Raw genomic sequence first — 72,089 nt, forward strand, 5'->3', positions numbered from 1 at the left:
ACGGTAACAATATAAGTTTTCAGAATAGCGAAGACTTCATTTTTCATTAAACGAAGAACTTTCCTGCGACGTCCAGATGCACTTTCTTTTTCTCCTTTTCTTTCTTTTCGCTCTCTGGTGTTTTAACTCATTCCACTTTTCCCAAGTCATTTTAAGCAACACCTATATATCCGAAACAGTATAATTAATGCAGACGCTTTCTCATTCCTAAGTGACTCGTCTCCGTTGCCGTGCAATTTCGCATCGTTGCACAAAAGCCGTACACAAATGCAAGGAGAAGTAAAGAAACGCGAAAAGAAAAAACGATTTGTTTCTTCGAATTTAGCTTTACGCACCTCGAACAATCCAACTCAAAGACATAACTTACGCGGCAGTGACCTTAATACTAATTAAGATACGGAATCTCGTCTCCTATCGAAGGGAATTTTCCGCGAGCTTTCTCTTTCGGCGAGAAAATTCCTCGAGGAAACTTAAACCGACGTCTTATCTCTACCCGGCTTACTTTTAATCTAGCCCGATCGTCTCACGTTTAATCCAACTCTACCTTTTTTCCTCTCTTTCTATTTCCCTCCCCCTCACCCTTCTCTCTCGAGAACCGATGGAGGCAGGAGTTACACGAGGAAGGAGGCAACGTCGTCTGGCAACCGCGAACAATGGCGGGTTCGTGAACAGTTCCTCGGCAGGCACAATCGGCATCAAGGTATTGTCGGTGTTTCAAGGTTTACCCATCGCCCATAGTGTATCCTTTCACGAACCATCGATCGAATTCTTCGAAGATATGTACACGGAGATATGTTATGCGAGAGCGAGAGCAGCGATCCATCGAGGGGTCCATCTGCGCGATCTTCGAGCCGACTCAACGTTCCAAATGGAAGTGTCGGTCTACGTGAGGGACGGATCTCTTCTCCCGATGACTTAATTCGTTTTGACGTCGCAGTTTAACCCACCCGATCCCCCGTTTCTCCCGCCAGGACGAACGGTCCTCTTTTTTCCTCTCTCTCTCTCTCTCTCTCTCTCTCTCTCTCTCTCTCTCTCTCTCTCTCTCTCTCACGCGCGCGCGCGCTGTTATTTAGTAGCTGTATTAGAGCGTTGTGCATTTTGGACAGATGCCAGATCTCGCGATAACGTCGGTCCGACGCAACTGCCTCCTAAATATAAATATGAATATTGACTGTGCGCGTCGCGACGCTTGGCTGACGCTGAAAAAACAGTATACGTATATGTATATAAAATCAACAAATTAGACAACTGTCCGCCGATTATTTGCAAATTTTTTTACAAGTCCAAAAAAATATGCGTCAATTAAAGTTGACAATTTAATTTTCTATCACCCCTCACACCCGTTTCCAATATGGTGGTAATACGATCGCGCGCTATTGCTCTCTAATCGGAAAATCTAATGTGTGTAATCTTTAGCAGCATAAATTGCAGAGTAGATTAGCTGTATCGTTTCTTGCGATAAGATCTAAAATGTTCGCGTTCGCCCGAATCGATAACGAGATAGAAATCACATAATAATTATCGTGATTTACCTAACATATGCAACGTTTAATTTGATTTCTATATCGTCAATAGTATTTTAAAATGTTTTATTATTATTATTTCTACGACAATAGAATATTTGAAATAATCTTGGAATTATGAAATTAATATTCCGAAGAAATTTCTTACAAACTCAACATACTGATCTGTGTTTGATATTTAATCAACACTTGTGCAATCTCAAAGTAATATTTAAATAATTATAATTGATATTTAAATACTTCTGAAGATATCGAAAGTTTTGAAAAGCTTTCTTAATTGCATTTTTTATCATGATGTTCCTAAACTTTTGTCGATAATTGAAATGCTCATCTTAGTTTTTCGCTGAATTAAAATCCTTATCATTTATCTTCTCGAAATTCATTAAGTGAAAGCAATGCAACAACTATAAAATTATCGGTTTTTTTTTTGTCCAGATGTTCATTAATCCTAAGAGCCTGACCTAAATTTATCGTATACATTAAATTAATAATTATGTGATATTACTTGAAATATATCATTTATTTACATTTATTTCAATCCATTTTATCGAGTAATTATTTTATTTGCGGTATGTCGAATAAATTCAATATGAAGTCAAACAATCTTCGCAGTTCCCACAGCTTCGACTGTCGCGTCACAATAAGGCTGCACGAACGATTAACGTTCTGTCACAACAAGAACGTGCGTTTCTGTTCTTGGACAATTAATGCCATCTCTTTTGAGGTTTCTCCATCGGCTTTGTCGAGCCCTTTTTCTAGGTCGCTTTAGTCACGTGACGGGAGTAGAATTGCCCTGGGGACGAAAGGGAATCGCTTCGTCGTCAAATGTCAACCAGTAAACGCAGCCACTCGAGTTACTCAAAAGAGAAATACGAATCTGGAGAAGCAGCCGCGAAAGGTTCGCATAATTTTGTCGCCGGTTTCCAACAATGAAATTTATGTCGGTTCACCGATAACAGCGACGCAAAATTCCATAGCGAACAAATTCAACGTCGCAATTGATGATTATTAAAAAATCTTTTTGTTAATAGTCATTCTAAGAAATTATGATTTTATTCTCCATCGACTTGTCTTTTTTTTAATTATAGTTCTATTATGGTACGATAACATTCATTGAATAAAATGAAGCAGTCGCATTTTTCTGTGTCTTAAAACTATAACTTTCTATTACAATAGAAATTATTTGCATTGTGATAAATCGAGATAAGATCCTTCGTTGCAATTCAGAAACCTGTTGTGCCAATTGTGGAAAATTGCAGCAAGCTTCTGCTTGGTCACCATTGGCAATTTCAATACAATGCGCCATAGTTCTAGAAATTGTCGGCTTTACCGAGATAGGAAATGTTGATGGAAATGATTTCGAATGAAAAAAACCGCGGGGATGCTTCGTACTGTCTCGGCGAATAAAAATACAAATCGGATGTGAAAATAAAATATGATGGAACGCACCGGAGCGCGGAAAGGAACTTTGAAATCAATAAAAGCCAATACCAGGTCTGTCGAGCTTGCTCCGGAAAAGAACACCAAGTGTACAAACTGCGTCTGTATAGAGTTCACAATTCGTCATCGGTCGATTTTTACACAATATGTCCCAAGAGTCACATATATTCTCCGAAATTGCGGAAGGCCTGAAATTGTGGAAGGCGAATTGAAAAAAACATGATAGCTTTTTTTTTTTTATCAATGATAAGTCAGAATATGACTCTCCTCTTTTACGTTTGTTTATTATGCTAGTCTGATGGATGTTGAATGTTAAAGCTGAAAAAATTATAAAATTCGCAGAAATCCGCAGTTGGCGGTAGGTACACGTTTACGAAGCAGCTTTGCAAATTCTCTTTTGATATCCTTTAATTTTACCTCGTGGAAATTTTCGGCTTTTGCTAACTGCGAATAATTACAACCGTTATTCCATGGCATCGTGTATTGCGCGTGCCCTGCATCGCTCTAGTCGCTTTGTCCGTCATATTTTCATCAACCAGCTGTGCCTGTGCAGTTGTCGATACTACGTGCGAATTGGAACGAACGCCTTTCTTTGCGTCGTCGTGTTGTTTCCAAGTTTCGCATGTTTTACACGGCGCGTATTCTGGAATATGTATCGACAATTGCGGGCGCTTTGCTGGATCTCGGTAAGAAAACTTTCGGCACACATTCGAATTCGGTGAAGGAAGGTCTTTTTCGAGAATTCCAACGCGCGTGTTTCACGAATATTTCGCGACGACGCACATTTACATTTAGATGAAATTCCATATTTTGCGTACAACCTCCGTCGCCATCGTTAACGTCGTCTGAACGGATAACTCCGCGCGGATTTCTCGTTTAACGCGAAAATAAAAAGGATTTATTCGACTATGCTATGACTTCATCAAGAAATCTAAAAATCTATATTTGAGAAGCAGTATGCAGATTTTTGATCTTCTGTTTTTAAACTAGAAAAATAGGTTTTAGTCTTCGAATGCCAGATTTATCAATAATTAGTAACATCACTTTTTTTATATGATATTAATAATTTTAATTAGAGAATTTTAATTAGAGCTATTTATTTGTCAACGATTGTAGGTTGCTGTGTAATGTTTACTAGTCCGAAGGCTGCATTATTTGTTAATATATTGACTGTCGTTGCACGATCACTTTGTTTCTCGACTACGTAACGATGGTATTGTTAGCTGTTGTATGGGAACCTAATAGCAATTCGGACGTATGCAGCTATGATAGAATCATACGTCTACTCTAGGGATGCAAATTAACATGCGCGATATTCCCGTTGCATTCCTAACAATGCGCAGAATATTCAATATCCGCAAGCATACGGTTTTATAACAATATTTTTTTTTACTTCATGTCAAATTTCACATATCGATAGAAATTCCTTTTGTAATTAAAAAGTCTTTTGTTGTGAAAGTTTAAAAACACCGATAATGTTCATATTTTCAAAAGACCGATGGAAATATTCGTTTGTCGATAATATAATTAAAAAAGGTAATAAAGTAGAATAATATTCCAAATAGATACGTTATACGAGTAGAATGTTTCAATCATTCGCAATCAAATAGACAAAAGGTTAATGAACATCCGTTGCAAAATTATAAATTAATTGGGATGGTAAAATTATATAGTCGACAATTCGTACTTTCCGCTTGAGTTTTAAACGTATTCACGAACTCAGGTAATAATATTCCCATAAATGTATTATTCTATGAGTACTACCTCTGTCGAATAAATTAATCACATTGTTAATTGAAGCAACGACTTCGTTTAGACCAATATCAATCGGCATTACAAATCCCGACGACGAATTCGAATTTTCATGATCATATCGACAGTATCATACCAAATTATTATTATACGCGAGAATTGAAACAAAACGTATATTCACGAGATATATATATATATATATATATATATATATATATATCTCATATTTATTCCAGATAACACAGAGATAAGATATCCCCGATATGCTTCTTCCTGATTAAAAAAAAGTCTATGTACCAAGGAAGTATGGGCACTTGTATGTGAAAGGGAAGGACGTGGCGAATGTGATACTGTAAAGATAGACGGGAGAGTCTCTGTTTGCAGGATAAAAAACTGAGAGCGCAAGTGTCATTGTATACCATGTAGACATTTTTATATTTTCAGCACTCGGCGGTCACGTTATAAATAGGTCACAAGTTATGAGTCCACCATACCGCTTACACAGTCACTTCGTTTTACAGTATACGTTCTATATAAATGTACTCGTACGGTTATCATTCATTTTTTTTACAACCTCGATAGTTCTACGGGGATACATAATTAATAAGTGTATGCGTATACGTCATGCGTATACGTTACATTATGTTATGTCTCTATGTCATATGTTTATTATACAAATGTGTGGTACATGCACTGGCACTGCTCGATTGTTTAGTTGCATCCCTCGTCGGTTACGCTCAGGTACGTCTTCAAACACGTTCCGGCTGCTTGTACATTTTTATTACAAAAGACGAAACGACATTGTTAATTTAACCAACGCGCATTTATCTCTATTTTTCATCAAAATGCGCCTGCGAGATTGACATAATTTTCTCATCTTCAGATCAAAGCGATAATGAAAATATATTACACAATAATAATAATAATAATAATAATAATAATAATAATAATAATAATAATAATAATAATGAAACATAATAATGAAAATATATTACGATATTTTTTTAATAACGCCAATAAACACTTCCCTCGTATAAATAATTAAATACAGCATAAATCGGGATATTTAATACTCGCGAAATATAAGAGACTGCACGTGGATAAAATTACGTGGAGTGTAGATGTTATCTTGGGGAATGAGTTTCAACGGAATCACGAGAGTATCCGGATCGCATAATCGAGATACCGAATAATTAGAGCGACGACGAAATTACATAGCGGGTGCGTTTACATCTTCGCTTACCGTCGTTATTGTAGGAAAACGGAAACGTTTCGGTATGTAGGATGTGCGCAGCGGATCTTCACGTACGCGCGTGCAATATATTACGTCCAAAAGTTATATCGGCTATTCGTTGATAGACGCCGTTGAGACACGCGACTCGTGTCACACAACGAGGAAAAACTCTCGGCGGAAAAAAGTCGCGCGAGTAACGCAAGCAAGTGTGTCTCGTTAGAAACGTGGGATGGAAAAAGCGCGCAAGCAGGAGGGGGTGGGTTTCGGGACAAAAAACCGGAACGTGCTTCGGGGGAACGTTCTTTCGCACCTGCTACAACGATGAGCTTGGGGACTCATTACAGGCAGTTGACGATCTGCGCGATCATCATACGTTCCCGTAAATGGCCGTCCCGAAACGCGCGAGGAGAATTTTGCGCTAAAAAGGAGGAGCGTCTGTCTGGAAGAATCTCGCTCGTTCCCGATTCAGTTTCTGCAAAAGTTTCCGGAAGCCCATTACACAATCGCGCAAATCGCAAAAGCTACCTGTACTGCGCTGCATAAAGATACTTTGATCCGTATTTTCGTCGTTCATTTAGTGCTAAATGCGTTTTGTTGCGTTTTCTCTCCTTCCGTTTAATGAGCTCGAGCGCTAAATGCGCGATGAAAATGCGAGCGTCCGTAATGAATTCGCAACGCGTTACCGCGTTTATTTATATATTGATGACGCGGCTACTTTTAAAGCGATATGTTGTGATCGAATGAGATCTAGATCAGATTGCTGACCGTGCTGACCTAACGTTACCACGACCGGAAGACGTCAGCATTCGCGTCTCTTAAATTTGGATTAGATTGTCGCAACGTTAAGTTATCACGATTATAGAATATTATAATGTAATATACAAATGAAAACTTAGCGACTGCGTTTAGATTCTACTAATTTATTTATATATGCTAATTTTATAGTTGGCTCTCTAATTATATCCATTATAAAAATTTGAGAGAGAAATAATAATGCAATATATATTTTGTAAGAATATGATTCCACGATAAGAATAGAGGTAAAATAAAATTTATTTTTTTTTTAAATTAGCCTTTCTTTATACAGATTTAAAAAAGAGAGTATTTATATATATATATATTTTTAATGACTAAATAAAGTATATATATATATATATATATATATATATATATAAAATTGAACCTGCCGCTAAGTTTTTCTTCGTTTATGTATATGTAAACGCGAAGTATACACTATAAAGGATATGATTAGGCGTTAGAGTTCATTAAAGCTGTATATAAGACTTATTTGATTTATCATAAGAAGACGAGGGGTGATGTCGTGTATGTATCGTGTAGCGTGACTTATGCTGATTGCGATTCAAAGCTGTGATTGGACCCTTGAAAGCTTTGTATAGCGGTTAAACACGTGAGCGCGATTGAGCGTATTTTATTTTACATAGGGCATTTTACAGGTGACGGCAATCCGCGGATTGCGGCGAGAGGGTTGAAAATCTCAACGAAGGGTTTTGTCGCGTTTAAGAATTGCATCGAAATCGCATCGACGTGTGCGGTCGGGCCGACGAGTGCTAAACGGCTTGCTGTGCAACGTTATCCGATTCTCTCCATTTTCATCGGACAGTCCGTACCTTCCCGTTTTCAGGCTGCATCACGACGGAATAATGAAACGCCCGACAACAAAATCAATAGTAACAGCGGTTTATAGCGATCGATACGTATCCGCTACAGTTACGGGGTAACAATTGTTACGGTACAGAGCACGATTCCAGCACGATTCCGCCGTAAATCATCGAAGCTTATTTTACTGATGGCTCTCGTTAATAATTCCGTTATCCAAGTAAATTTGATTACCATTGGCGTAATTATGACAACAATTGTCATTGGAATAATACTTATGCAACGGGCAATATAAATTGTGGAAAGATAAATTGAGCGTTTATCGCTGACTCAATACCCGTTTTAATTTGCGTATTTTATCATCTGCGCGACAATTATTTTCTTTTCATCGAATTCGTATTGTATTCGAAAACAATGACTTGTTGAAGCGAGAGAGAATCGAGTTTTTTTTTTTTTTTTCATTTCGTCACTTCTGGGCTTTAGATTTCCGCGGATGCGACATAATCCGTTGCAAAGAATAATAAAGGCATATCGTTTTCGTGGATGCGACGGGGATTATAAGTTTCGACGTCGTTTTCATCTCGTGACGTTCGATCGATGCGATTTCTTTTTCAGAGAAATTTATTCGCGGCATGTATGATACGCGGCATGTATGATGAGCATGAACGAGTGCATCGATTTCCGCTGAAATAGCCGCTTGAAACAAGCACCGATTTTGCACAGTGGCGTAACGGGATTAACACGAATATAGGTGCATACGTGTCAATTGCAGTTAAACTCATGCGAGAATCGAGGCTTTAACTGCAATTTTTCGCTTTGACATTCGTTCATGGAGCGCCTCATTGCACCGATGCATAATTCTTCTGCGACTAATCAATTTCTACGTTAAAAATTTTGTAACATGATCTTAACACTTATAAATTTAACATATAAATTTAACATTTTAATAACATATATATTTAACAATTTTTCTAAAATCGTTAAGAATGATATAGTTTTCTAAAATTTAAATCACATAAATTTTAACAAATTATTATTTTATTAATGTCAGCTTTAATATATTAAAATTAGTGTAACACATATTTAATGTTATAAAAATTTTCCTAAATTTCACAAACTCGTTGCGCGATTGCTTATGCTCCTGACTTACGCCACTGTCACACGCGAGGCTCGAAAGAGGCTGAGAGAAGATTCTAGATGTAACTACGAAATTGGACCAAAGCGACCAACCATAAGTTATTCCGTAAGGGCGAAAATGATGTAGAAAAGTACGATCGATGTGCACGAGACGTCTCGGCGAGGCGAAAACGATCTGCGTGACGCTGCATGTAAATTCTACGTTAAAGCCTGGACCACAATTCGCGACTTGGCGCGTGCAAATAATCCTAACAGCTAAAAACACGTACGTATCGCTAAAACACATAACACAGTGTCCGGCAAAAATCCACTCCTGACACGTCAATGCCCGAGATAATTTCGGGGAACAGATGTCTTCGAATCGGATATCGGTATGACCGGTACGTATACTCGGCTCGTTCGGCCGATTATACATTTGGTAGTGGATAAAGTACCATTGATCGCGCATCGCGTTTCGACCATTCGCAATTGCTGCTAACGCCAATACCGTTTATCGTTTTACCATTTCCGCGCGTGCGCACGCTTTTAACGATAATCAGCGTCGAAAACGGGCCTGCAATTATCCGCATCTGGAAAATCAACGGGAGGGAACTGACGAACCGCGCGCCCATACATTTCGAATCAACCGAAAAATGTCGCGCATGTTGATAACGGGCACATCACGATGTGCCGAATCAAGTACAACGGACCCTCCAGTCGCCCGAGAGGCGTCCAGTATAAAAATAAATAAATTCTACTCTCTATCCTAGGAAATTTAACGACGATGTTAACGGTACGTCTAGTAACATAATTGCTAATTGCTCGACAATATTACTTATTACCTAGGTGGGGGACCGAAGCCGAGGAGAGGACTGTGATCTCAGATCGAGATTTGGACCTTATCTCGATGGTGTTTCAAATTACTCGCTCGATATATGTATGTATACACGGTTATCACAAAGTCCTGCTGCCGACTCGTCCTCGAATATAAAGTTACGCCGCATTCGCGCCATTATACGACAAAATATCATCTATCGTTCGATATATCGTTATATATATATATATATGTATGTATATGTATATATAGCTATGTTCTATGCGTCTCATACATTTTAATTATAATTATCAGCTTAGGCATCGTTACAGACTTGTTCCTATGCTGGACACATAACACCGTATGAACGTAGTACCAACGGAGTACGAACGAAAAGTCAAATTACTAATCCTCACTAACATCAGTTTACTAATTATTCTAATCGGGAATGAACATTCGCGATTTTCCATCATGTTTTCGGCGATTTATTAACTGCAGAATGACAAATATTTTTAGTGAACTGCAGAATGCACAAATTTTTGGAGAAATCTTGACGACATATAAAACAATTGTAGTATCTTTTAAGGGCAGGCAATGTCCAATAACGTAATCAAGAGATAGTCCCGAAAATTAAAAGTATTTTCTAGCGTTATCATTATCGGCATTATCACACACGCACGCACATGTATTAATGACGAATGTGAACGGCATTGATGACAACTTAGTTAATCAACAAGTTAATCAACAACACAATAGTTCACATACGACACTCATAATACATAGGACGCACTATACTGATCGATTATCCTTATAGACAGCCCAAAATCGTGATTAGTCACGATTAAGCAATCAGGAATAGATCGCGGACGGGTCAATAATATTCCCACGACACGCGCTAACACACACACACACACACACACACACACACCTTTTTTTTCTTTCTTTTTCTCTCTCGTTGTAATTCCCTAATTTACAAACTTTCACAATCGTTGACATTTGTACGTTTGTTAGCTAAGAACGCTTATATCCACTGCGCAAGTACGGAGATGTATAATAACATGATTTATCAAGAAATGTATTTAATTTTAGTTTTGCGTCATAATATAACGTATATTATTTAATACAAAGTAAATAGAGAGAAAATTTCATCGATTGTCGATCATATCAAGTGATGCATGATTCACATGACTTGAATATATTTTGCAAGAGAAAAGATAATTGTCAAAATTATCTATTGTTTTAATGAAAGTTCAATGTATATTTTACATACGTTTAAATTTTCAATTTACTAATGAATTTTAGCTTTCGCATTTTCAAATTGATTCTCACGAGATATCAGGGTAACAGCATAGAGTGCAGCGGGATTTGATGTGCTCGGTAGAGAGATGTAGAGCGCTCTTTGCCAATTCACATCTTTTCTCCTCCCTTCCTTTCCTTTTGCCTCGATGTAGTAGGTACCGCAAAACCCGGAACGAGCGTCGAATTTTCACCAATGAAAATCGATGCGCAATTTACTGTCGGTCACTACGCGCAACAGTAACTCCCTAATTTCAACGCGATTTTAAGACGATGCTTCGTATCCCCGCCGCACATTTTGCATTCAATGTGGTTTCCCCATCTGAAGCTTTTGTTTCACATCAAATGTAATGCCTTGATTGAAATGCCTACATTTCAGTAATATTACAAACTTCATGGTAATATTCAGAATGGTAATTTAATGCAGACGCGATTGTAATTAAACACGACTTCGGAATAATAGGTTTATTTCCTAAGAAAAAAAAAAGAAGACCGAGGATCGTCGTTAATATTACTTAAAAAATTGGATACGTGTTCTTTGTAATAAGTGTCAGTCGTCACAGGAAACTTAAGTTTAATCTCAATAAGATCATATTCATATGTCTACATTCAGAATTAGGTCATTTTTACATTCAGATATTCGCACGTCCAAACTTGTCCCGAGAATTTCCTCACACGTGAGCTTCATATGCATGGACACGTGTCTCTGGCCATTATATGATTTATATCCATAACTGTCACGTTTGACTGTGACGTATGGTCGTTGTTTTTACAAAACCAGCTATGATAGCATCGCATTTTTACAATATAGACGGAACCTCAATTTAACTATTATCTGTCACGATTCTACTGAAACTTTTGCATCACCGTTTGACATAAAGTAATATATTATCAATTCTCTTCCAACTTTGCCAAAAGTAGAACGTTATATTTTACATGAAGAAAAGCAGCAACGATATTTTTTTCCGAGTGTACGTATATAACATTCTAAAACAAGTGAATCATGCTTTCGATATTAATCGATACAATCTGAATCAATTAAAAATTCGACGGTATAATCAGATAATTATTTTATATTTTCAATTATCGTTTTTACTTTAAATTATTATTATTTTACTGAATAATTTTCTATATGGAAAGTAAGGAGTAATAAAAAGCGTATTCTCGTTTTCTAGCATTCGTTCGATTGAAAATTGAATGGGATTTTCATTCGTTGAAATAATGGTAAACGAATAAACGGCGAGTATGGAAATATCGTGGAAGGCGCGTTCCCAGCGGAAATTTATTTTACGTTCACGTGCACACTGACGAACTGAGCTACAGCCTTAATTATGATACAATCCGTACGATACAATTTATTTATTCGTATTTAGTAATAAATAAAATATGGACCCAGTTTTTGAACCAGTCGCAGGATGCAAACGTAAAGATGATGTGTCCGAAGCGAAAATTAACGGCCGTTGAAACACCTAATTCCCATAGATCGCCTATCGCTGCGTTTGGTCAAATATTGTTTTATCGGAAAATTACTCTTATTTTCGTACGAGTATATCTATATTTACACGCACAATGCGCGTCATACTTCCATAATAAATGCTGTTGCTTTTTCGCCTGCTTAAAAAACATTTACTCATGTGACCCGGTACAGTGATTATAGGTACATAAAGAACGAGTATTGACGTAATGGAATTATGATTAACGTTCATGGGTCAGGCTTACTTCATTTCTCTCTACGTAAAAAACTCTTTAAATTATCCGCTTAAATAGTCGCAAGAATTGAAAGCATTCGATAAAACGAACATACAAATCCATATATGTGCAAAAATATATATGTGTTCTATCGCGATATTAGATTTGAGCACATTCGCGCGCATTTGTAACGAAATTTTCGTTGATGGGATTTAATGTCTGATCTTTATATGTCTACAATCACTGCTTCTCGAAATTTGTTAATATTTATAATGCAATATCAGCCCTCGCGAGAGTTGCATTCTGCTTGGAGCGAAGCTTTGCTGACGTTTGATTTAATTGACGCATGGTTCCTTATTTCCTCTCTTTCTTCTCTCTGGGTCTATTTTTTTCTTTTCTTCGACGTGTTTCGCATTGAAGTGCGATCGGTCGCGAAAGTCATATTTGCTAAACGACGACGTCTGAATCGCGATGTCCTTGGCGTAGAATATTCGAGTCGCACGTTATACCGACGGAATGAAATGTACCGTCAGCCTAATTATAAAACTTTCAAATTTAGAAATGTGCATCTCATTTCATAAAAGTTGAAAGTGCAGTAAATTCCACGGATACACTGCGCCAAGTTTCATAATTTTCGGAGTAGTTTGTGAACGACGGAAACGAACATCCTACGTTTTAAATTTCTTCTATATCTAGGGTAATATTGGTATATTTGTACGGAATTTTTACGTTCGATAATATTTTCTCACACGTATTTTGTTAAATAAATATGAATTCCCGTCACAGTTTTCTACGCATTTCTCGTAGTTGCGAATGAAAGGAATCGCAGGGTGAATCGCATTTTTGCTCAGAAACTCACTCACTGACCTACTTTTCGCTCAATTTAATCTGCATTCTGATCGTACTCCATCAGTTTTTACATCTTATTTGAAGCAGAGGCTTTCAACTTTGACTCACTCTATTATTCTGTTCATCATTTTTATGAAATCAGCGTGATCAATACAATCTCTTTCGTCCAAGTTGAATTCTCGTTCTTACACTTTTGTCACCTTCCTTTTTCTCTTTTTTTTTATGAGAAATGATCAAAAAAATAATCTTTTTTATTAAAAAAAAAAAAGAATCATTAATTGTTGGATCTAGTAAAAAGCATATTTGAGTATCGAGAACCGAGGTAGGATTTTAACGAGAACATCGGGCGTATTAATTGGTTCGTTAACTTCTATTCCATTAACCGACATTTCTCGAATGATAACGCGAGAATTATATTATTTATTTATCCCGTGGAATTTGAAGAGAGCAAGACGAGAATGGTAATGATCTGTGCTCGACGATAGAAATATTTGTAAAAATGTAATATGCGAATACATATATGTGTCTATATATGCGAAAATGCATTAACAACAAAATGTCTTCGGTCAAAAATTTTCTCTCGTGAGAAGTATATTAATTAATCGATTAAATTGACGTACTTATCGATAGTACGCGGCTAGCAATTAATTGCACTCCAAAGTGCATTTGGTTCCTTTTGAAAGATGATGCAACAGTTTATTCATTTTGACATTCCGCAAGCACTTGACAGATTTTATCTTAAAAGAAGAATCCGTAAAAAGCGACCTGAATTAATAATTCGCGCGTTTGGAATTAATAAAAAATTGAAAAATAATGTAACAAATTTTCTGTTTCTACAAAGTACAAAGATGTGATGTTTGTGTCACTTGGATTATTCAGATTTGAAGAATCGGAGTTTTTATCGTATAATTTAATATAAAAAAAAAAGAATAAAAAACAAAGTGAGAAAATAGCGTCTCTTCCAGTTCATATACGTTCCTTAATCAAGTCTACTTACCTTCGAATTATCGGACATTCGGAACATTGAGAAACAATCGAAAACTTTGACACGTTTACGAAATTGCAGTTGTGTATTCTCGCGACCGAGTGTTAAATACGTCCTTTGCACGAAATTTCGAGTATTATCATCACGACGAAGAACATCGAATAACCGGAACAGATGGCCTCGGTATCACTTCCGTCACTAAACGAACGCAGTTGCTGTAACTATTTTCACCAGACTTGATTCGATGAAGTGGATTTGCGCGTCGTGTCGGCCGACAGGAATACGTCGTCGTCGCCGATAAGTCGATACCTGGTTTCGCTCTTCCTTGCACGTTTTAATTTTTTGCTTCGCACGATTTTTCGTTTCTTCAGGTGTTACGAGTAATAACGCGAAATTCCGCAAAGCCGCAAGTTCTTCACGTTTAGGTGAACCGCAAACTTTACGCGCGGCATTGTAACACAGTCGTAAAACTGTAGTCGTAGGATTTCTGCGAATTTTCCATAACTTCGTACGCGGTCTTCAAACGCGGTTTGTTGAGTTTGTTGAATTTGTTACACGTCGGAACGTTTCCAACGGGGGCGTGTCTACGTAGGAATTAATAAAACTCAAACTCGAAATCCTCAATTGTTAAGACATCTGGCAGAATAATTTTATGGCAGAATAATTTTATTTTAATATTCAGAAATATTCATTGGGCAAAACTTTTATTAAGTTATTTGTAAGTAGAATAAGGAGGAATATTTCTTGTATCTTGTTTGTATTTCCGCTGGAAATTATACACAATACAAATGGAATAAGGTTAATGATCTATTACGTTTGTCACATTGAAATAATTGAAAGATCGTTGATTACGAATCTAATAATTATTTGCGCCGAATCGACATTAAAATAACGTTGAATTTCTCGGCAAAGTTTTCCAAGAGATAAAAAGATATATTGCTTGGCCGTTCAATCAAATTATTTACGTTCTTCGAAATTCGATTCCTTCGCGTTTAATTGGCGCGCAAAAAGAGGGACGAGCATTATTTGCGAGAACGACAAATCGAAGATCCTTGTTTTGATACGAATGGAGGTCTTCGTATCGATTTCTTCGTCAAACCGTAGCCAGGACGCGACTTAAATCGAAACCACGGCGCTTAAGGGAGATAAAATCCTTCGGAAAATATTCTTTGTTTCCACGAAGACATACTCCATCCAGTATCATTCTTACAAGAGTTTGTCGGGTAATCTTCTTTCGCCGATGAAAGTTTCATTCTATTCCCTTTTGCTATTGCGGATTTCCTTCGCCGCGTATCAAATCCAGTTGAATCCACCATGAAATTATATATACTCCTTGTCATACGCATTCCCGTGAAATTGAAAACAGCAATGAGAGTTCAGTGCCAATATTTTAATTTACACCTCGAAAGGATTGCGATTGCTGGGAATTATTCGTTTTCGCTGTGTATTTAACTCTACTTCAATATTGCTGCAAAACTGCGTCTTCTCTTTCACGTTCTACGAATTAATTAGAACAAATCGCGTCGCAGTCGGATTCCATCGTGCCCCGTTTCATCCGCCGAGAGACAATTTCTTCGCGCTCAATCCGGATTCTCGCCGTTACGTTTCCGTCACGTGAATTTCCCTTTTGCGGAAAATGTGAGGATCTCCATCTCGAGGGTCTTGCACGTGTCGGGAATCGAGATCTCGATTATTCACGAAAGCGATACAGCACCGTCGAGCTTCGGCGGCACTCTCGCGACCTCGTTATCCGTTTCTCTTCCCTTCCCTTCCCTTTCCCTTCCGTTTCCCTTCATTCCTCGCAAATCCTGCCCCCCGCGGCCCTAGCAGCCTCGTTAGTACGGGAAAGTTTTTGAGATTGCGACTCGCGCTTCCCCGCCGGCGGCACCCCGTTTCCAGAGTTCCTTTCCGTCGCGACATCGTTTATGCATCACAGCTCGATGATATCCGGCGCGCGAAACTGCACTTTGCTGCAATACTTGACTTCCTGCACGATCTTGTTGCTGCAATTGTCCTCGTCCAGATCAACGTCGCTCCGCGTGCCGTCCTCGTCGTCCTCGTCATCCTCCTCCTCCTGCAGATCTTCCAAAACCTTGCGTCTATCTAAACGCCATCCAGCTCTCCCACCGATCGCTGACTTTTTCTTCTCACGGATTTTATTCTGGCGAACGGATCGCCGTGGTTATTTGTATCTGAAAGCCGAGCAGAAAGGGCGCGCTTTGGAGCGTGAGTGTGCTTTTATCGATCGTTGGGTTCGTCGCCTTGCGTACAAAGTTTATTTTATCATATTTTACTTTTTAATGTACACGTGTGTACGGCCAATTTGAGACAGACTGAGAATGAAAGATTCTGTCGGTACCGCGCTAGTTAGAGAACATATTTTTGTTAGGGATTACTTAGATAGTACGATTTCAACAGGTTAAACACTTGCCATATTTTTCTTTGAAACACAAATTACATTGCCGGCCGAATTACAGTACGGTTTTTATGGGGGTATGCATCCCTTATAATTGTTGCGAATATTCTAATCAGATCGTTACGGCATATTGAGCTCGCGCAACGCGAGCTGATATTCACATTTCGCCGTGTACAGGAACATGATCGGTGTGCGTTTATACGATCCTCACGTTACACGACCCGTGCTACTCAGCTCTCCAAATGTATCGAATGTTGTAATATACGCAAATTGAAATGTGGTGCCGCCAGGGCAAAATATTTTTCATCGTCGGATTTATCGTCATAAAGTTTTCGTCATAAACGTTTTCCGAGAATTAGGTCAACACCGTGCGTTACTTTCATTATGAGCCAAATTCATATATTCCAAGGAAAATTCGTATCGCATTTGAATTACTTTCCCGTCGTTTAAATTTTTAGGAAGATTAATCTTAGTAGTAGGAATACATCGTGTTAGTATATGTGCAATATATACGGGTAGAAAATTGAAAATTTATGCGAATCATCACATATTCAAGTCTTAGAATAAATATAATGTTGTCGGTTTGCAATTAATACAATTAATTTTTTTATCGCTCGCATGAAATTATATTGCAAACCACAAATTATATTTCGTGCTTCCCAGAAATCGACTTACCTTTCTGGTAAAGGGCATTCTAGAATTCTGCAGAAAGCCAGGCCGACCGCCATTATTAATATTACAAATAAAACCACATACACTACGCACAGATGAACTAATGAAAAAATATAGAGCGTTTTATGACACCACTTATTGGGCGCGTATAACGAAAGTTCGTACTCCGGCCACATTATATGTAGTATCCAATAATGTCCTGAAACAAAAAAGAAGAAACCAACATATCACAACGAGCATGAGAAATTAATTATCTGAGCTAAGTGATAAAGCAAGAAACGTAGAAAAAAATTATCTTTGCGTATGTTTGATTTACTCAACAATTTCGTTTTTTCACTCGATCAAAAATTTATTCTTTCATTCGACAGAAACTTTAGAATAACGATTTCGTACGTGACATACATGCTGAACGATTAAGCAGCTTGCAATTTTGTCCTGCGCTCCGACCAACGAACCATCGCGTTTTACTATATGAATCGGCGCATTGCACGAAATGTAAATATTGCACGATGAAGTTTGGTCACGAACAGTTAAGTCGTCATAAACCGTGAATTTTTTGTAATTGCGAAATTTTCCTTTGCGCGTGCTTTTAACGCTTTACGCTCTTTGCCATTTCACGTGAATTTATATCATGTGAATTTCTATTATTCTTCAAAATCCCGAATTGAAAAAATTAGACTTAAATATGAAAAAATAGAAAAATAGATTAATTTTGTGAATCTAATATATAATATTTTAATATATATATCGATAGTTTCTGAAAAATGAAGATAACTGTATAATGTTGACTAACAGCGACGTTACTAAGCGCGGTATCTTAATATTGATCCATTTATCGCTAAAGATAGGACAAGTTATTAAAACTCCCTTTATTGCAAGTATAAACGTATAAAAGCAGAGTCACTTGGCCAATATTTTCGCCAACGTAAAAATTTGCTTATATAAGAATAGCATTGATACAGAAAGCGCTGTATAATTAAGATCAACGTGTAAGGAAGTTGAATATACTTTACAATATTAATAAAATCATGACGGAATTATTTCTCGAGCTTTATATTTCCGCCGTTTCATTCGTTTAAATGAAATTTTCGAAATTTCTTGTTTTCGAACATCTAGATCTAAAAATTTAGGTTTTTCAGGTAGAAAATTTTTAGGTAGAAAATTTCTTTGCGTCTGCAAATCTGATTTTAGAGAATTGTATTTAAAAGATATGAAACATGACGTGATAAAATTAAATTGCTTATTAAATAATAAATTAAAATGTGAATAATTAAAATAAAATCATTAATAAGAAAGAATGAGATAAGTAAAAAAAATATATATCAAATTAGATAATTGTAAAGAAATATTAAAGCGCAATAGAGTTTCCAATTTTGCTATTATTTATTTATAACTTGTTCTCTATCCTTGTATGAAACAATGTTCACTTATATATGCACGTTTGCATTATATTATTATGGAATCATCGAGCCGAATATTACGAAACATATGCTTTCCTAATCTGACTTATACTTTGCATTTGTTGAATAAATCCTCCGTGCTTTAACGCCCCAAAAGTTTGCGAACTGCCGGCGCAGAGTACGATAACGCTTCATGTACAATATCGAACGAAATTTCTTGCTTACCTAACACGAACCATGCGACCAGGAAGCACGACAAAGTTATGGAGAGTAATTTCATAGGCGAGATGTGTGGTCTAGCGGCGGGAACGGACAAGATTTCCGGCCTTCGGGAATATATTTGCGAATACAGCGCCCAGAACATACGCACGGCGCCCAAAACACCACCAATCAACATGTATACGGGAATATATGGCTCCTTCGGACAATCCTTAATAAACTGCACACCTGCAATAAGAAATTCAAACATGATTTTTTGACTGTTACAAGCGTTGAATAGCGAGCGCGCAAAACCGAAAGCACAGCAAAGAAATTCGTGTTAATTGATTCGTGTTTGTTGTTGGATTCAATTTGAAAAAAATTGTGAACATAACAAATTGATATTTGATTGATATTTGTCTTTCGTAATATTTAATATTCTTTTTTTTTTTTTTTTTTTCCAAATATAAAATGGGAAATCTTCAATTAGATAGAAATTTTCAACGTTGCATTATATAAGCAAGAGGTACGGTAATAAACTTGATAATTGATTATACGACTTCTACCTTTGTCATTTTCCCGTCGGAATCTTCCTCATTAGCAAACGTTTTATGACTACGTCTTTTTTTTTATGTCCATTATATCCATTCCTTTTATTCGTGACCTGAATATTTTATAATTTGAGGAATAAGCAGAAAGAATATGTGGCGTAATAATTTGTTTAATGCTGCAAGCTCGTTGTCCCTTCTCGTCGAAAAGACAAAAGAAAAGAGAGAGAGAGAGAGAGAGAGAGAGAGAGAGAGAGAGAGAGAGAGAGAGAGAGAGAGACACCTCTTAACCGATATTCTTGCCCATCAATTAAGATCTAGCGTATATCTGATGCGCATTATTATGCGCTTTTTACAACGCCGGCAAGGAATAATTTAGCATTAATTGCTTGACGTCTATTCTGTGTATCACGTCCTGGTTCGACGTTCACCTTAGGATAACATAACATGCAAACCTGGAGAGGTTCTCGGCTGTGACGTATACTTGAATAATGTGTACCTCATAATTATGCGCATCTTTTGTGTATGTATAAACTATTAATTTTCTACTACAGCATAATCTGCGACGGTGTGAAGAATTTATTTTGTAGCATTCGCCGCGATAAGAAATATCAATAACCCGTGTCGTCCTAAATACTTTGATAGTTGCAGAGACCTTGCAATATTAAAAAAAAAAAAAAAAAAAGAAGAACTTGTAATATTTTAAAACCAAGAGAATATTTTGTTATTTCAATTTTTTTATATTCTTTTAATTTTATTGTGTAATGCGCAGATTATGAGCTTGAATTACACGATTGGATGAGCTTTCGTTCAACGCGAAAGACTCAATTGGCATTTGTAATATGTCGATTGTTTCTTGTCTTTCTCATCCATACGAAATGCGCGACGAGGTAATTTTCTTAACATTTTAACACGTCGAAAACTCGACTATAAGTTTTATATTTCTCGGATTAGCCCGTAAACGTAAAGTGCTCCATTAAGTTCCCGAAGCAGAAGCGGTAATCTACGACTTCGATTCCACTTTCACGTCGTCATTCATGAAAGATTTAAACCGCATTCGGAATCGGCAATTCGCAGCCACTTCTGTGGGTTACCTACACCATTATTATCGATTGCGCGTTCTTACCAGATAGATTTTGCCGGAAGGTGAATGCACCGGGTTTACCATAAATCAGGTTGAGCGTCCATGCCTCCTACTGTGCGAATAACCAGCTATGCCCGAGAAATTAAGTATGCTTGCATGCTGCAAGCTTAACACGCCAACGATTTGCGTGTCGTAATGCTGATAGCATTAATTAGCTTGGAAACGATGTCATATATTTCGTAGAATTTCAACTAAATTGGCCGGAAAGGAAAATGCGTATGTTACCGTAATTCGCTTGATAGAGATTTAAAGAGATTCGCTAAGTTAAAATTAAGGTATATTGAAATTGTATATAAATATTGTGCTATACAAAATTATGTAGGAGTAAAATATCAACGATAACAAACTGGGAACTATTATAAAATGTAAAAGATTTGTTAGCGGAAGTAAAATTTTATTTGCTTTGCACTACCGCAAATATCTTCCTACGCACCACCGTGAACATTTACTAAATATTTGCATTTCGTTGGTTGAAACTTTACACTGTGATACAGGAAAGAGGTAACAATGGAGGAACCATTTCTTGTATTTATTTCAGACAATCCATAACTCAGCGTCGGGATTCTATTTATAATTTTATTTTACACGCCTCATATTTTAATGTACATATATTTTAATATATATTTTATATACGTATTATGTATCTGATTCTACAAATGCGTGCATGTGTGTGTGTGTGTGTGTGTGTGTGTGTGTGTGTTTTGTTTTTTTCATAACACATAAAATTATAAATAAAATATTATCCTAGTATAAATTTAGTATAGTATAAATTTTACAAAGTTATAAAATGAACTTTATGAATTTCGCAATGCGAGGAAAATTAGAAAGCAGGATCGTTTATTTTCTGAGTGATAAATTATTTTCGGGTTTATCTCGAAATCTAATTACATTAAATTTAATTGCATTTTAGTAAAAGACATTATTACACGAAACATTTAAAAGATTGCCTCATCAAACGTGCATAAAATGTAATATTTTAATATTTTACTCTAATCCACGAAATTATATAGATAACAGTATATTATGAGCAATATAATTAATCGACAGATTGCGAACTTTAAAAATTATCAATAAATAATTTATTCGGAGCCAAAATTTCAACAGTTTGTTGCAAAAAGGTCCGTGTGTAAATTTATATTGTTGACGATAGTGAAATATACTTTTGCGGAATACTTTTGCCAGGAGAATACTGATAAAAGAACCTTATCTCTCAGACCGATTGACGCGTCTTTCATGTAAAACACCTTGGGGAATCATCTTTTGCTATCAAACTCCGTATTTTTAACTCAAGCTGAACTTGGAGATTAGTTGAAAGAAGAAAAAGGACTAAGCTCTGCGCGTTACTGATGGGTATTACGTTAAAAATTTTCTTTGATATTTGCAAAATTATCCCCATTGGGTTATGCGTAAAGCTACTCCCTTAAGACAGGTTAAAGAGAGTAATAAAAGAGTCTCAAGAGATATATACGTGATGAAGAAAAATTTGCATCAGAAAATCCACAAGGTTTTACGAAATTTATTGAAACACAAAGAAAGTTAAAGAGAACATCCTGTTCAATCATTCGCGCTACATTATTCCTTTAGGTATTAATTGAATATTAATTCATAAGTGAAAATAGTTAAAAACATCGCGATATCGAAAAAGCATAGCTATTGGAAATAAGCCAAAAGATAAAATTTTATCAAGATAATAATATTACATGGTAATAAGATTTATTATTGAAAAAATTGAAAACAATTGAAAATAGAGAAAACACGCTGGCAATACTTCATTTTTAAAAGGCGCTACGCTGATTAAAGAGTAAAGATACGCTATGTAGTTTTTCAGTTTCGCGAGACTCTGTCATTGTAGTACTTAAATATAGATACACTACTAGGTATTGATCGCTTTTTTGTATAGAAGTGTAAAATGGATCGAATCAACTTCGGTGAGATCGTTTTCGACCCACTTATTCAGCTACTACTTGTTATATAATATTCATTGCGCTATTCGAATACACTTTCTCGTGATTAAATTGGCTACAAAATGGTCGATCGCGGGTCAAAGACTTCTCTCGAGTTGCACGGTCGAGAGATTAATCGAAATCCTAGGTTACTTATTTAACCACGTGTCTCAACTCACCGAAGATGAACATCAAAATAGGCACAGTGGACAAACAGGTCAGACATATGGTGAACGTCATCGTCTTGCTGATGACTCTCAAAGCACGAAAGACGAAGTCGCAGATGCCGTTCGCCTCGAGGTGGGCATCTTTCAATTGAAACACGACCGAGCCGTAGGTCGCCACACCGAGATTTGCAGCTTCCGCAACGCCCTTTTCAGGTGCCTTTGCACCACTGGCGCAAAGCCGACGCGACTCATCACCTGAAAGCTGAAAGCACATATGATACCTCAAATCAGATTTTCTTCCGTAATACGATTTTGTTACCGGAGTTCATTCATTCTGATTTACACGTGACATTAGACTTTATTACAGAATTTATTTTACAAAGTAAATGACATACTTTAATTCTCATTTATTTCAACCTTCTCTCTCTTTCTCTCTATCTCTCTTTCTCTAGATTTTTTTGTTTTAGTGTGATTTTATTTTAGTAAGTTTTTATTTTTTGTTTTGTTTTCTTTTCGTTACCTTGCGTTGGTGTTCGTGCCGTGTATTTCGTCTGTATTTCGCTAATTACAAAGTAATCCAATTAGTGACGGAACAAGCACAGTTTTTCCCGTTTTTCAGTAGAAACCTATGCTCGCGGTAACCAACACGTTCGTAATTCACAAGTAAGAATTAACAGCGGTCTGTAAAGCGACGTATTCAAAGATTTCTCAAAAACCTCGTTTGAAAGGAGATTTTCCGGCTTTTTTCTTAATGAATACAAATTCAATATTGTGCGAGAGGTTTTTATGCAACAATTTAATCAACGGAAAACGAAAGTTGATATTTTTTTATATTTTGCGAGAAATCCGACTTTATGGTTCGATTTAATTATCGGTTTTGGCACTTTTTATCTATCCGTATACCTCTTCGAAATGTCGCACAAATTTGGCGTCAAAGATCCAATTTGTATTCCGTTCACCTTTCACAATGTGGATCCAATAAACGATCCTGAAAAGTATGGCACAGCTTCGCCGAGCGATTGCAGACACGTCTCTTATTTCTCATGGTCTCTCTCATCAATTCTACGTTCCGCGGAACAGGATCCTTCAAGAGAAGATCCTCGGGTAACGCGTACACGTCTTAGGTAGGAATTTTTCGCACAAATATAAGCGCGGAAATAAGCTGCGGATGTGATCTGTGCGAGAAAAATTCAAGCTGTCACGAGCAAAGTGCGCCGACATCTCTGATCCGTGAATTTTCATGCTAATAATTTTCACGCTTAGAAGTAATAGCGTTTATAACAATTATATTCACAATTTGCAAAATGCATCAATTTTGTCATGCATCAAATTTGTCATTTAATATAATATAAAGCCAAGACACATATTTATTTTTTTTTTTTAAATTCTCAAAAAATAATGAAATTTTTCTAATAAAAGTACAAATTTTTACAATTTTTTTTTACAAGATAGACAAAAGACGATTATTTATAAATAAACGTGGATGAATTGTAGACAATCGAATACCATATCAATTTGATGATATATAACTTCGCATTTCGAGATGGCAACTTAACAGACTTGGCTAAAAGCATGGTGAATTTCTCAGCGAAGCTACCGCTCGACTTCGCCTCGCGTGCGTCGCGGCAACATATCGTGCCATGCTGTGTCTTCACCAGCCCGGAGTGCAAATTCAGATCGTTTAAGCTTCTTTTTTGGAAGAAGAAACTCTTCCATTGATAAGTGTAATATATGAAGAAAATATTTTCTATACGTGTAATTTAACAAAAAGATTAATGAGCGATCCCTGAAAATAAGCGATGTTATTGTCGTAACTTCGTTACAGATGTGATTAATATAACATATTTTCCGATTAAGTATGATAGACTATTTTAAAGGCGGACGGTCGCCTGTCTTTTATCACGCTCGTTTCCACGAACAGGTTCTCGGCTTATTTTCCCGGCTCTTACAACCCAAACGTAAGCAAATTTCGTTATCGAAAATAAAAAAAATATGTATGAGAATCCTGCAAAGCCGACGCAACGATCCTGAGAATAATAACGAAGAAAACTACTTTGAAGATTCTACAAGGATAAGTATGAAAAGATCAATAACGAGAAAAAAAACCTGGGAAATAAGACGCCCTTATACTGTTGCGCTCGATCGGTTTTTGACACAACAAAAATTCGCAAAAAAACGATATTTTTAGAACAGAATTCCCGTGAGAATCCGAACTTTCTTACATTAAAATCTACTTACTGTTTTGAACTTAGATACTCATGGCGAATTTGCTATCTGTGTCATGCATTTCAAAGGAAGTTCACCAAAGTTTAATTATATATCTTTTCCACGAAACATTAATAATATTAACTCTAAGAATAATTTGCTTTATGTCACATGTAAAAAGAAATAATTATACAGATACGTATTTATCTCATCAATTTATATTTAATAACTATATGTTTAAATAATACGAAATCTATGCAAGCGAAAATTCATATTTCATAGAAAATTTTGAAATTCCATTTCATTTTGTACATTTTGTAAAATTTTGTTATCTACAGGATATTATATATTAGTAAAAGTTTTACAAACATTAACGTGAAACATTATTCTGTGTCTAAAACAGTTAATTGCAATGTGATAAAAATAATATGTATTTATCAAACCAATCCGTGTTTGAGAAAAGTTTCTTTCTCTCATCGTGTTTTTTTTTTTTTTTTTTTTTTTACAAATTTATGAAAGTTATCTTGTTAGCGTACTTTTCACGAATAAAAAGAGTATTTCGATGCTCTGTCCCTGCAACTGCCTCGCTTCGTCCTAATTACCGCGACGGATGATAAATGACAAATTGCAACCTCGAGTTGTTCGTGAGTTGTAGATATCCGTTGAATTATAAAGATGAGGAGTATCGCCTCTCTCTCCATCGCTCGGGCGAGAAATTCTGGAAACACTCGCAACACAACTGGAGCGTGGCACCGTAACGGCGTGGCCGAGAAAGAAAATTCCCTGAACGTTGCAGGCCGAGTTATCGGACAACGGGCACGATAAGAAAGAGAGAGGAGGGGGTGGAAAAGAAGAGAGGAAGGAAGATGGAAAGATCCGGTTACCTGCGAAACTGAGCTGCTGGCTCGCCTGGAATCGGCCCAGGCGTTCGTTCCATATCCCAGATTGACCTGTGCGCCGCCACTTCCGCCGGATCTGACGCTTCCCGAGCTCACTTCTCTTTGGCGATAAGGCGAGGAACTTCGGTTTCTCGTGCTCCCTGGACACAGACGCAAATATTTGAATTTCTTCGACCTTTCGAAGTTCCCGTGTAAGAATGAAATATCTCGCAAAATTCCGGGCGCGATGGCCCGTGAATATTTATGACGATACGAAAATGGCTCGAGAGAGGACAAAAGAATCGCAAAATAGAGTCCCGTATTCAACTTACTGCAACTTACTGACAGTATATTTGATAAGAGAGAGAGAGAGACACTTATCGAATATACTGCTACTTTAATATCGATTCGCAATTTCTATTCTGCGAGCCGGACATATTTTTGAATTCTGTTTGAATTACGATTTCGTATATCAGGCTGGTTAAATTCTTCATGAACTTAATCATTCTATCTGTCTTTTAAATTTGATAAAATCACAATATCGATTTGGATCCGCATATGAACCTCCGGTAATTATGTACGACTAGTAGCTTCCGATTCTCTTTGTTTTGACGCGTTCGCAATTAACAAACGTTAAATAACTGTGCAGTTGCGAACAATGGCGAACAGTGCGCCAATTAACAGTGTCGGTGCGCGATTTAATTTGTATTCTCCATTTGCACGAATTTCGCTCGTTGTAAAGAGACATCATGCACTGCAAACTCGGGCGATGAGATATCTTTGTCAACAAGCTTTCGCGTAATGCGCGCTGCTTCGTGCGATAAATCCACGCTTTCAATTTGCAGTATACGAATCTCATCTGCCGGAGAGATTTCGATTATTGCGACGTTCCTCGCCGCGACTCGTCGTAAAATTTATCGACTTCGCTCGGTAGTCGTCGCGGCTCCGTAAACTCCAGGTCGATCTTATCGTATCGATCTCGAAGAAATAATCATATGGGAGGCGAGCAAATTTGTACGATAAAAGCGACAAGAAAGCGATTTAATACACCGGTGCGAGAAATTATTGTAAGAATTATGAAATCGAAAAGAAAAAAGATTATAATAAATTATTCATTATATATTTGCATTCTGGTTATTTGAGAATATTCAAGGAGAAATTCGCTCCTCCAGTTGGTCTGTTCTCTTAAGAACGCGCACGCAATCCCTTTCGCACCGCGATCGCTCAAAGTAGGTAAGTGGGAATATGTATCAAACGCATATTTCAGTCTCGTGACCGACGGCGGTTCAGCGTAGCTGCTAATGTTAATAAGCATCGTGTGCACGCGCGAGAAAATAAGGCCAATTTGCGCGACCGAAACGTAAACCTTTCCCGCGTGATGTTAATTATCGCTGGGACAAATGCCTCTCATTTGCTTTGCATTTGATTTCTTGCGCTTGTGTCGTGCGGCCCCCAAGAATCACGGCGATAAAAAACGCCTTCCTGGTGTGCGAAATTATCAAGTTTCTGATTCTCCTGACGAGCTTTATCACATTCGCGAATATTAACGCGAGAATTATCATCGCGAGATACATACATATGTATATCCCGCACGCGCAATATATCTAAGATTGTGGTAAACCATTTTGCATAGGTCGGAGCTATACGAGGCTTAAAGCCATTATATCAACATTGTATGTGGCTTTTCCGACCGCCAATAGCAATTTGATATCACGATATGTTTAAGTCTAATAATTTGCATAGACTTGCCAAAAATACGATTCGTGATTCGCGGCAATTGATATAATCGTTACAATCAAATGTTGAATTTTTTGCGAGGAGGAAATTGATGATTTACATGTTAAATCGAATCTAAATATTAGTACAAAAATTCAGGCTGATGGAAAATTGTTCCTATATAATTTACATCATTTTTATTATATTTATTTTGCTTATATCGTCATCTCTCCGTATAGGTATAAATTCCTAGCATCATGCCGTGTTATACACGACGCAGTAGTATTATCGAAATACCGATGCGAAGGCACTTCGCGAAATCGTGTTTGTCTGACCTAATTAAATTACGACGCAATAAATTTAACCACGTTAGATATATAGATAATCAAGGGAGGAAGGGTATCAACGTAGTTTCTTAATGAAACCCACGCGTCGGAACTGAACGTCGAATAGATTGTCGGCTTGTCGATATTATTTTACATCGCTTGGCAGATCCGTTCCTTCCGTTCGTGCGTCACGCGTTATTCCGAGGCGCGAATGTCTATCGCATCCGCCGCAGGATTTCAGAGGAGAAGTATCGGATGTACGATATCGCGCTCAATCAACACGCGCGAGAGGGTATCGCCCGGCAACCAATTTCCGTCACTCGGCGATATATTATGCGCGTCTATCGTAATTGATGCTCTCCGAACACGTCGGGAGAAACGAACGAAACCTAATCGGAGCCTCTCCAGAGAGACCTGACGTCGAGTTGTACGGTAATGAGCGTCAAATTGCCATTGCGCTCCCCAAGGAGCGAAGATACTTGCTGTCTCGAGATAGGTTCTCGGCCTGCAAATGCAAAGATGTAAGGAAATACTCGGTAGAATCTCAATGATGAATATTTTACGCCACGTCTTTATATCTTATATATCCTGCGTAAAATAGTTTTCCTTATAATTTCTCGATGAATGGAAAATAGATGAGAGCCGTGACTGTTTTTAATATTTATAAATTTATTAAGTGATATTTACTCGTTCCTCGAATAAACTTGTTATTTTTTTTCTTTAATCTTGTACCTTTTTTCATTTCCAGTGGCTTCTTGTAGTCGTAATCGCAAATTCTCGAGTCAATAGCTGACAACAGACAATTGTTTAATTCTGTCACGTATGATCGACATGTCGGGCATGTCGACGTATTATTGACATAATCCGACCGCATCTGCGGGAAGCACAAACGTTTCCTTTGCACATCGCGTTGCGTTTCACCGCGACGCTATAATTTCGCGATCGGGTTATATCTGTATTTGGATACAGAGCATTGCGGTTTCGATAGTAGTGCAAGGACTATATTTTCGCGGTAGTTTCCGTACTGAAGTTACGCAACATTGGTCGCAATGCGCAGAGACAAGTTTCTGACGATCGCAGTAATTACTCATATTATATAGTGGAAAAAGTTAGCTTATATAACCCGAAGTTTTCGCCGCAAAAATGACCCTGGCAATCATTGTCTAAATTGCTTAAATTAAAAAAAAATTAAACGAAAAATTGAATATAATAATTAAATATATACTAAGATAAGATAAATTCTTTTGGAGAGTAAAGTTTCAAAGAATTGAATTGACGACATTGAACAACTTAAACTAACGATTAAAAAATTTTTTAAATCTTACCTTGATCCGCGGAAGCTCTTCTAGGATCTTGCAAGCCTAAGTTACCCCTCGGCGCCCTTCTATCCTGATGTCCTCCAAGACTACCTCTAGGACTTCTATTGATCCCGTCAGGCCCGATGCTTCCTCTGGGACTTCTATTTTCGTCATCGTTGATAGCACCGAGAGAACCTCTCGAGTGTTTGTCGCCATCGTTCATACCTATACTTCCGCGTGGCGATCGATTCGTCTGATCGTGTAACGCGATCGATCCTCTCGGGCTCCTGTTGCTGCTCTCCGGGCATATCGATCCTCGCGGGGACCGATTCGGGTCCGGCGCTATCGATCCTCTGGGCGATCTATTCGGATCGGGTACGATGGAGCCGCGGGGACTCTGATTTAGGCACTCCGAGACTATCGAACCGCGAGGACTTCTGTCGACGACCTCTATGGGCGTGATACTACCCCTGGGTGTCCTGTGCAATTCCGGGCAGATCGAGCTGCGCGGACTTCGGTCGAAGTCCAGGTTCGCCATGCTGCCTCGCGGGCTCCTCGTCGAATCTGGCACCAGCGAGTGTCTGGGGCTGCGATTGGCGGCCACGCTACCGTTCTCCGGTAAGAGGGATATCCTGGAGCCGCCGACCGCCACCATGCTGTTCCGTGGACTCCGGTTATAGGCCACGTCCGGCACCAGGGAATTTCTCGGGCTAAGTGCCGAGTCCGGCACCAGGGAGTGACGCGGACTGAGAGAGACCTCTGGCGTAAGACTATTTCGCGGCGACCGTACCACGTCAGGTACCAGACTGTTGCGTGGGCTCCTGTTCGGGTCTGAGATTAGGGAGCCTCGCGGGCTTCTGCAGTAATCGTCAGGTATTAGAGAGTTTCGCGGGCTGCGGCTCGCCTCGGGCGCCAGGGAGTTGCGGCTGGTGCCATACTGGTCGGGATCCGGCAGGATCCTACGACAGACACCCTGAAAATGGAACATCACACATTCTATAAATTAGCTGTTTATCCATTTAATTGATGGCAAAGAAATGAAAAATATTTAGGACAGAAATTAATTTTTAATTTTTATATATGAAGTTTTCTCTACACGCATAATTTGCCTTCTGCTTTTTTTCAAATATAATATCATGTCATGCTACAAGTGAATCTGCGTGTCGCTTCTCGCTTTATAAATTATTTTGTTTACTGTCACTTATGTTTATTAATTCTTTTTATTTTATTTGAGAATGAAATTTGCATGTTAATGTTATACACCCATATCTCTTTCTATAATATATCTAGTTTAACCAACATATAGAAATTAATGTACAGAATAAATTAATACTTGCATACGGAAGCAAAGCTGCGCGCTTGCGAAACATGTCGAAATTCTCGATTGAAGTGAACGTATTTTAATCATTTTAACGATCGCTGTCCAAAGCCAACCGATAACTTTGGAAACGCATACCTACGCGCCAATCATTCACTAATGAATAACATGTGATAGCAATCTATCTGCTGTGAAAATTTCATGACCTCAAAATTTGATGGCTAAACTGATGTGTAACACGCGTGACAAAAAGTTCGCATTCGATTTCGCCGATGGGTACACGCTCATATCGATCGAATACAACGTCAAACACCTGTACAGTCGAGTATCCCTTGAGTAATTGAATATTCCATGTAACATTGCGTAGCCTGAAGGGAACAGGAAAAAAAGCAAAAAAAGAACGAAATCGGTTGCATATTTCAAGCTTGAAGCTCAGTTGACCGAAAATCTCAATTAATTGACATTATTTTCTATGGTCTGCACGACCGCCGGTGTCGCAAAAATGCTTGTCAAATCAAATTCTTTGAATTGTTATTTGTGGCGGTTTTGAAAATAATAATAATCCAGGTCTTTCTCGGACAGAATAGATTTTTGTTATTTTTATTCCCTTTGTTTAACAAAATGAAATAATTTGGCGGCGACTGGGAATCTGTATTTCACATCTCTGTATATAAAAAGCAATAACGGCTTGACTCTATATATATATATATATATATATATATATATATATATATATATATATTTAAATGACTTTGCTTTTTGAGAGTGAATATATATATATATACTAACTTCATCGGGCGAATCGCTCTCGGTATCCAGAGCGATATTCGGCACCATGCTACCCCTCGGCGACCGCTGCCTTTCCATCGTTCCGCCGGGGCTGCTTGGCGGCAAGATGAGGGGTTTCTCAGTGGCAACGCTCGCTCGTCGACCTCGCATCGTCGAAGATGCCGCTTGGCTCGAGTTTGCCACGCTTGGCGACGCTCGCCGGCGTCGCGACGAAGCGCTTCGATGTAACATCACGGTAACATCCTTTCACTCCTGCGACACAATGCATTTTTCACCGTAACGTTCGTTGAATATTTGCAGTCATAATTATTTGCAAAAAATATTAACGCCGAAATTAAATATTGAATTAGCATTAAACAAATGGCAATGCGTTTCCCCTCGAGAAATGTATTACATAAGAAATAGGATAAAATGAAGTAATTAATTATACTAATTTATTCAAGATCTGATCTTTACATTTTAGTAACCTATGAATTTTTAATCTGAGCTACATCTTAGGGAAATTTTATTCTCGATAAAAATTAAAAGTATCTTTGCAACGGAAAATGTCTTGCTCTGTAGCGAGCACATCGTTAGCAATTGCAAGAATGTTTCTTGAAAAGCTAACGGTGTGTCTATTAGAAGTTTGAGAAACAACAAAACTTTTTTTTCTTCTAAGTTTCCTCGCATGGTACGTTAAAAGGACAAGTATACGCAATACTACAAAACTTAATTGCTTGAAACTTCGTTTCTCTCTCGGGAGTGCACGAAAAATTATAGCAAGTCGTGTTGAGAGAAATATAGGTCATATATTTATTAATGTACTAACGATATTTATTTATAATCATATAATGTTTCGATAAATATTATTATATTATTAAATGATATCTCTTAATACACCGAGGAGGGGGGGAAATATTGAGGTTTAATTAACCTCAAACAGGAGAGATATGTTATTTAGAAAGCTATTATAATGTTTATTAGGTAATTGAATAAAATAAATATAAATTTAGTACTCTTTATTGATAAATATTGTTTATACGCGATTTATTGTTTTAGTCGATTTGATGATAATAGTGGCTGTGCCAACTTAAGCTCATAGTTAATACAGCCACGGGAAGAAAATTAAAAGAAAAGGAAAATATATTTTTTAGTGCTTCTTTATTATTAATTAGTTACTTTATTGCTAGATTGCAATAAGTTAACGTTCTTAATTCAGAAAAATCTTCAGTATACTAAATATTAATTTCACGGAATATTTTATGGATACACGTCTTTTTAATTTTATTCCTTGACATTCTCATTAACTCCGATTTCATTGCTCCATTTTTAACCTTTGAAAACTATTCTGAGTCATATTACTCGAAAATAACATTTTAAACTTGCAAATTCAGCGGATATTTTGATGAATTACATATTTCTAATTTTATTGCTTGACATTTTTATCAAGTCTGATTTGTGCTGCATTCTTAACTTTCGATAACTATCTTTAGTTACCCCGCATCAGCGTAACATTTTAAACTTACGAATTCATTGAATATCTCGAGAAATTACATCTTTCTGATCCTATTATGCAGGAAAATTAAAACTAGAAACAAATAGTTTATCAAAATATTTGATGAATTTGATGAGTTTAAAATACTATGCTGATGCGAGATAGAATAATTTTCAATAATGTTCGAACAACAAAATCCACTTTGATGAAAATATTAACAGTACGAACAAAATTAGAAACATATAATCCATCGAAATACCACATCCATTGAAAATAAAATTAATATTTAACGATAATGTGCTAATGAAGGACGATGTAGGGATGATTTTTCTGAATCAAAAATATTACGACCAACTTGATAATAAAATAACTAATTAGTCCTAACAACAAAATAATTCTAAAAAAATATTTTTGTCTTTTTTAAATATATCTTAATTTCTTTTTTATGGTTATACTAATCATAAACATATAAACTTGATTTTTATCTGGTTCATTCAATTGTGTTGCACTGATTGCATCAGTTTAATGGACATGCTATTTTAATTATGTGCATCGTGCCCAATGCACGTATATATTTCTAGATAGACAATTAAATGCCCGAGGAACTTCCAAGAACAGTCATTATATATCTATGTGAGCGGTTTCTACTGGGAAGATGACCCAGATAAGTGCACAGCTAGTGTGCATTATATTGGTCCGCCTAATTCCCCAGCAAGTCATAACTGCGACGTGCATTTTGATGCACCGACAGGAGCATGTCTCTCATCACACGTAACACCTCTTTCATATAGGCCGTGCATATATTATCGATTATTCGCGTAGGTGTAAAATGGTTCCGGGAACGGATTAATTTACGGCCGGGAATTGTACGTCGCGAAAGTAAGCGACCAGAAAGGCTTTCAGCTGCCTTTCGAACGCGGTGACACGCGGTGGAAAAATAAATTGCAATCAATTCGGGAATGAGGGAAGATCGGGGACGAAAATTGAAAATTGATTATATATTCCGATTGAAGCGTGTAACACCGGCTTATATGATTATTTATCGGAGGACTAAAACTGAATAATAACTAGGAAATTGAACACCTGTTTATATCTTGCGTTACGTAATTAAACACGAAATATGAAGGCATGAACGGGATGTAGCGCGTTCAGAAAACATGACCGTCAGCAACACGGATGAATTATCGTGATATTGTTAATTGTTTTGTTGGACGTGATCGACGCAGTGAATAAAGCTCGTTTGTGCTTTATACGTGGTGGATATTCGATTTGGCGAAGTCGATAAAGGCTTTATTGAGCAAGTTTTATTGACAGAGAATGATTTTTTTACTAGATGAAATAAACGGCAAATAAAGTTTGTCGAAGCTAAAAACTGAAATAATACAATTTAAAATAATTGATCTAATTACAACAATATAATTCATATATTTCGTATGAAAATTAAACAAAGATGAATGAATCATTTCTTTCCTATTATGCCAATTTCATTTTTTATATGTGAATGAATTATCTTCTTGTACAAATAAATCTCTACGGGAAATTTTATGTCGATGCAGTTTATAGAATATATTTTCGGAATGAGTATGCAGCGATTAAAATTATCGAGTATTACAGTTTTTTTAAATTATATAGCGATTGAAGAGAAATTGAGAAATAATCCGCATTGAGAGATTTTACTATTTTCTGTACTACAAAAGAGAAACTATAGTTTCAGCAATATATTTGTAAAATCCTTTGATAAAACGAGCATGAAATTTTATGAGAGAATCTATAGTCTATTAATTACAGAAACGAATGATGTGAAATTTGATCATTACGAAAAACTTTCCGACGCAAAGGTGTGCAAACGCATTAATTTCGTTGGTTATTTCTTCTTGTATCGTTATTGCAAAGAAGCGCGACCTCCGGAAGAAAGTTCTACGGAAACTTTGCAATGAAATGGAATCTCTTCTGCGAAAACTTAGGATACGCACGTGCGGTATTACGACATTACGTCTGCCGACACGTTTCTACTGAGTAAGCAATTTAGACCGTGCATACACGTATTCCCGATCTATGTATACATCTTCAAAGACGTGCGGAGCCTCCATATGCGTCTGTACGAGATAACTCACTTCTCGTAAAGGAGCCTCGCCCGCGCACTCGCAGACGGGGGAGTCTGTCACGCTTGAACTTTTAACAAAAGGACACGTTCGGCATCGGGTAAACCATGGAAATCCACCGCGAATATAATCATAAGGCACGCGCGACGCACAATAGAATTTCAAAGTGAGGCTTTTATAATTCAGTGGCTCCGCAACAAACTGCCGACACCATTACGATCTTGTGCAAGCTTGAGCACGTTTACTCAACTTACGACGCGCCGCTCGATGAAAATATTTCGCTGACATTTAACAGTCATGACGCGCGCTCGTTATTTTATCACCCACGCGACGGTCTCTCTCTCTCTCTCTCTCTCTCTCTCTCTCTCTCTCTTTCTCTACGTTATCACCTTCGCAACTCGCATATCGTTATTGCGAGATTATCTGCGTCCTCAGCATCGGCATTTTCCTTAGCGGACTGCGATTACGTCGACGGTTAAGTTACGCGCAAGTTTCAGGGGTAATAAATTAATTAACGTGCTATTGATATTGATTGACTAACGCGAGTCATAATTAATAACATCCGATAGTACGCAATATGCCGTTACAAGTACGGCGACATTTTGCGATTACACGTGTCACGCCCAAATTAATTACCAGCTTAAATACAGCATTGCTTTAATGGACCTACAAAATGAACCAGACCAACTAAAATCAAGTATACAATATTGGAATTAGAAGTTTAATTATTTTCGCTTTGCGATATCAAATAATATATGGTGTTCCTTTTTTATTAAATAAAATGATAGAGCTATTTAAATCTATAAAATTGATACGAAACCAATAATAAATTTAAAGTAATAACCGCGATATAATAATAATACAACAATAATATTACAGCAATTCTGTCTACAGCAGTTCTGTAATTATATCTGACAATGTTCAAAATAATTAACTACGGTAATGCGTTATTAGAACTATAAAATAAACCGACAAAACAAGCCCGAATAAATATTTCTATTTACTAAATATTACAAGCAATTAATCGAGTTGTACGCGAAATACATTGTGAATTCCATGTCTAAAAATTACTAAATTTTTCATTTTGATACAGCTGAAGTTACAAAAGAGATGATATTGATTGTATCAAATCTTGTTAAGCTTTGTAAGGAATATAATAAAATAAAACGAATAGAACGGAAAAAAGATAACAAATTAAATTAAAGCTTTTTTTAAATCCCAGTACACGTCATCGATGTACATCGAGGCTACGACGTCGTCAAAAAAGAAAAATTCTATTGACGTGCATCGATTAAAAATTAAAATAAGAAAAAGTAATAAAGAAGTTCAGAAATTAGAATATCGAGAAATATTGGAAGGTGATTGGGCATCCGCAGGACATTCATTAAATATCCATTATATTGAGGGACAGAAGGAGGTGGAGGAGGAGGAGGAGGAGGAGAAAGAGGAGGAGGAAGGAAAACGACAAAGTACTGAAAGTTAATTAATTGGAGCAAGCAGAGCGCAGTCAATTACTCGTTACGATACTTCGACGGATCGACTCTCCGCCGTAGGCCGTACCGTATATCACTCGTCCGACAAGTCGTTTATGGCCACCCAGCACGAACATTCGTATAGTTCGTAGTAAACGAGAACGTCTACCACGGTGCTCTGAATTACGTGGCTAAGATTAATTTTGCGCTTTCACAACGAGCCGCACGAGAGACGATCCACCTAGATGCTGCGTGCGCGCGCGCACGCGCGCCCATTAGGGCCTAATCTCTCAGAATGTAATTACCACGTCGTATCATCGTGTCTGAAAAGATGTATGAATTATTGGGCGGACAAGGAACACCTTTAACGAAGATGGAACGCGACGAGAGTTCGTAATAGCGAATGTTCCCCCGATCTCTCTCTCTCTCTCTCTCTCTCTCTCTCTCTCTCTCTCCCCCCTCTCTCCCTCTCCCCCTCTCTCTCTCTCTTTTTCTTCGTATTTCTCCTGCAAGAATTGAACTTGCTCGAGTTTTCGAGCTGTTGAATGCACAATGGCCGTACGCGACAATTAAACTCCGAAATGAGATGCACTCGATGGATATAGAAAAACTCGATATATCACACGGAAGTCCGACGAGTAGTCTAAATCATAAATTGCGTTCTCCGTCACGCCGACATTACAATTCTATTTTCCTTTTTTAAATTGGCACGTGCGATTCAGCGGATTGCCACTGTGATTTTGGCAACGGTTAAATCCCGAGACCATTAAATATCTTGATTTCGAGGATTTGTCGATCGCTTATACCAATAATTAATTTTCGTGGAGCATGTTGAGAGTTTATCAACCAAACAACGGCATGCAAATCAAATCGATAAGAAGTAAAGTCAGAATATTTCCCCATAAAGTATATGGTATTACTATGGTATTACCCATATGGTATTACTATGTAGGCCATTATATATGATATATTTAAAATCTTTTGTCGTGGAAGAGTAACTAATTACAAAATGTTACATTCTTCGTAAATCCTTTGAGTCCAAACAACCGACCATTTATCAATCACTTTTGGCTCGCAGTATTAGTATTTAAATGAAGGCAACGTAATTAATCACGCGCACCATTCTATTAAATCTCAAAATATAACGTGAAAACGTTTATCACGCTCGATTGGCGTTGCGGACTGGCGTCGCGCGAAAAATTAACTGAATACTAATTGACGTGCAATTAAGACAAACGACACCGCCGGCATAATGATTGTCGTGCGAGTTAAGTCCTCGGAAAAGTCGAAGGGTGGAAACATCGTTAATTTATGTACGGATCAACAAGCGCTCCACACGCAATGCGCTCCTTCCGGCTGCCCTCGCCGCGCTCGCGCTCGCCCTTTTCTCTTATCATTTTTCCCGCGGCCATCCGAGGAAACCATTTATCTTCCGGTTGAGCAACCCGGCAAATGAAACGGTCGAGCTTAACGGCGTGGAATTCATGCCAATTCCGCGGAGTGCGGTGCCGTATATACGCATACGACCATGATTCGTTTCAATTTTTATCGTCTATAAAATTATTCTATGGTCATGTACCTATTTCGAAGGGCGGAGCACGAATAAGTGAGTTTCTGACGAGGTCGAGGATAAACGAGAGACACGTGGAATAATGCTGAGAACTGCGAACGAAAAAGTCAAGGGAAACTGTATGTATATATATATATATGTGTGTGTGTGTGTGTGTGTGTGTGTGTGTGTGTGTGTGTGTGTGTGTGTGTGTGTGTGTGTGTGTGTGTGTGTGTGTGTGTGTGTGTGTGTGTGTATCGTGACCCGCAACGATGACGGCTGCTACTCGCTTTTGCCTGCTCGTAGTTCTCGAATGAATCAATCGTTAACGTCAATTATTTTCACAAACTTAGGATTGCTTGTTATAACGTCCCACGTACGCATTATCAGAATTCGTTGTAGGATTTTGAAATTAAATAAAGCATTTATTCGTAAAAAGATTGGGAAAATAGTGTCTAATGAAAAAATCCAAAAGAAAAGGTGATGCAGCCTATAATTCTGTTAAAGGTTTTCACACTGTGATTGTTTAGGAAAGAAAAAATGCAAAATGAGCGAGATAAAAATGCAGAGGACTCGAGAGAATAAAAACATGGGAGAATGAATGCTTGATGATTTCACTTTGTCGAGGGATTTTTTTTTGTGTATGTCATAAGTGGCGGCCTGAATACAAAAGCTATTTCTAGATAAAATTTTAACGCAAGCTCTCTCACGTTTAACTATTTTATCAAATTTTCGACGAAATTTAATATAAAGCTTAAGGAATTAAAATTAAATAAAAGATTGACCCAAGCGAAGCAACACATAGATTTTTAATTAGTATAACAGCTTGTCTTAAAAATGTCTATGTAACAAAGCTAATGGATGAGAAGTCTTTTGAATGGATAAAGAAGTCTTTTCTTCTTGTTATTGACATTTATAATGTACGTGTTCTATGTCGTTAGACGATGATAAAAGCACTCATTTCAATTGAGATTGGAAATTCTCTAGAGAAATAATGTCAATTTTTATATTCTTGACAGTATAATTCCTATGTCAAATCAATACCGTTCTTTTTGCCCTTTGCCATCTTTACCAGGAAATCATTCTAGAAATGAAAATCCACGTATATTTGTATAAACAATCGCGGAACTGTAAAGATAGATGCAATTTAAGAAATATGTGATCGTTTCTTCATGGAAATGAATTTTCTCGTTAAATACTTGATATTTCTTGAAATACAGAAGAGACGGACGACAGTGTGTTCCTATAAATTTAGCTAGAAAAAAGAAAATTTCTCGATAATAATTCTCGATAATTCGTCTCTTAGAATTTTAACGTGTTGCAGTGCTCGAGATAATTAAGCTGATGAATGATTATGTTCTATTAAATATAATAAGAACAAAGAGTTCGAAATACGTGTAGCATTTTTCGCGTGCGACGTAGAATTCCGCAATATTTATATCATGGGAAAGCAACCGTTGCATTCTTCCTTTGTCATACGGATTTATCGTGTTCACCGAGAGCTGTTCGTAATGAGCACGAAAGGGAAATGTAATTTCTCTTCTAGAATGTTGTTCATATCTAACGCAACAATGCTGAATCAGACAAAGTAGTTCCTTATTCGAATTTTTTCTGTTGCCTCGCAAATGCAACGGGAAAATTCCACGTACAAAACCAAAAAGCTCCGAGCTAAAAGCACGTAATCTAAAGAATCAATAGCTACTGCTGTGAAAACAAAATTCTTTATAACTGTTCGTTCAAAGCTAATGCGTAACAGCCTGTCAACATCGGAAATTTAACTTTAAAAATCGACGCCATGTCGAGCTGAACTTTTTCGCCCTTACAGGCGCCTGTAGCAACGGCATGTCCGAAACAAAAATGAAAATTTCCAATGCCGTGGGAAAGAAAATAGAAATGCGCGGAAATATATTTCGCGGAAAATCAGGTAGTTTCCGGAAAAAGACTGATTTTCTGCTTATACGAGGAAAAGCTTATTAATTCAAAATTACGCTAGTGACCCGTGCATAGTACTAATTTAGGCAAGATTTTCAGTAAACACGTAATGTTCGCCGCTAACGATCTAATATAAATATGCTTTTCTCTCTAATGTAAACTGACTGACTATTTATCTTGAAAATCTGAATAAAAATTCAATAGGGAAAAGAAGCCGAGAGATTTCTTTTAATCTTTTAATTTCTAAACATTTATAAACATTTATACATCTTTCTAAACATAAAAATGTTGCAAAAAGTGTCAATAACAGATTTGAGCTCATATTGTAAAAAGTTTTTTTTATCGAGGAGTTAGCAGCCGACTCTTTCTCGAACCTTTTCCGATTTAAAAAAAGAAAAAAAACTTTATTAATATGGCAGAAAAAAGATTTCCATTTCCGCAAGCTAGATTCCGCAAACTCTGAACGATTGGAATTAGTAAACTTAAAGTAAGATCATCGGGAGGGAGAAGAGGTCCTTCGAGAACGGAATATCAAGCACTCCAACAAAGTAACCACTTATACATATAGCCAAGAAAACACCGCGCTTCCACGATTGATTCTCTCAGGAAAGAGCGTTTCATGGTGCTCCTGACAAAAAGAACGCGATGACTGCCGTCAGGATCAGGAGGTACGAGCGGTCGACCAAGAGCTCATTCCTTTTATCTGTGTCCAAGTGTCGTCCGCCTCTTCTTTTTGTTTTCGAGCTCTTCGGAGCCAGTTCCGCGGAACTACGTCTATTACTTTTCAGCTCGAGCCGGGAAGCGAGATCTTATGAGGCTGACAAGATAGCAATCCATCAGGATCAGAGGTGGCTTACCACCACCGATTGGTGTCTTTAAGGGCCGATACTGCCCCGCACTGCGTTAAATGTCACCGCGTCTTCCCTCATGACCGTGACGTTATCCCGGCGAAGGAGGCATAATTGAATAGACAAGATACAGAGGGCTGGCAAGCCGAGGCAAGATGTTGGCAAACACGATTATGTTGATGGTATTCAGATTAAACGGGTAATGTAATGGCATTAACGCCGAACTGTCGCGACAAGTTGTTTCGTATCACGCCGAGTTTGTATAATGTGCGCGGAATCTCGAGGGGAGGGGGGATTGTGTTCGAGGGTTGCTCGTGAATTATAATTCGCGGAATTACATTCCAAACCAAACGAGAAATAATTATAAAACGTGCAATAATGATGGACGCACAATCTAGCGTATACCCGTTCGCTTAATCAATAATCGATGGAAGGTTATAATAGATATATTCGACGTTGCGTATCCATGGTAAATCGAGACTTATAAGTGCGTTGAGAGAATGTTAAAATACGTGAATGGGAAAATACTTCAATAAACAAACGGATTCCAATTTAGTACAGCCGAGTATGCGGAACGTTGCAATGCAGTCATTAACTGCTGAATCGGAATGGAAAACGAAATCGCGAGGGAAGCTTTACGACGCGATAAAAATCTCGCCAAGTCTCTCCAAGTGTCGCCCGTACAGTTTTACCGAATAACCTAACGCGTATAAATCGTGGCAATGGTAAATGCGTGGCAATGATAAATTTCAGTATGCAAATTCGCGGGTGGTGGCCACCCACGCGACAATCGCATATCAGCGAAGAGGAAACGGCGGAAGATAAATAGAACGTGACAAAACGCGTTACCTCTTTCTATCACGATCTCGTTATCATATTGATGCGCCGGGCGTAATCCGCCGCCGTTAGCTTCCCCACGAAAACGTCGTCGCATTCCATAAAGTCGATCTACTCCCGCGGCAATTTGAAGAAAACATTTCAAATTAACTAAGCGCATCGCGAAATCTCCCTGTCGAAATCGATCTCCCTGGAGAAATCTACGCGACGGAAATTCTTGAACGGAAAATTTCTCTCGAGTTTACGATCTTCGATATTGTGGTAGTAAAATATAGATATAACAGACAGGATATTCTATCTCCGCGAATAATAAACACGGTCAAAATAAATGTTGCGCTATCCTCTTTCTCATTACTCCCGTAAACTCATTACTCTGATAAGGTCAAATAATGTTCTGTATACTGTCGCACTGTTGAAATTAAAAGTCGGGTGTTTCGAATATACATCTCGTACAATGTAAAAGATGATTATAAAAGAAATAATATTTGTTCGTGCCTCGAAATAAAATTCAACGAGCGATAAAGTTGTCCGTGTCGAATCCGGAATAGTCATCCTGCTTGAAGAAACGTGAATAAATGGCTCGACAGAGTGCGAAGAATTTTAATGGACAACGTGAAAACGCACCTCGACACGCACCTCCGAGCAGACTTGTATCGCGCGTAGTCAAAGTAACGATATAACTTTCGATTGGATCCTCAATTAATGACGAGCACGCGTCGTCGTCGGCGCGTGTCCGCAAGCATTGTTACCAGTTAGCAATTAATTACTCCGTTCCAGCGAAGGGGAATGCCGCCATGGCGGGCACTCTGTTAACGACAATAATTAATCTAACCATCGATCCGCACGATTGTTAATTGACGAACTCAACTTTTGCCAGTATTTTCGTATATTGTCACGCGACGCGCGCGTTGCCCGTTTGCTTTTTCTATATTTAATGTGCGATGGAATCTCTGTAGAAACGCACGAAACGCTCGACATATCGACAGTACTGCGATGAGAGGAACATTCAAGCATAAATACTCTTCACCGTTTGATGATTGTTGAATTTTTATTCGACTTCCTCGGCTGTCGTGAAGTTCTCCGTATCGTTATTCGTGCATTGAGAAAAATGTCTGCTTGAAGATGGATCAGAAGATTTGTATTATATCAATCGGAATTTCGATTATCTCAGCTAAAATTTTAGTAGATTTTAGTAGAAGCGGAAAATTCGGATTTGGCCATTTTCCACCAGAATTCCAATTAATCCAATCAAACATTTTTCTTGATGTATGATTCTATTTATCGAGCCTTTTTTTCCTTGCAGTCACGCACCGTAGTCTGGAAAATTCTGGAATAAAATCGTAGTTGATTTTTTTCTCAAGAAAAAAATATGATGGTTAAGCGTGATCAGGTTCAACATGAAACGTTTGAAAGTTTTGAACAAATTGAACTTCTAGAGCGGAAATGCATGAATTTTATTTCAGCAGTTAATTAAAAAATGCCAAACTCGTGAAGGGAATTTATTAAAAAGTTTCATCAATTATATCGAAATTCTGGAATATACTACTATAGCTACTCGTTAATTAGGGCGTTACGCATAAATGATTAAAAAAGGTGACATAAAGAAGATGGCGCGCGCGCAAAGCACTTGTAGCATTAATGCAATCGTGTCGGTTTAATTATCAAGCTCGATCACTGTGACGGAGTTGACTCAGGCAGAGGCGACGGCACATCGGGAGTTTTTAAATTTGATTCCTACATCAAGCAACTGTGGCACATTTAGAACGACGTTCACTTTAAAGCGGAACAGCTCCGCTGCGTCATAAAAAAAAGAGAGAGAGAGAGAGAGAAAAGGAAAGAATAACGCTACGGCTGTACTTAGTAGTTTTTACTACTTTCGCAATTCATTTCGCAGAAAGTTGCGAAGTCGTTACGAAAAAGAGTTCGCCCCGGTAGGTAATGCCGTAAAGCGAAAAAAGGAAGCACGTAACGGCGCATTTAACACTTATAATAATCGTGACGGTAATCGAACGAATCATTTTTCGAACGTACAGCCCCTCGCCTCCCCCGTGTGCGAATACAAATATTCAGTGTATTGGATTACAAATGGAGGAAATATCAGACGGACTGAATATGTACCAATAAATCTGGAACGTTCATATCTATCTCGTCCGACATATGATACGTCGGCTTAAAATACGAGGCTCGCGCTACGATTTGCACGTATCTCCTCTTTTATCCCCCTGAGTATTAGTGTCGCTCTTCTCTCCTTTTCCGCCTTATTCTCTTCTTTCCTTTTTTTCTCTCTCTCTCTTTTTTTTTCCTTTCGCTACATACGTGACAAATGCCCTCGCTTAATTTCGCCGTTTGCAAAAGAGATCTGGCATTGTCAGACGATGCGGCGTTACGACTTCAAACAGCTTAAGCGAGGATCGATATGGCGCAACGAAAATAGAACTTAGCGCAAGGAGAGACATACCGGCACGATGCAGGATGCACTCGTGGATGTAATAAAGTCCGGTTGAAAAGTACGGTCCCTCCCCCGCGTGATAACCATCCCCCTCGGGATCGTAAAAGGCCGCATTTCACGGCCTGCCGAGAAATGTAAACTTGCGCGTTATGAAAACGTCGCGTGTATTATGCAGGCGAGCCTCGAGGATCAGAATCTGCGACGTGTCTTTGTGCACGTGTACATAACGATTTCTTTTGGAACGCGACGATGCGCGCGAAAAAAAAGAAGAAATGAAGAGAACGAGCGACAATGAGAGAACTCAACGTCGCTCGTTATTTCAATGGCGTGTTCGACGCCACCTACGATCGATCGCGGCAAAAATAGAGCGCGAAATTGATCGGTTCGTTTTTAACATCAGCTTTCATATCAGTGAAACCCTCAATTACGTACATATATAAATATTGTAAGGTGTACCGTGTAATTAAACCTGCAGTTGAGTTCATTTGCGATTCCGTGAACTAACTTTCATCCATGTTAAGAGCTCCGAAAAGCTCATTCTATGTTCATTGTATACGAACACTTTTTTAAAAGTGCTGCGAGAGAGAAAGAGAACTCTACGTTTCATCTTTCCCTCGTTTCGTACGATGTTTTACGTTATTGTGTTAATCCAAACTCCGGTCAGCGTGGTGTTTGCGCGAGCAACTCGGATCGCTCTACGCCATCAGTGTTCGTAAACTTGATGGTAAATCTTGGGGCATCGAATAATGCATAGAGGCCGCAGTTTTATACGGCATGCGAGTACTCGTGAGCGAGTACCATTCATAAATATTACAACACACGTATGTACAATCTATCGTCGGCATTTTATCACCTGTAACTTTGACAGAAGGAATATTTGCGAGCGAATATATTCGTTTTTCGGCAAGAAATACGCGAAATGCAGGGAGGGTAAGAGAGAGAGAGAGAGAGAGAGAGAGAGATAAAAAATTAATATCTCAGGCGATTCTCGAGACTTGGACCCTACCGAGGCGGATAGCTTTTAACATAATTCGTCTTGGCGTACGGTCGCATATTTGCGGCATTATGAACATGTCAGAAGAGCTGAATATTAATGCGCGAATCTTGGATTATGCGTTTGTCTTTCTTCGCGTCAACAAGTTTTAAAAAACGATGGGAATGACGACTAAGGCGTAAGAATAGCCACGAGTTTTTTTCCTCGCAATGCAATGAATAAATTAGACGTATCACAGTATATCGTTGCTGCGACGTAATCGTTGCTAATGCATCCACTGTCGGGCATGTTTGGAAAAGTAACGTACAAAATTAGTGCATATAAATTATTTCATTTTTGTTGCACGCAACGTGTCCATTTACTCTTCTTCGTCGCGCGACTTAAGAGGAGTTACATTAGTTCGTCCTATCTAATCATAAATTCCTAAAGACCTTCGACGGCGAAACTAACGATTGCTGCTCACGTTTTCGAGTCTTATCATCGTATCACAACGTGCTGCCGAATACAAAATCGAGTCTCTTTAGAATGTTCAACTTGTTGACCCACTTGAGAGATTTGCTGGTGTCGTCGTAGTTTCCGCGCTACAATTCACAATCGACACTCCATCAGATCTCTCATTCGATCACGCATCTCCATTCTAACAATCAGAATTGACAGCCACCTTCTATTGGTGACATGCGAATTCCTCCATTTATCGCGAAGCTCAAAGAGAAACCTTGAAGCTTTGTTGTTCCAAATGAAACAAAACTACTGCGCGAAACAGGGTCAATGGCCAGTACGTAAACTTTTATTGAACTTTATTGAAAAAAGATGTACGAAAATGCAGATATCAAGCGTTCTCTGAACGAACTTCTTTCTGAAATTCTTCGATTCCCATTTAAACTCCCATTAAAACTTGGCAACTGCCACGCTTGAAATTATTTTTATTTTCTATGCATGACTTTTATTTTTTTTATAGTTTACTATAATTATAGTTTTTATAGTTTACTATAATTTACTATAATTTCGTATAATGTAATATGATTGAACATGCGATAAGATTTTGAAAGTCATGATTAGAAAATGAATTAAATCACATATCGAAAAAAATTGAAATACATTGAAAATTTTATTTTATTAAATTTTTTTTAGTACATTGAAAAAATCTTAAATTATCGCTCGGAAACGGTGATACTTTTATCAAGAAAAAAATTAATTCAAGATTGATCGAAAGATATCTGAAAGAAGATACGGAACATAAAAACGTAACGTACGTTATTAGCCCGACAAGAATCGACTTTCAGCTGTGATTGCGAAACGCGACAAGAGCGAAGCTTTTCCGCCCCAAGAGGTCTTCTAGCGAGTTATGTTACATAAGAAATTGCGCAGTCACAGTCACGCCGCCAGGTAGATCGAATGGGAGGGTAACTACAGAAACTCACCTGAGCATGATGAAATTGCTCGCGTTCACATGTAACCACCGATGCCGCTTCCTTCTGCCGTCGTCATTCAGTTCGGGACGAGTCCCAGCGCGAAGGAGAAGAAACTGAAACCCGCGAGTCGAGTCGGAAGGTGGCTTGGCGAGACGCGATCACGAAGCGTTCACCCGCATTTCTCGATTCTCGCGAGCTTTTTTTACGCGAGCGCGCCGCGCCGCGCCGCGCCGGTTGTTTCGGCGCGCGACGATGCGCCCGATCGTCGGGGGTTGTAACTTCTCGTTATCGGCGGACGAGAATGAGAGATGCGCGCGGAGCGGCGTTGGGGGTTGCCTCACTCTGCGAAGGGCCAACGAGCCGGCGCGCGGCGCAACTTACCCCACTCGCGGCTCGAAGCTGACTGAACGCACCCCCGAGCGAGAGGGTGCGGGTGGAGAATCTGCCGTGGGGCGCAGATCGGCGCCGACACCGCGAGACCGCGACCTGTCGCGGATGCGAGGTGCTCTTATCAGCATCGGGGGGTGCTTTCTTATCCCGACGGCGGCGTCGGTGGGGTGGAAGACATTTATCTAAATCTTACGTTTGGATCAGCTGTGAAACGAGCTGTAACGGGGAGCGAGAGCTCCCGCGTTTTCCACTTTCGAAGATTTACGATAAAGTTGAAATCTCTTACACGCGTAGTTCCGAACGGATCTGGATTTCTTTATTTTAACATCGAGCTGGAGGATGTTAGACGACACGTTAGACGATTTCATCCGAAAGTGATACACAGGGAGATATCGAGGACGATATCTCCATTCCCGTCGAAGAAATTCTAATAAGAAATACGATCTTTAGTTCCATTATTTTTTAATATAAACATTATTTTCGATTTGGAGAATTGTACCGAATGTTTTTCATACTCACTTCAGACTAGAAAACATGTACTTCTCTTATTATAATGAAGAAATGTGCATAATGTTAAAATCGATAAGAATATCAATTACTAAATGCATTGCGTTATCATTGATATGCAAATCTCTCCGCATGAATAAACCAAGAGCGACGCGAGCTGCCGCTTTTGTAATTATTATGTATGGAGAAATGTCTCGACATTTCACAGGAACCTTACAGTTAGTTGTAAACGATTAACGGGATACCATTACGTGCGGATTAATAATCACCTTGGTGTTGGACACGTTGCATGACATTTTCAGAAGTCTAATATTTCATAATATCCTAGTTCTGGGAAACAATTGGAATAACGCAACATTTTGCTGGCTCTGCGTTGCATTTGGCGTAGATTCAAAGACATAAATTAAACGCTCTTTCTGAAAAAACGCACCGACGCACCGAACGGCATTCCGATTTCTCCAAAAAGAATTATTCACTCTTCGTTCATGTCCGCAGCTCGGGGATTGCAAATTTTATTCCTTTGGCACGGAAAATCTCGCTTCGCGCGTGTTTACTTGCCAAAAGTTGAATCGAAGTCGAGGGGGCAAACAAACTGAGAGAAATGTTCAACTTTTACCCGAAAATTTTCGTCGAAAATTTCGTTCAAACTCGCAGACCGATCGATGCCACCTAAAGAGATTCTCACACAGGTCGGATTTGCGAACGCGAGCTCTCGAATCCATTTTTTTTTATAGGCGGATTTATTTCGTGCGTGAGTCGCGTAATTTACAACGGGTCTCTAAGGAACTCCTCCACGACAAGTAGCGACGTGAGTTATTAAGCATCCTTTGCATTTGGAAAAACAGTCGTAGCCATGCGAACCGCGGGCTGCTCGGCGCGAAAATAGCATCACACGTAAATCCTCTTACGTCGCCTTAAGCTCGAGCCCTCCCCTCGAGCTTTCACGCTTCTAAAACAACCAAATAGTGTCACCCGGATGGCGAAAGCATGCCATCCGAGAACTTTCGCCCTCGCACTCGGATTCAATCTCATTACATGCCCTACTGCGGAGCACGGTGATATTACGCGTCTATATAGCGATATTACGCGTCTTTGTATATATCGCGTACAGCAGCAGCAGCAGCGTCGTGACTGCATCTTGCTGAGTTTCCCCACGCGCTTTATGCACCCATATTTCTCCTGGCTGCAACTTGTCCGGGCTAAAAGAATTTTTTCGTTCCCGGTAATCGCATATTCCTTAGGTCGTGTAGTGCTTTATACGCGTTCTACGAAACTCTCTCGCAGCGGCATTTTCAACGGAGCTTTCTACCGTGGGGTGGATTTGCGCATATTTTAAGCAAATCGGACGAGATCCTGTCGCGTAGTTCAGTGAAAACTTCATGTTTCACAATGTCGACAGTGCATCGCCTCCAGGGATCGCTTTGACATTAAAATATAGTAAAAATATAGTATATGAATTTGTCATCGCTCGTGTGGGTAGCCACTTTTACCACTGTCAAAGAAAAAAAAAAATCCCTTTTAACTCTATTGAAATACGGATTTAAGCGGAAGTAAGCGTTGCGTCGCGTTCGATGCGTTCTGTGTATTGACGACTGTATCGACGATGAAATTGGAAATTTCGTCGGTACAGCCGGCACAATTTATGGACGAGCGCAACGAGCACGAAACAATGCGGACAAATTGACCCTGGTGAATGCCATTCTTCTTTTAAAATATGAGATATGCGCAGCTTTTACACGCACGTTACGTTTTTATTGACTCCCTCGGCACGATAATATTAACTCGGCTTCGAGGGAGGTGGGGGAAGGGGGAGGGAGAGGATGATATTTTGCGTATCTTGTTGTCGCGCGGCTGAATCAAGAAGGCGGATTTATGGTGCACGTGAAGCGTTTAATATCGCGGAATCCCAGGATCCTTCCTGTAATATGCTCCTTCGGAAGATAAAACCGGCTCGGGGATAGTCGATTTGTCTGGTACTCGGGATGAGATTAATAGCGACGCGACGGGGAAGAGGGGGTGCTCTTAGCTCTCCGAAACACAGCCGGGGAAAGAATGCTCTGTTCTCACGGTGTGACCTATAACATTCTGCGCGCCAAACGAACGTGATCTCATAACAAGAAAATTAAAAAATCAAGAAGTCCCCGCGAAACAAGGGAAAATATATATATATATATATATGAAGAATCCTCGAAGAGGCTTCGAGAAAAGGAGATACGAGTGATTTAAAAAAGTGAGCTGAATAAAAAGTGAGCTTGAATAAAAAGTCAACAGTCAGGGATAGTAAAGATCACTTTATATCTTCTTTGTCATTTTATAATTAGTTGGCTCACTTTAAACTTATCTTCTTCGCCCTTAATTAGCGCGAGGATACTAATTTTAAATGGAAACCTATGGCGATAATCTCGCCTCCTCTCGTCACTTTTATCAGCTCGTATCTTATCCGTTTTCATGATGCGATTTCACACCACGTCGGGAAGCGTGTGCCCCGAGACTTCCTTCCCGCTGCTTCACTCAGTCGGACTACCGTCCATGTTTATCGCCAAGATTAACCTTCAGACAGAACGTGCGGTTGCACTAATGCGGTGACGCTTTAAGGAGGCGATCTCTCCGTCTAAAAACTGCCTCGTCTCTTATCCACGCAATATAGGTTAAAGTGCATCATTTCCCAGGCGATGTAATTTTAAACGGTGTCTCGCCGAGCGGTCGATTCCACTCCTTCATCGATGCGTTCTCGATATGAAGGCTTTGAAGAGACTTTTTAGAATTTCACAAGTGTCGACTACACTTAATCACGTTTTTGGCGTTACGTTAAAATCTGCGTTATTCTTTTAAAATTGAAATTTGCAAAAATTATAGTAACTTTTACAATACAAGATTTTATACGTTACGATCATTGTTTCATTCATATAGGCGTATCCAGAGAGGAGAGAGGAATTTCAAATTAAAAAAAAGTTGAAGTTACGATTTAGTTAATTGATTTAATTTTATTATTATTATTAAATTAATTTAGTTAAATGAAAAACCTAATATTTTTTTTCATTAAAAATCAGGAACGAGAAGATATTTTAAGTTTCAAAATATCCAAAAGAGCAATTCATTAACGCAAAAAATTGCTGTTTGTACGTTAACAGAATTGATTAAAAATCCTTTTATTTTTAGAAAAAAATCTTAGATACATCTATGGTTCCCTCGTTCCTGCAACAGTTTTCCTGATACAGTTTTTTAAATATCGAAACGATTTACTTCTTACATAAGATACTTTCGCAAACTCCACTCTTTTCTCAAATGAAGATAACTAAGATGACTTTATTCTTCTCATCCGGAGTAATTTATTTATCGTCGGATGTCTCTTAAAGATACGTATAAATTTCGGAGCTTTTCGATTCGAGACCCACTTACTTCAGCAACTTGATCACTTCGATATGTATGGTTCAATTACGCGACCAGGCGACACAATCGGGAATTCGTCCAAAATTAGGTTCGCCCACAGGGAGATCTATATTTAACGAGGATACGGAAGACGTGAGCGTGATGAAGATTCCGGCTCCGTTACGTGACGCTAATCAACAATGGCTCCATAAATGTCGATTAATGTTAATCAACCAACACCGATGGCAACCTCGAGACAGGAACTTCCAATCGATGCGATGAATGGGCATACGAATCAGTTCCTGTGGAAGTGCATTCGCGGATATTACATCGTAATCACATTTTTATCCTCGTACACACGATCATTCGCGATCGTTAATCATATTTTTTTCCTTTTTTTTTTATTAAAGTAAAGTACGTTTCGTATGCCGCTGTATCGGAGGGTTGATTTTCGAATTGAATTAATCCAGTCCACTCACGTGTCGTATGAATACTTTATATTTTGTTATTTTATATGTGTCGCGCGCCACGCACGATACGTTCGTGCACGTTGACGGATCTAATGAGCGGCGCTTATTCAGGGCATGCAAACAGTCCGAGTGACTATCTACACACAAGTGACCTGATCTCGCGAGCTTAATGCCGCCTAATGATTACCTGGCTTCGCGCTAATTGAAGACGCCTACAGCTCCGCGGACTTTAATCGGTGCGCGTGGCTTAACGAGTTTACCTTCGATTATCCGAAGTAATCGACGCGGGATTGCTCTTCTCCCTCATTTATATTCGCTAATATATTTCTGGGGAAACTCGACTACGGCGTAGAGTTTACGCCATTAACGAATAAACGAACGCTATTAGCGCTCTAAACGAACTTTTCCATCGTGAGTGCAAAAACATCAACGATGATATTTTAGGAATATTTACATCGCGCGAAAAATGATTCCCTGAAATTATTGCTTTGGTCGTTTGCGTACGAGTACTTTTGTCGTCTCGTAAAGCGTGTAAAACAGTGGGACACGTGAAAAAACATGGACAAGATCGTTTTGTTTATTTAAACGCTCGCAGGTGATCCAGTCTGTCGCGTGACAATCGCGGTAGAGAAAAATATTCGATGGGCACTTGAAATTTCATTTGATCGCGGGACATCATCGCCCGGTCATTTGCGATTTCTTGATGAAATTTACAAGACTTTCCAATGAGTTTCGATTACAAAGTATTTCCACGGCTGACATTTAACTTGGGGAAATGACACTCCGGGAATTGTTACTCGAGATAAGGGCGCACGCTAAGGAAATTAAGGGAAATTAATTTCAAGAATGCGCATTTGCAACTTTGATGAACATTTACGGATTATATTATATTGATATAGTTAATTAGATAACATTAATCATATAAAGCTATAGCGAATTAGAGTCATCTGTGTTAAATGGTTGGGAACCTTGTGAAAGATGATACTTGCAGCGCAGTTTACTCCTGCCATGTTTTACCTGCCTGTTCCGATATTGTATTACAAGAAGTTTTAAAGTAAACCTATTAGAGAGAGAGAGAGAGAGAGAGAGAGAGAGAGAGAGAGAGAGAGAGAGAGAGAGTATGACGAATAAAATGCGATTAAAGACGTTTGAAATGTGCCAATTTAAATCAATTGATCTTAAGAATCCTTTTATTTCGCGCTTATGAGAAATAAAACGATAGAAAGAGGAAAATAGTAGGTAAGCGATTGGATATAGGAAATATCGTCGTAATTTTTAGAGCGTATAAATATATTACTAAATTCATGTTCAAATGTTCATTCGATCGTGATCAGCGATACGTTTAACAATCGAGTCAAACCCGATGTCCCTTTAACGTTCTCTCTTCTTTATCAATTTCTGTTGGAGCAATTTTGAAAGCTCTTACCCGACAATTGAATGCTTCGGCGGGAATAAGTTGTCGTCAGCAAAAAGCGTAGGTGGCAGTTCTCGTTAAGAGGTGATCTTATATCAAGACTTTCCCCTCAAGACCTTCTAAATATAGGTAGCGCCCAACTTAGACGCTCGATCTTCTATTCTCAGTCTTGAAAAACGTTTGTATCAGTCAATCGAGTACGTTTTCATGTTCTTCGTTGTTTTAATAATTATTCGGGAAATCGTCGAATTTCACCGAAACCTTGAGAAGTTGCTTCCTCCTTTATTCAAAGGCCACGGCACGAGCTTCGCGAAGTGAACGACTTCTCCCGCGTCTCGAATCGATCAAGAGCCGAGATCTCTTTTTATACTTTCCAATGCCGCCACTTTAATTCAGGGCTATATCTTCCAATCGACTCTAGACTATGCCACGAACGCCTTTTAAGTCCGAATTACCATAGATATTGCTAACGTTTAATACAGCTTATCGTTGCGGACCGAGAAAGGGAGATTTATCACGGCAAATACAAGAAAACGGGAATAATTTTAATCGAGCATAGACACGAAAATTCCGATTAAGCCATTTTTTTTTCTCTCTCTACCGTCCTTCCCGTTTAATTAAAACAGCGATTTACTGCTTGGCGTGAAAAGATTTTCGAACGAGAGAATAAGTTTTTCATATAAATTCTGAAGAAAATAACAAGGATAAAATTTCTCAAAATTTTTTACTAAATATATAAAAAAAAAAAAGTAAGGAAACAGTTTTAATAATATAGTTGTCGAAACTTAGCTCGCGGGAAAGTTTATTAATTTCTTTTTCTACGTCGCCCAGCTGATGAAACACCGACGTTGAATTGTCTCGCTGCTGAAAGTTTGAATTTAATGGCGCGGCAAGCGCGAGATTAAATTTCATATAAAGCGACGAGGGAAGCGGAGATACTGGAAAGAGTACCGGGATAGACCGGGAGGGAAAGTACTGTGAAACATCAGCAACTGCGTTACACATTGCATTTTCTGAATTCCGCGTCACCGAGATTGCTTTCCCTCGAGGTGGGATGATCATTCAACGTCTGTTTCCGAGGAAACGATCCGGATCATTCCACGCGATGACGGAGGCCGCTTCCACGACGTACACGCAAGCTCCTCGCGTGCCGCGGGGAAAATTGATGGCGCCACGACGTGTAAAAAGAAGATCTTACGTGTCCTTTGTGGAAGCCGTGCGCGTATTGTACAGCATGCGATAACACGATTAAAGGATATCGAGTAACCGGGAGAATCCATGGGAAACGATATAGGGCTCCTCTATCCTTCATCGATTCTGACGTAAAAATCACGGCGTAATAAAAAAACCGCTCGGAATCGCATCGAAATCGGTCCCGTTTCTCCCCGTGCGCGTTTTTATTCTGGAAAAATCCTTCTGAAGTTCTCAAAGAGCTAGCGTATATCCGTAATATGATTTTTGAAATGAAATTTCCGGCGGAACGAGATTGTAATCGCATTACAAATCACTCAAGGCAGACGTATTAATAACATCATTAATACGTCTGATGATATCGAGGATATTGAAGATATCGGCGTGTATCTTTTCCATTTTCGTGGAAAAAAGCCGCAAAATGTCGGACAAATATTGAAATTTTATCGCTACATTGAAATTGATAGCTCATTAATCGTACGTTTTTCGCTTCTTTTTATTCGATCGTTCAATTTTTTATGATCCAATATCAAAGGTGCTTCGTTAATCGTAAAAATGCATTTTAATACGATTTTAAACGGAAAACGTAATTCACGTATCGTAATTTTCAAAGTGTCACATCTCGTACAAGTCTCAGAGAAGATAAAAGCTGAATAATGCGTCTCGCTATTAAAAAGTTGAGTTTTGCAAAGTGCATTGCGGTGAGTGTCTCAATAGAGAAAGAGAGAGAAAATTTCTGGTATGAGGATGAAATTAAGCTAATACACTTTGCGCTTGGATGTGCAGCTTTTCGTGCCAGCGCTTTGTTCGTGTAAAGCGTCTTCTCTTGGAGAATCCTCAGCGACGCGAACGCAAGCCTCCCCTCGAACACCTACGCTACACGATCCCCGCAGGGGGTGGTAGCGAGCGTACAATCGCCTTCGATTTGCTTGTGATTGTATTTCGCATCGATTTCGCGTAACAATCGGGTTCTCCGCCATTATTCTGATGCATCGCCGGGACCACTTGTGCGATCGCGTGTTGCGCATTGTCAATGTTGCACTCAGAATTTTCTCGATAACGTTGCATCGCGTCGTGTGGATGACCCTTATTACGCAACGGCCCTCGATTCGACATCACGATTCAAGTAACCTCACGAAGGATATCCCGTTATTGTCGCGGAGAGATCTCCACTCGATCATCCGAAAACCAGCGCGCGGATCAGGCGCGAGGGATCTTTAGAAATTGAATAAATCACGGTAGAGAGAAATATTTTTCAAAAAAAAAAAAAAGAAAGGAACTTTCTCGTGTCAGTGAAAAACAAACATTCACTGGAATCATTACATCACGGGATGGGTTATCAATAAGCGATATGCGTTAATGCGACGTGGATCGCATAAGTGACATTAACGTAACAAGAAATATCATAACTCGGCCAACCTCACGTCACATGAGATAAACGTGGCCATATCGAATAAGCGTATTTTGCTTCTCTTATAACGAGCAGCTTACACCCACCGAAGATCTGTTCGATATTCCACACCGCCAAGAATATATATTCCCTCGCCGTATTCGTCACGTAGATTTTATCCGATATTTTCTTCTCTCACGAGCCTCTGAATCGAATCGATCCGTGCTTGTTTCGGCTTCCATTCGCTAATTCTGCTTAAACGATTCGTTCGGGAACTTTTCGCGAAGCGGCGCTTTATATTGCGATTAGTCTGCAACTTGTGGCACGCTGCACACAACGATGCTGCGGTGAACTTTGAAAATTCGTCGAAACATCGTAGCGCACTTTGTGCGCCATCGAATAATCATGTGGTCGCTGGAGAACACAACGGAGAATTGACTTTCGCGCGTTCTTTCATCCGCTTTTAAATTAAATTGAATTAATTCAGCTGGCGAAATTGATCGCGTGTTACACTTTTAAGGTGAAAACAGTAACTTTTATCAAAAAGTAATCACGGTCCACCTTTCTCGTCCGAGAGCACAATTCGATCGCAGCTGTTCCCGACTTCACGTTCGAGCTTTTCTTTCATGTACACGTGTTACATGCCGGCTTACTTTTTAAAGGTTAAAGGCGGTTGTCTACCTATCGCCTCGCCCGAGATCTCCTCGACCTCGCGTGTGTCCCAAGTATATTTTCCAATTTCTCTCCAAGCTCCGGGAGGGCTTCGGCTGGCGAAATCGACGGAAAGAATTTCACGTCCAGACGCACGATACGTCGAGGACTCCCCCTCGAGCCTTTGTCGAGAATAATTCCGGTTTTCTCGATCCTCGACGGATCCGCCAATTGAATTCGAAATCCAGCATCTGGGGTTTTCACATCACGCGCCTCGACCGACATTGCGTCGCGTTGAATATCAAAAAGCGAAATACGAATAACAACCGACGAGTTCGCACAAATATCAAGGTTCACTGCGCCCTGGCACCTCGAGGTAACCTTGTTACACGCGGTTTTATTTCCTTGATGACACTCTTTTTCTGTCTCACTCTTACCATCTTCTCATTTTATTTTCCTTGCACGCGCGTATCTAATCTTTATCTGAAATATGTACGTTTTTATTTTTGCAATTTGGCGAATTGTGAGATTCTCTCTTTCTCTCTCTCTCTCTCTCTCTCTCTCTCTCTCTCTCTCTCTCTCTCTCTCTCTTTCTCTCTCTCTCTCTCTCTGGATCTCGTTGCAACGATCGTACATTTAAATTTCAAAAACATTTGCACCGTGGTGTTTAACAAAGAAGTGGAAATCTCGAGAACAATTATGCAATATAGAATGACAAAGGATGAGAAAATATTCTAAAAGAGAACACGAATAATATTGTTATGCGACGAGAGAGAGAGAGAGAGAGGGGGGGGGTGAGGAGGCAAGAAGGGAGATGAAAAATGAGAAGGAAACATTCCATACATTTTCATGAAACGCGAGGACCAAATCGAGGGAAAGGATTCACCTTACTCGCGAACATAAATTTCACGAGGAGTCGATCGCTTTTTATCGCAAGAAATATCCGCGAAAGTAGTTGAATTTCTTTTGCAATTGAAACGATCGACATGGATTGGAACGATTGATGTGGCAGACGGAGTTGATGAAAAATCGGGCTTCACCAGAGATTTGCTTATATGCTGCAAGTATGATGCATTTTTGACAGAATATTTTCTACTGAATAGACATTGACGTTTCACAAATTATTAACCGCCGCATATTTTTATTTCGGTACCGTATATTTACTTGTAAATATAACGAATGTAACGCTTAACGAATGTAACAAATTGAATCGGATACAGTTACGTAAAATGTGTCAATGCAGATGAACATTGATGTAAATTATGTTACATCAACGGATGTAACGCTGGATTTGAATATTTCGCAAAGCTAACAGCTGTTCTATATGCACATCGGTATTCATATATTCATGTAATATGAAGTTCAACTCAAGCTTGATCGATAAAAATGAAATAGCCGGTAACACGGGATTTTCTCTCGGAAAAATGTCCGCTACACTTGCGAGGCATGTCTCTTTTATTCACACTTGCAACCGCGACGTCTAACCGCCGATGAAAAACCGCCGAGAGGGAAATGGATTATTTCATCTGCACGGGATTATTTTCGAACTTTCTTTTTTTTTTTTCGTGGAGTAATCCACAATGGGAGCGGATTGCGGTCATCTGACATTTCTATCCCCAGCGAACGTCTAACTTATCTTAGTATTGAATAGATTCGAGAAATTGGCCATTTTTAATTCAACTATTCAGTTGACGTAGATTTAATTATACTAATTGTTCCAAGATATCACAAATAAAATCTAACTTTAGAATCGAGAAACGTCACCGACAGCACCGTCCGTCGTTCGTTTCGTACATTATTAATACAATTAATTTTTAGAGCAAGATATATCTGCGTTCTCTCTCTCTCTCTCTCTCTCTCTCTCTCTCTCTCTCTCTTTTTCACTCACTCTGTTCTATTATTATATACGTTTTATTATTCCTACGCATGCTTCTCTCGCTGCTCCATCACTTGCGATCGGATCATCACATCTTATTATCTGACTCTACGTTCTGTATGCTCACGTGTGCTTCTGTGCGACGTGAATATTTGCTCGGAAGTGATTACACGACGATCAACATAGGCAAGCTTAATATTTAAACTCAAATCCTCCGAACTCAATTTATTTCACTCTACATACGAAGGAAAGTGATTCGCTACCCACATGCTGCAAACAAGATGAAGAAAAATATTTCTTGGACGGCCGTTAAAGCCGTGTTGCTTCCTCTGAAGAAAAACACGCGCAGGCATAACATTGTGAAATAAGATATTTTATTACAACAAATATGCATTTGGTAAGATGCGAATGTTGCAGCGATCACTTCGCTTCTATCATCATGTTAAATAAACGTTTTCTACGCCAACGTTATTATATCATAATGTCGAATTAATTATATTATAAATGTGAAAAGTGTCGCGTTAAAAATCTCTCATCGGCCATTTACGAGAGTCTTAAATCTTTAATCCATTTGTTTCGTATTTTTGCACGGTGTTAAGTATTTTAAATGTAGAATTGAGGAAGTCAAAATAGAGAAGAGGAACTGCCATAAAAAATAAAAGCTCACTCGCATAAATTTCTTTTAAGCTGTCGATGGTTAATTTCTCAATCCCGTGGAATAGCGGGAAAGTCATCGAAAAATATGTTAAGACAGGGATTATCCTGGATTTGCGGCTGCTAGTGTATATAAAGTAAAGTTGTGCAAAGTGGCGTAATGTCCGAGAAAGCTTTAATCGACAATGCCGTCGAAAGCTCTTTCATCCACTGAAATTTTTCAAAGGAAGGAATTTCATTTGCAGAGTTTCTCGATTTTTTTTTTTTTTTTTTTTTTTTTTTTTTTTTTTTTTTTTTTTTTTTTTTAGAAAAACGCTACATACGAAAGATCATTGATAATTCAATTAATTAGCAGTTTGTTATCTTTGCAAAATAAATTGTCTTTCTATAATTATCTTTAGAAAAAAACTTAATAGAAAAAAAAAATTTTTCTGCGCGTATACGAGTGCAAAAATTCAAATGAGAAAAGTTAAGAGGAGGTGAAAAGAAAAACGGCCATAAAGACAAGGAAGAGAACGGCGTTTCCAAGATAAACGCAAAGGGATTCTAGATAAACAAGGATGATAACTACTCACCTGTTAAAATAACTTTCATGTACATTGGTAATCTTGTTTAAAATATTCTTGAGATTGCCCGGTATTTTTCTAAGAAGAATCTTTCACTAAATTTAATAGTAAAAATTGCACATTAATTTCACATTAGTTGCAGTTTCGTAGTAAAAGTTTTGAAAAATTTAGATTTTAATTAAACTGCATATGCATGCCATGTGTTTGTAATTTTATTTTCAATTCCAATTTTAATATTTGAAATCAATTTTATTCGGAACTTCATATTGGACGGCGTTGTCGCGACTTTCTATTAATTATTTAACGGAGGACCAACGGGACAAACGTGACCTGTAATTGAATATCTGTAAATCGCTTTAATCAATGGATTCGCGGCGATGAAGATCTCAGAATTGCAAATCCGTCCGCACTATTCTCGCGGAAAATGTCAGCGGCAACGAGCAAATATTTGCCAAAGCTCTCGTCTTGTTTTGCATATGATACGCACACATGAATATGTATGCCGTTTAAGAAATTGATAACGACCCTTCTGCATGCCGAGACCAAGGACGCACCTCATCCAGGAGAGATTTCGAGGAAGGGGGGGGGGAGGAGAAGAGGTGCATAGAAAACTACAGTTAGCAGAAATTGCCTTCTCCGGCGAAAGCGGAATTGGCACTCTCTGAAACGCGCGAGGTCGGTTCGTCAGACTTTCGTTCGAATGCAGCTGCACCGAGCAAACAAGAATTGCTTGCAATCTCATGCAAAAAATATCATTTTTTTTACATTTCTCGATATATATATATATATATATTTTGCATAAATATCTCTTGAATTTTTTATCTCGTTTTGTAAGTATTTCTCGCATTTTTATTTCTCTCTATATTTTGACAGAAGATGCAAATAAATATTCATAGCTTAATTCAGCGTTCTCTCTCTCTCTCTCTCTCTCTCTCTCTCTCGGATTTATAGCGGACGTGATATTGTGCACATTCCTGTTGCTTTAGAGTGGTTACCGAACAATGTTTGACTACGATATTACAAGGTGCACGTAGGCATTGCATTAGCAATTCACACAATGCGAATCCATTTCAATTCAGTCGAAATTCCGTCTGCGACGACGAATCTAAGGCGAGGAACTCTTCAGAGGCACTCCTCCTGCGTCGTATATTCGTTTTCGTTGTTGAGAGACAATGCGGGATTGCGCTCCACCATCGGCCGGTTCTCGGACCTAGCCGTACGATAAGACGGGCACCGTCGAATTGGGTCATGATGAAAGCCCGGCAGTTTCGACGAGAGTGGAACAGAATGAGAGGCGGGAGGAAAGGGGAAGGAGGGAAAGAACACGCGAAACGTCCACTCCCTTGGGGTCGAGTGTTTGCGGTAACCTTATCCGATGAAGACACAACGATGACCACTCTCGGAACCCTTGGATCAACTTTCCCTTATTCCTTGAACATCGATTCTCGAAGATTTTCGAGAATGCCTCCTTAAGTAAAGAGGATCGAGCCAGTGCTTTGGAAAGCACTGACGATATCACATTTTTATGTAGATGAACAGTTTATGTGGATGAGCAATGCGATATATAATAAACTATTAATATATATAAAATATGTATAAATGTGCATAAAATATGTATAAAATATGTATAAAATTTATTAATTAGAATGTACGTTGATATATAAAGAGAAAGTAATTACATTCGCTATTGAAACGGCAATTCCCGTTAACTGCAAATATAAACGAATTAAACATTTCTCCGATATTTCACGACTAATACTAGGACATTAGGATTACTAAATTGAAACAATTGTGTTAGATACTTTAGTTAATTGTAATTACATTAACATGTAGCTTTAGATTTTTTTTTACGTAATCTTTTATTAAAATCAATTTTACTAGATTTTTTCTAAATTTTGTATCTAAATTTCTCGATTATTTGAAGCAATACCTTGTCATTTAATTGCATTTTGGCGCAGCAATGCTGCAGAGATATAGTTTTATCATCTTTCTTAATCGCAATAAAAATCCTGGCGCTTTTTAAGGATCTTTTGCGCCTTAACGAAATGGAGATAACCAGGCCATAATTGCTGCCGATCGTTGGGCTCGTATCGAGAATCGTAAATCTAAAGTCCCTTGTGCCCAGATTCCAGAGCGCTTTACGTATGTGGCAATAAAGTTTACAAGGACGAGACACGTGCCGCCAGTTTCTACCGGCATTTACGCACTCGTAATTTTAGCACTGTCGTGTGTAGGCGTCGTTGATACCATCTTGTTATATATCGTTTTACGATTTTGTGCGGAATTTAATGTCAAGTCTTTATCCTGATTGTTCTGCTGAAACGATGACGGAAGTCACTTACCGAAAATTTTATATCAGCATACATTATTAGAAATATAATCAATATAATCGATTCTATATGCTATTTTTTTTTATCACATTGAATCTGTCGGAAATATCGGATGTATATATTGCCACTGCCATTAGTTGAAATATCGATTGATATTATTAATGTCTTAAAATGTTCTATTGTCCGAGCGGTATCTCTTAAATCGGCGTTATAAATAATAATCCGATCTCCACATAACGACGACACGATAACAATTCATAACCCTCGACATAATGAGCGTTCGAGTGTTATGAACAAGTGGCATATATAAGCAGGAAACGATGGTAATTAATTCTGCTGAAGCGATTCAAACGAAAACGCTTGAATCTCGAGAGCCAGTACTCGCAATAACGTTTGCGATTACATCCGCCATTTCTGCCATACTAAAAAGCAGGTCGACACCCGCCTTCCCAAGTCATTCATTAGCAATCTGGTTTTATTAAAGAGGTTTTATTTAATTACTGTCTGCTTCTACGAAAATTACGTTTGAAAGCCGCATTTCTTCAGGACTCATACCTTGCACCGCAACAAGAGAATCTCTGACGTATTATGAAAGATTCAATTTTATAATACGCAAATATATAATAAATATATACAAAAATATTTTAATAATTAAATTAAAAAAAAATAAAGATTAAACTTGATTTTTAAAAAATATTTTTTTCTTGAGAGAATGATTCTAGATATCTAAGAATTTAAGAGAAATCTATAAGAAAAGTGAAGTTTAAAATTGAGTTTGCCAGTGTTAGATTATTGCATAAAATTGGACATTGTCATAGAAGATAAAGAAAGGAAAGAGAAATTCGAGTGTCATAGTAAATTCTGGAACGATTAACAGACTAAACACACGCGGCACAAATAATAATGTATTGGCTTTGACGTACTTATGGCTATGCATAATTCCGCGCTGCTAAGTTGTAGAACTAATTAAACTTTAGTCTACTGAGGGGCAAAGTTAGGCGGTTCTCCTATTTCAATGATTGGTTTCATGAAATTTCGTATAATCACTGCAGGAAGTCCAAGATCGTTAAAGTTGAAAATACAGTTAAAAGGCTTAATAACTTCCTTTAGAATAATTTATTTATTTTCAGTATCATTGGAAAGAAAAGAGAATACATGTCACGGGAATAAAAGAAAAATATATACTTATTTACTTGTCTTAAACTTCAATCTTTTATTTTTTGCAATTTACATCGATCGAGTAGACAATTGCATCAAAATTAACAATTGTTAAGTAACAACTGGTCTGACAGAATGTCTTATTTCGTGGTATTGTAAGTGTCGAATTAACCTAATTAAAGGGTCGGAAGAGAGAAAAAGGGAAAACCAACTAGAAAAACAAACGTAGAAGTTGGGCCAACCCAGCAGGGTCGGCAAATGGCTGAAGGAGGGAGCGGAGGAAACGAGAAAATAAATCCTCACCACCACGCGCCGGTGGATCGAAATAGCAAATATTTGGAGCTCTTGGTATGCCCGGCATAGACTCACATCCACTTTCCTTAATATCTCCATTCCCTTCATCGACCTGGAACTTCTTGTACATCAAGCTGAAGATTTCCCTTTAGTTGTATCGAGTATATGTATACTTCAACGAAGATTGCGCACTTGCGAACTTAAGAGGATGTAACAATAATGAACGAAGATTTTGGCGTAACGATATCCTTGGGAATCTAAATCACTTCATTTGCTAGATTGGAACTTTTAATTATCTACTGTAAGATATTTTCATAGAGAATCTCGTGTAATTAAGATCTAATTCATAGAAGATATTTGCATATGATATCTGTATATAGGTACACTGTAAGAAACTGAATTCTGTGTGTTAAAAAATGTGCCAGTTAAATTTTCGTGTTAAATATTTAACACATTTATATGTAAATTTAACACGTTTGTTGTGTAAATTGAAAATTGTTTTTTATGATTTTATTTATAACTAATTTAAAATGAAAAGTTATTGAAATAATTCTCAAAAGGTATTAAACTGCTAATACAATTTGTTGATTTTACATGATAAATATAATTTAACTTTATGATGAAGTTTGCATTTCTGTGTCGAAATATTAACATAATATTAATGTCTATTTAACATACCCATATTAAATGTTATCCATGTTAAATTAATACAAAAATTTGAGTGGATATTTGGGACAGGTAATGAGAGACATTTTAAATTAATATATTATATATTGACACACACACACACACACACACACACAATAAAATTATATTTTTGTACGTGTGGTATGATGGTAAACGATATTTTATTTTATTTATATAATGAAAGTAATGCATGCGTAAGGTTTACTATTCTTCCATTATTTATTTTAAGTAATTTGAGTCAATGACGTCACTGAGAATTTCGTCTCTTTGTGCAATATTTAAATATTTAATTAATTAATTAATTAAATGTTAATGTATATGCGAATAATTGGTTTTGCCGAATCTAAAGATATTTCGCACGTTGCTAGGTATTATTGACGAGCGGTAGAACTGAAAATTACTCGTGGGAAATTCGAAGCACTCACTCTTCCGCGCACTGTAGTTGATGGCATTATTACATATGTATGGGATGGAATCTTGCTTGCCACGTATGGTTAGATTTATCGAGCTTTACTGTTGGGATTAAAGCAATGGAACACACCTGTAGTAGTAAAACTTTGTCTAGAAATAAAAGACTCTAGTCAGCTGGACAAAACGACCAATCTAAGAGTATAACTCGGGAAATGTACAAGTATCCGAGCAAAACTCCGTTTGTATAAAAGAAGTTTTGTAATCAGAAAGAAACAGGTAGAGTAATTATAACAAGAGAGACCATTATATAAGCTAAAAAAAGGATCATATATCCATACATATACATATAAAATTTACACACATACATACATACATACGCTAATAAGATTAAAATTTTATTTTATATTTAGAACTCAACAATTTCGCAATTTAAATTTGAAAATCGTTGAAATAATGATAAAAGAGAGAAAGAGGAGTAGTATGTATGAATCGCCAGATTTCATTTATGGTATCTTAGAAATAATAGGTATGTCAGCGTGAGTATGTCAGAAATCATATATAATGTCGTGCACCTGTCAGGAAGTTATCAGACTTTATAGACGCGATAGAACTAGGCTGCCTTTTATGATAAAGTTCGACCGGGTCTTTAGAGCTAGGGGCCGACGATAACGGAAGTGACGATACGGTAGATAGAAGAAGTCACGGGAGGTCATAAGAAAATTGAAGAGTGATGGACAGATGTGCCGATGATTGAAACGATTCCGCAACATGATTTCCTCGGCGATGCGCTCATTAATTAAAGTACGATAAAGTGATTAAACGCACGACAATGGGAGCGGACGAGTGCTAAACTGGAAATGCGATTACAATTAAACTATAATTACGTGCGAGCACTGACGCGCGCCGAAACCGGTTAATCCGTTTTCTACAAAGACCATATTCGTGTAACATTCATAATGAAATTATCACGTGGCTGGTATGCTTTCCCACGTGGAACTGTTGCACAGACGCAACTGCTTTTGCACGTTAACGCCTCGTTTGCACATAAACGTCATTAGTATATTGGTAGAAACTCATTAAATATAACCGAACGAATTTACTGTAATGGCATTATTTATTATCGTTTATTTATTAATCCATTATCGCACATTTATAGCTTCCAGTGTAATGGTAAAATATTTACAGAGATTCCATTTGTACTTTTCTGTATATTTATAATTGGATATTATTAAATTTAAGACCGCTGCATTTTCATCGAGAACTGAATTAAGGGTATGCTTCCTTCTCTGGATACACCGTGTTGCTGGCAAGTCCTTGGACTTTCGAGAATACACGCGAATGGATCGATACGAATGTGGGTAGATCGAAATAAAAAAGTGCCGTTTGGATGAAAGATAGAAAATTAGAGTGAAATTGGATTGTCTTCAACAATCTGTAGTTCTGCCGCATAGTTCTGCCGCAAACCATGCGAATGTGTCACTCACCTCGAGAATGAGCGTTAATAATTTATTTTACACCGTTCATAAAATCGATATAGTACTGTTCCCCGTACGCCAGACAACGATCTAATTATGTTTGCATAACGACATATACGAGTATATTCAAACCTGGAGGAGCGTCGACCGTCTGGCCAGGCGAGTATTGACTGTTTTACATTTACGTTTCACAATTCGCTCGAGTGTCGTTAGAGTCTCGTGAAATAAAAAAGCACAGATAAAAATTGAAAGTAATAAAGTCCGCTTGATTTAGGTAAGGGAAGTAATCTAACATGTAATTTCGTTGTTTTATTTAGCACTGTTAATATTATAATATAAAACTTATTCTATTTCATCGCGTAAATTTCATATTCTTTTTGTCTTTGTATTTTTCATACATCGCCGCAGTGCTAAGATATATATGACAATATGCAAAGTTATCGCCTTACTTATGATTATTAATAATAAGGAAGAAAAAAAAATAATTGATTCTTTTTAACAAATGAACAAAGTCAAAAAGAATCAATAAGTCAACGAACTGCACGAAGACCGCAATCAAGTTTAAAATATGTTTGGTCTTTCAATACTTGTGCTTCACTAATAATATTCTGTCAATTAACAAAACCTGAATAAATATCTATAGAAAATAGTACATCGTAAAGATGAGAAACAAATGAAAATGAAAAAAATATTATTTTGTTAAAAGAAAAAACACAAAATGTTTTTCATCATCTACGTTATCAGACACATGAAAATATTTTGATATGAAAAATGACAAAAAAAATCCAGTGGAAATGATTAAACATATAAGTTTAAATATAACACATATAAGTTTAAATACGACATATAAGTTTATATTGAAAGCACTTCATAAAGCGATCTTTATAAAAATTATATATGTTATCTACGTGTAATTTTTTTTTCTTCACTGTGGTATACAATATTACAATTGCAAGAATGAATGATTTATTCGCTGTCACTACCACCGCTTCCTGACACTGATTTCCTAGACACCGGGGAAGCAGAACTGTAAAAAAAAAATAATATATTTAATACTTATATATAATATTTATATATAAGTTTCAAATATTACATATATAATCGCATTACGTAAAAAAAATATTTACCGTGCCGATCCACTCGGACTCCGACTCCGAGACCCACTCTTCGATCTAGACCGCGATCGCGATCTGCTGACGCTCCTCGATCTCGATTTTGATCTCGAAACAGATTTCGATTTAGATCGCGATCGACTTTTGCTTCTCGATCGACGTTCTTCCGAGCCTGAGCGCGAACCACTTTTGGATCTGGACCTTGATCGTGATACGCCTTTCCTTGAACCGCTTGGCGACCTCGATCTAGAACCGCTCTTTCTCGAGCTCGACCTTGATCTTGGCTTTGATCCACTTCTTCGCGAGCCACTATTAGATCTTGATCGCGAACCGCTTTTACGCGAACCCGACCTCGATCTTGACTTGCTTTTGACTGATCCTGATCTTGACCTGGATGCCGAACGGCTTCTTGATCTCGAAACACTTCTGGATTTGGATCCAGAGACGGATCGAGATCGAGATCGAGATCGAGAACGCGACCGGGATGCAGATCGCGAACGGGAAGCGGAACGCGAACGTGAACGTGAACGTGAACGTGAACGTGAACGTGAACGCGAACGTGAACGTGAACGCGAAGGCGAACGCGAACGCGAGCGCGAGCGCGAGCTGCTTCTCGAGCGACTTCCAGATTTTGATCTTGAACGAGATCTCGAACGCGAAGCGCGAGAACCTTCGGAATCAGATGCAATTCGCCTGCTACTGCGCGGTTGGTTCTCATTACCACTTTCACCGCTATAACAATAAAAATTATTATAAATTTTTAAATAATAAAGTAATTTGAATTTTACAGATTTTATAAAATATGATAAAAGATTAATATATTAAAAAAAAAATAACTAATGTTCAAAATTATCCGAGATTTAATTTAAAATCGTAAATCGTAAACTACATCTGCATATAAAAAAATCTAATATCAATTGTGACTTTTATCGGATTTATAAAGTTGGATTATAAAATAAAAAAAAATCATGTAACATTAAGATAAAAAAATCATGCTTACCCGCTGGCAATTTTAAGACCCGTATCACTGTCTGATTCACTCGTTGAAATGGTTTCCTTTGATTTAACCAGTTTACCCTTAAGAGTCTCAACTGCGCCCTTACGTGACTTGTCTTTCCTAGTCCTGGTAGTCTTCTTGATACGCTTGCTTTTCACGTGATCGCTGTCCGATCCTGTAACATAGACATTTTCAAAATTCGTTCTTTCGATTTACAAAAATATTAAAGTCGATAATTAAAGCGGGAAGTTTCACAGTGTCCCATAGACGAAAACAAAAATTAATTTTCTTACCACTATTACCACTTCCGGCGTTTTTCCTACGTTTGCGATTACCTTTGCTCTTCCTTTCTTTAGCTTCTCCGCTGGGTTTCCTCTTACGCTTTCTTTCTTTCGGTATTTCCTCTCTGCCTTCATCTCCATCAGATCCTCCGCTGTCACTAATATATTGGTCAGTTCGAATTCTCTTGCCCTTCCTTCCAGGTTTCTCTGATGGCATTTCACCAAATACCAGTGCGTTCTTAGTTTTCTCCACATATTCTTGTCGCTTCTGCAACATCTCTTCTTCTTTTTGACGACGCATCTCTTCCAATTTGCGTTGCTCTTCCGTTTGACGCATTTTAAAGGCTTGTCTGTGAATTTAAGTAACGATAAATATAGGAAAGAAAATATTTCTATAAAAAATAATGTACCTTTCTTCTTCTTGTTTTCGTCTTAACATCTTCTCTTCCTCATCCAGTCTTCTAGCTCTAGCAACATGATATTGAGCTTGCGATAATAAATCTTGACACCTCCTAGCTTCAGCATCGGCTAATTGTTCCATTCTGTCACCATGTGTCGACAAATATTGGAAATATTTATGGGAAAGACCCAATTCATGAACCGCCTGAAGTACAGTGGTCAGAGTTGATTTTTCATCTTTAAGAATCTGCGTAGCTAACCGCTGAAGTACGAGAGCAATGTTATACAATAAAACGGTATCCTGTGGAGCTACTCGACGTGCCTAAGAATATATCGATAAATTAAGTTACGAAACCTTAAAATAGAAAAATAAGCTAAGAATTAATATATAGCTAATTACTTTTAATAACGTCAGTTTTGCTTCTTTTAGCTTGCCAGCTTTAAAATAAGCTCTTCCAAGATATTGCAAAACTTCAACGTGATGATACTTATAGAACTTGCGCAAACAATTTTCGTACTGTAATGTAAAATGACAAGTTAATCAAAATTATTTTTTGTATTTCGCTTAGATATACCATTATATATACCATTTGAATAGCGCTGACAAACTGTTTTTGTTCCACATAAATATGTGCAATGTTTAGCCAAACGTCACAGAATTCTGCTGTTGCTTCGCGCACCTGAGCAAATATATCTCTAGCTTCGTTCACGCAACCCTTATGCGCAAGGACTGCACCGATGCCATTTGCAGCCCAAATATTCTTCGGATCATTTCTTAGAACCTAGGAAATCGTATTAATCATAACGAATGTTTCAATCGACTAGATAATACTGTATTACCTGCTTGTACATGGCTAACGCTCGATCCTGATGTCGTTTCTCTCTTTCTTTATCCTTTCCACTCTGATGCAACGTTTGTAGCCAAATATTTCCCAACGCTATTAGAGAATAAGCGTCGGTGCTTGTTGTCGGATTTTTTAAAATTCTCTCGAATTTCTTCTGACCGGGACCCCATTCCATCTTGGCCAGATGCAAATTACCCAGCAGTGACCACGCGTCCGGATGTTCATTATTGATTCTCAAGGCATCCTTGAACCAATCGGACGCTTCATATATCTGTCCCTTGTCTCTAGCCATACAGCCGAGTCTCAAATAACAATCCACGTAATTCGGATGCTCCTTTAAAATGTCTTTATACAATTTTTCCGCACGGTCGAACACACACAATGCCTCGTTGAGTCGCGCTAAATTATATGTCGTGGTCACTGCTATTGAATTATAATATACAGAATCGTGTAGGGCATCTGCTTTTGAACGCGCGAGGGATTCCTCTAGATTTTTTCTGGCTTCTTCCAAGTTACCAAGTCTGAGAAATGAAGAATAAATTAATACTATACAAAATGAATGCGACATGAAAATGTGTACCTGTAATGTAATGCTCCCACATTATTTAAGATTTCCGGTGGGATATCCGCTTGAACTTTTTCCTTTAAGATTCTGGTTGCAGTCCCGTAAGCATTCAAGGCTGCATTCAGATCACTTTGTTCTAATATCTGTGCTAATTCGATCCAAGCTTCGACATCATCAGGAAACTGTTCCGTTACTTTTCGCAAATGATTTTTTGCAATATCGCGTTTTGATTGGGAGCTCGAGTTAGCGTAGAGCGAGCCAAGAATCTTCATAGTTTCGTAATTTCCTGGTTGAGCTTTTAAGACTTTCTCAAAACATTGGGCTGCCTTTTGTTGAAGATAAACTTATTTTACACTTCTGTACAAATAATTAATTTCAAATAATGTGTGTTCTTACATTTTCTGCATCGCCGCGATAAACATACATTTGTCCTAAACCAAAATGTGGTAATACAAATACAGGCGGGGCAAATTGCGTCGCCTGATAATAATATTGAAATGCTTGATCGTAATCACCCTAAAACATTTTAATTAATTGAGCGAATGTAATGTTAGCATAAGTAGCAATAATTGCTTCATAACTTACTTGGACGTGAAATGCTCTGGCTAGTTGATAACAACTTTCTGCTCGCATAGCTTCGTTCTCCGTGTTGTGAAACGCATGCAGCGCTAAATGTTGAACTTTATTGTAATCTTTTTTGAAGAAGAAGTGGTTTGCCAAATGATTCAGCACCATTGGATTTGTCGAATCGATCGTATATGCTTTCGATAACATTTGCACACCGGTTCTTATGCTGTCGGGTTGTTGCTGATTTAATTTCAAGACCGAAAGACCGACTAGCGCGCCGACGCATTGTCCATCCAACTGTAAAGCTCTCTCAAAAGCGAGCCGTGCTTTTTCTTGATTATTCAATTTCATGAAACAATGGCCCATTCCTAGTCTAACGGCGGCTGGACAGTTTGGATTAGTTCTAAGAGCTTTCTTATAAAATGCAAGAGCACCTCTGTAATCCTTTTTATTAAAAGCGATGCAGGCTTTGCCGAGCAGGGAAGGTATATTATTTGGCGACTGATTCAATACGAAATTAAACTGCGCGTCAGCCTGCTCCATTTTGTCGCCTTCAAGCAGACAAAAATAAGCTCGGCCGAGTAAATGATTCTAGAAAATGACGAGTATATAAATTGAAAAGATCTCCAGGAAATCAACTATCGAAACACACATAATACATACCTGATCATACATAATGATTTTGTCAGCTGTTGTATATAATAATGTGGCTTTCGTGAAGAGATCTCTTTTTTTATCCTTATTCTTTTCTTTGTTGGCTTCCTGAACATAATAGGCAGCCAACATGTCCAGAGCTCGCATCTGATCTTTTTCATAGTCACGGTAATCAATGTTTGCATCAATACGAGAAGATTCAAGTATCTTAATGAAGTCATCAATTTTCTGCTGCTTATAATACTCAAGCTAAAATCAGAAAAAAATAAACTTAGACAGATGCCGTGTATTCCTATTCAATTCAAATTATCCATTTTACATACGGCCAAATTGACCCAGATGGTAAGCTGGGCATGTTCCTGCCGCAGTATTCCCAGAACTTCATCTCCATCTGGTAACTGATCTAAATAAAGTTCTATAACCTATCAAATTAAAAAAAGAAATAAAAAAGATTAAAATCTGGAAAGATTTTATATGTATAGATATTTTGCATTTTTCTCATTAACTTTTTCTGATATTTACGTTCAAGTAAATAATATAAGATAATTATTACATAATCATATATAATTTTATTACAAATAATATTAAAATATAGGATCTACAGGATAGTCAAATAGTATATTCATGATATTCATAATAGAGTACTAGAATAAGAATAAATAAGGGAGTAATCTTTATTAATTTTAATGTATTTTAAAATAAGATTAAAATTGTATACCTGATATATCAGATATAATTATAGAAAAAAGTTAACATTTGAAAATATATAAATAGAATTAGATAGTATTGTAGATACAAAATATCATAGCCTTACAATTATATATTGATATAATTGCAAAGATATTAAAAGATAGTAAAAAATGATTACGATATTTGAAAATGGGAATTGGATTGGATGGGAATTAAAATGATGACGATATTTGAAAATGGGAATTGGATTGTTCTTTAAATGGAAAAATCATAGGTTTATATTGAGATTGATATATATTGGCTGTTCAACAGAAAAAGCAGCTTTGCTTGTAAGATTCTTTAATATAATTGGTTTATACTTTTAGATCCATGAAGAACTAAGGACAAAAATCATATCAAAGATTTTTACGATAGTTGTAAAGCTGCTTTCTCTGCTGAACACAACTAATATGTAATCACAGATGGAAAAGATTAAAAATAATTGGAAACACATATGGATAGAATTGAATTATATTTTAAATGCAAGATCTTAGGCTTATAATCATACTAATACAAGATATAATTATTACAAATAGAAAACAATTAATATGTAAAAATACAAGAGAAGCAAGATAATTCAGAAAAAGTAGAGAACAAAAGTAGGGATACTTTTTCCCAAAATTCTATTAAGGATAATTATAACCAATGATATCCTTATTGCAATCTACAATGTAGAGTTAAATTAGAATGTAGAACGTGGCATTT

The 72,089-nt window shown here is 37.9% G+C and overlaps 2 protein-coding genes across 3 annotated transcripts in view; both read right to left on the reverse strand.

Moving 5' to 3' along the window:
• Positions 1 to 5,121: 5,121 nt before the first annotated feature.
• Positions 5,122 to 46,816, reverse strand: LOC105432403 (uncharacterized). Its single transcript, XM_089070638.1, has 8 exons — positions 46,412 to 46,816; positions 31,334 to 31,585; positions 29,254 to 30,199; positions 25,893 to 26,047; positions 22,816 to 23,065; positions 19,029 to 19,250; positions 17,407 to 17,602; positions 5,122 to 16,507 (listed from the first exon to the last, which is right to left on the reverse strand). The coding sequence occupies exons 2-8, from the start codon at positions 31,562 to 31,564 to the stop codon at positions 16,498 to 16,500; spliced, it is 2,010 nt and encodes a 669-aa protein (XP_088926764.1). The 5' UTR covers positions 31,565 to 31,585; positions 46,412 to 46,816; the 3' UTR covers positions 5,122 to 16,497.
• Positions 46,817 to 65,529: 18,713 nt separating this feature from the next.
• Ctr9 (RNA polymerase-associated protein Ctr9) overlaps positions 65,530 to 72,089 on the reverse strand; it is a 6,901-nt gene continuing 341 nt past the window's right edge. Inside the window, exons 2-14 of one of the 2 annotated variants that reach the window (XM_011646460.3) lie at positions 70,979 to 71,077; positions 70,665 to 70,904; positions 70,020 to 70,592; positions 69,831 to 69,950; positions 69,450 to 69,760; positions 68,865 to 69,390; positions 68,612 to 68,806; positions 68,425 to 68,541; positions 68,036 to 68,346; positions 67,680 to 67,975; positions 67,348 to 67,519; positions 66,363 to 67,079; positions 65,530 to 66,262 (exon numbers count right to left, since the gene is read on the reverse strand). In XM_011646460.3, the coding sequence (XP_011644762.2) occupies positions 66,202 to 66,262; positions 66,363 to 67,079; positions 67,348 to 67,519; positions 67,680 to 67,975; positions 68,036 to 68,346; positions 68,425 to 68,541; positions 68,612 to 68,806; positions 68,865 to 69,390; positions 69,450 to 69,760; positions 69,831 to 69,950; positions 70,020 to 70,592; positions 70,665 to 70,904; positions 70,979 to 71,077 (3,738 nt within the window). In that variant the 3' untranslated portion in view covers positions 65,530 to 66,201. Of the gene's footprint in view, positions 66,263 to 66,362; positions 67,080 to 67,347; positions 67,520 to 67,637; positions 67,976 to 68,035; positions 68,347 to 68,424; positions 68,542 to 68,611; positions 68,807 to 68,864; positions 69,391 to 69,449; positions 69,761 to 69,830; positions 69,951 to 70,019; positions 70,593 to 70,664; positions 70,905 to 70,978; positions 71,078 to 72,089 lie in introns of both variants that reach the window. The other variant, XM_011646451.3, reaches the window with a different exon arrangement.

Source organism: Pogonomyrmex barbatus, unplaced genomic scaffold (genome assembly GCF_055798465.1).
Source record: "Pogonomyrmex barbatus isolate J1 unplaced genomic scaffold, ASM5579846v1 scaffold1, whole genome shotgun sequence".
NCBI lineage: Eukaryota > Metazoa > Arthropoda > Insecta > Hymenoptera > Formicidae > Pogonomyrmex > Pogonomyrmex barbatus.

What these genes read in the sequence shown, in the direction of transcription:
- LOC105432403 (XM_089070638.1), bottom strand. Translation starts at nt 31,564, where the DNA reads ATGTTACATCGAAGCGCTTCGTCGCGACGCCGGCGAGCGTCGCCAAGC. An exon ending in AAGAGCTTCCGCGGATCAAG is followed by an intron (nt 26,048 to 29,253) that starts GTAAGATTTAAA and finishes GTCTGTGTCCAG; the next exon opens with GGAGCACGAGAAACCGAAGT. An exon ending in CCAGCAGCTCAGTTTCGCAG is followed by an intron (nt 23,066 to 25,892) that starts GTAACCGGATCT and finishes ATGTGCTTTCAG; the next exon opens with CTTTCAGGTGATGAGTCGCG.